The sequence below is a fragment of the Hordeum vulgare genome, chromosome 5H (assembly GCF_904849725.1).
Source record: "Hordeum vulgare subsp. vulgare chromosome 5H, MorexV3_pseudomolecules_assembly, whole genome shotgun sequence".
NCBI lineage: Eukaryota > Viridiplantae > Streptophyta > Magnoliopsida > Poales > Poaceae > Hordeum > Hordeum vulgare.
In genome coordinates, this window is record NC_058522.1 from 115,340,437 (window position 1) to 115,412,525 (window position 72,089).

Here is a 72,089-nt window from a genome sequence, read left to right on the forward strand (position 1 = left end):
AAGACGATTGTGGGTTGATATTCCTATTGGTTCGATAAACCTTGGTTTCATAACTAAGGGAAATACTTTCCCACTTTGTGTTGTGATTATCCGTTCCTCTTCAGGGAAAACCCAATGCAGATCACGAGTATCAACCCTAAAAAATGATTGCCAAATATAAGGACTTCTCCTTGATCGGGTTGAGGGACGATCTCTTGTTCGGGAGCTCTCCACTCAATTTCACTTTGAACTGGCAATAGCCCTTGGGCCATGAACTCTGCCACAAAAAGTGTTGTCATTTTGGATTTGAACCAGCCAACGGCCTTACTGATTTTTGGAGCCATTTGTAACTGACAGTAGCACTGCGAAGAATCAAAAAATAAGCGAGAGTACAAGGATAAGCCGAAGTACAAGGATAAGCCGACCAAGAGGATGAAGGATGATTTGAGCCGATGACATGACAAACTATCAGCTAGAGCCTGTCAAATAAGTGTAAGCCAGAGGCCAAGAGGACTTGGTGAAATTGCAAGCAACAACAAACTTCCTATCAAAGTGGTTGAACAAACGGATCTAGATGATATGTAAAAATAAAGAAATTTATGCTTTAAATTAGCGGAGCTACCGAGCCGAGACATCTACACAAAATCAAGATGAATTTGCCATCGGTCTACAAAGACTTCCACATGACAGGAGTGGTGAAATTGCACAAAATACATGAACTAATGTGAGAAATGATAGATCTACAGCTACAATATATAGTACATATGATGAACTTCCAACGAACTATGAACAATGACAGTGACCTAAAATAATAAATGGGGAACGCACAAATATTCATAGCAGTGGAAAGTTGAGGACGGACGCGTTTGGGAGACCTCTGATGTTGATGAAAATGTACTCCAGTGGCAACAGTGCACAGGTAGCATCACCTAAGAAAGGGCGGCGCCGATGGAGTTCGAGAGAGACACTGGAGGCGAGAGGAAGAAGAAGAGGTTAAACTGGAGACTAGCCAGTCTATTTATAATAAGACAAGGCCCAAAGCAACACAGTAAAAAGTGGGATGGACGCAATGATTTACGGCAAGCAAGATGCCTCAATTTTCGCACATGACAGGGATTTGGGCACTGTTTGAAAGAGATTCGCCATGATGACTAGATGGCGTCAGCGACACGTAGGATGGCGTCATGAAAGCAACGGTTGATAAGAGTACTAAGTATTGAACAAGGCAGATAGCCTGGCAAAATATTGACCTGGGCAAAAGATTTCCCTCAAAAAAGGAAGATTACCAGCTCAAAGGCGAGTCATGCTAATCTTCACCTTGAGGTGTTATGTTCTTTATTTTTCCAAGATGAGGTTTAACATGGATAAATCCAAATTAAACTGGGGGCTAATGTTCGGGATATACCCCCACGTGTTGACCTGTCCAGGGAATAACCTGCATGGGCTATGACTTGGGCATGGAGGCCCTTATACGCAAAGGCCTAGGAGGTGGCTCGTGAGGAGGCCAGCTCATGGCCCAACGCCTGGCAGGCTAACTCATGAAGGAAGACTTGAAGATTATCCCTTGCCCAAGTCAGTAAGAAATGGAATAAGACACATGTTGTAGTACGACCCGGACTCTATTGTAATCTCATAGCCTCCGCGTGTATATATAAAGGGGTGGCCATGAGGTAAAAGGACAAGTTAGAAATCCTCGAGAGATGGGTTAGCAATTCTGCACCCTTGTAATCGAGATCATCATAAATAAACACCAAGTAGGACGTAGGCTTTTACCTCCAACGGAGGGGCCGAACCTGGGTAAACTCGCATCTCTTGTTCCCGACCAACCCCGTTCAAGCCGCCACCTAGTTGTGATGGCCTCGCACCTAAGTCCTTTCACGTGAACATCTGCCGTGACCAAACCACGACAGCGCCCGCGGCACCCGCCGCCCGTGGCCCTCCAAGGCGGTGCCCCCAGGCCGCCACAGAGCCTATCAGCGAGCGCGTGGCCTCCTCCATTCACCCGTCCGTAAACAAGAAGACGCGCGACCACTCTACCACCCTCTCCTCGCTTACGCACGGCGACCCTCCGGCTCCACGTGTCGTGCTCCTCATGGCACAGGAATTCCTACGCTACCACTCCGCCAATGACGGCTATGAGGCATGGCTCAGGCGCATCCCCAAGCTCGTCAACGCCGCGCGAACCCCTCTGAGCCACGAGGGTCAGGCGCCCTCCCGCTCCATGCTCCCTCTTCCATCGCGGGCCTACCAAGCTGAGCACGAGGCTCCGTCTTCTCCTCCTCCGACGTGAGTGGCGAAGCCGCCCCGCGGGTCGATGGCACATGCGGACGACTGTGAGAGCTCCCAGATCATCCACCGCGCGCCCCCGGACGTGCGTGCAGGCCACAAAAGGCGTACAGCCACCAGGATCGTGTTCTCGAGGATGTCGCCCCTGCCGGGCACCAGAACAGCGTGACCCTCAACATAGGCATCCACGCCATGGGGGATACCTGGCCCTCACCCTAGATCTGTGTCGCGTGGTCTGGCCCAACAAGTTCAAGCCGGATCTTCCTCCTTGCTATGACGGCAACGCCAACCCCATGGAATACCTCTTGCTTTACACCATGAGCATCCAGGCCGTGCGGGGGTATGACCATGTCATGGCGAACTGGTTCACCATGGACCTCAAAATGTTGCGCGCATGGTTCATGAACCTCCCTAAGGCATCCATCTCTTCGTGGTAAGACATGTGCAAGCAGTTCATCACCAACTTCACCGGCGCAAGCGATCACCCCCTCACGCTCAACGACATGCGGGTTGTGCGCTAGCGCCCCGACGAATCCCTCCGCAAGTTCATACAATGCTTCAGCCAGGTATGTAACATGATCCCAAGGGCCTCCGACACGGAGATCGTCTCCGCCTTCACCAACGGCGTCACCTATGTAAAGATGCATGAGAAGCTCTCTGTTAGGGATGAGCTCGACTCCACGACAGACCTCTTCGTCCTCACCGACTGTTGCGCCAACACAGAGGAAGGGTGGATCTTCCTCCGCGACGGCTCGGGCAGCTAGCCCAGTGCGGTGAAGCCCAAGGACAAGGACCCGAAACACAAGGTCCATGTCATGCTCGTGATGGAGCCCGAGCACAAGTGCGGGCATGACCGTGACAAAGCACCTAAGAAGCCTTTCTGCGCCTACTACAGCACGAACTCCCACGTCCCACAACACCGAGGACTCCTATGAGTTCACGCAGTTTCGCGAGGGCCGCATCGACCGCCAGACAACCGCAAGGAGCGATGCTCCAAGGGGCGCGGCGGCGGCAGGGGTGGCCACTCTGGCGACAACAATGGCGCTCATGGTGGCAACCGCCAGGGCTGATAGCACCAGCCACTGCAGGCTGACCCACAGGCCAACCCCGACCCACTGCGTGACAACAAATCCCCTCCCGCGGAGAACATCGGGGGCTACCAGGATCCCCACACAGTGGCCTGCATCCAGGGCGGAGCCGAGGCTCCCCTTCCAACTGCCACTTTAAGCAGTTCTCTAGCGAGTTGAACGCGGCCCTCCTGGAGATCGGCTCCGCCAACCACCTCAAGTGGTCTGAGTTCCCTGTTGTCTCCGACGTCAACGACCACCCCAAGACCACGAAGACCGTGGGTGACGTCTTCCTGTGATGCACCCCCACTATCAGCAACGTGGCCATCACCAAGACGCTCATCGATGGTGGGGCGGGTCCAACGTGATTTCTATGGAGACCTTCGAGATGCTTCAAGTGCCCAATGAGCGCTTGATGCCCACGAGGCCTTTCTCCGGTGTCAACAATGGCTCCACTATTCCCCTGGGGTAGGTACGCCTTCCCATCACCTTCGGAACATGCGAGAACTACCACATAGAGTTCATCGACCTCGACGTGGCGCACATCAACCTGCCCTACAATTCCATTCTAGGCTATCCAGCGCTCTCCAAGTTCATGGTTGTGACCCACCATACCTACGGCCTCGTCAACATGCCCGGCTGCGGTGGTACCATCAGCATCCGCTACGACGAGAAGGACACGATGCGCACCCTTGAGCATGCTTACAAGGCCACTGTCGCGACATACATTGTCGACGAGGACTAACCCGGGCCTGCTGAGCGGGTGCCCGCAAATAAGAAGCCTCTACTCCCCCAATCGCGAGCCAGGCTCTACGAGGGTCGCTGGTCGGGAGCATCGCACGCCCCTACCATGCGGCCCAGTGCCCCCACCTTTAGATAGGCAGGTGCGCTCGTCGCCCCCCTCCACGCAAGCCCAGGTGCACCGTCACGTGCGGTACCAGACGCGCCCAGCCTACTAACGGAGGTGATCGAGCACAACCAAGTCGTACACTAGGACGTGCGACTCGTCAGCAAGCCCCAAGACGCAGAAATCATCCACTAGGCCACCGGCCGCAGGCGGCTCATCAGCAACACCCCCATCTCCAAGCCTCGCGCCGGTAGGCACATGTGCATTTACTTCGTCTCTCTCAATACGGCTCGTCTTGCGAGGCCCGTTCCTCCTCCATATCCACTCATTCCCATGCCTTTCAGCATGGAGGATGCCGCAACCCTCTCTGAGAGGCTGGCGCACACAAGCATGGAGTCCCACATCCCGAATGTGGCGTACAATCGTTGATCGGCCCCCCGTGGCCCAATGAATGACGACGGAGGGTGTTCCGGTGCAAAACACATGAAACACCCTCCATCACCCAAAGTTCTATCCGTGTTCCATGAATACGAGCGAGACGGGTGGTACACGCCCGGGACTCTATCTACCCACGCTTCCCTCGGCACATGAGAGTCCCTTCCCACTCGCGTGGAAGCTCCATGCTCTGTGCTGGTGGAAATCTCCTACCCACCTCTTGTGGAAGCTCCATCCTCCGTGCTAGCAGGAACCCCATGCTCCGTGCTCGGGGAATCTCCTACCCACTTTTCGTGGAAGCCCCACGCTCAGTGCCCGCGGAAAACCCATGCTCAGACATGACGGACATTTGATATGAGGGCACTTTTCAGCGAATACAAACCTCACGCCGACCCATTTCGAATACGGAAGGATGTACCTTTTTCCATGTAGTTTCATGCATCAGTAAACTTGTTTTCGTCAACTCCGTGTATGCCGACAGGTGGTATGCCTCAAGGGCGGCACACGCTTATGGTCTCCCCCGTGTCCGTCGTGCGAGGGGGCTGGGCACGGTGTGTATGCTCGGGTCAGTCCATGTAGCGCTTCAAAACCCAAGTTACTGAGCTCTGGCCCGCGGGCCTGCTGTCGTGCACTCCAACTCACTGGTTCCTCGGTGCTCTTACCTCCTTGTGTGACGCCCGCAGGCGGCTTAGCGAGCACGCCCCATGGCAATTTATTTCTTTGGTGCGGGGCTTTTGGGGGAGGGGCCTCACGAGCTCCCCTCGGAAGGCCTCACGAGCGGCGTCCCTGTAGGAGGAAGAGTTCGCAAGGAGCTACGCGCCATGAAGAAGGTAAGTATAAGCATGCCCCTCAGGTTTTACCTTCTCTCACTCTTTCCCAAGGCGTCTGGGTTACCTTGGCACGAGCTGCCTGAACGTCAAGGGGGGAGGATTGGGCATTGCACCTCGGGATCTCCTTCCGGCCCTATGAGCCATACACCCTCTAGCCCTTGTCTAGCCCTGGCTCCACACATACCACCGATGGTGTAGCCCGCCTCACGGCTCGGGTCCCAGCGACGCGGGGCACATAGGTCAATGTAAAAAGGAAAAGGAAGCCTCGGGGGGGGGGGACACGAGCGCATCGCGATCAAAACACTCCAGGCATCAAGTGCTCAAAACAAAATCTCCCTGTGATTGACTTTATGCCCCTGTGGGGCCAAGTGATTCACTATGCAAGAGGAAAGGAAAAAAGATAGTAGCTCAGGCGGAGGAGGCGTTGTCGTCGTCTTTGTCATCATCGTCCGTGAGGTCCCCTTCGAGGCTGCCTCCCTCCTCTGAGGGCTCGACCTACGCGAACCGCTCGATGAGGGAATCCACGTGCTCATGCACTTCGTCCCTGTGCTGGCCCTGAAGCTCCGCAGGCACTGGCTCCACCATGAGGGAGAAGTCAAAGGCGAGTTCGTGGTGGCAAAGGTTGGATAAGACGCGCGTGACCGCGCAATCTAGGAGGTCTCGGGCGCCCCCGTCGATTCGCTCATCCACCTTGCCGACGCCCGACTCCAGCGCCTCCACCACTTCGATGGATGTTGCGACGGAGAAGAAAGGCAAGCAGCATGCGCCCAAGGAAGGAGGAGCGGTGCACAAGGGAGGAGTACGAGGGAAGGCAAGCAATGATGGCTTTTCTCGCTTCATGCAGCAGTTTTTTGGGTCCACGTGCGATTCCCGAGGCGTCATGGGGGAAGTGGGAGCGTCCCGTCCCATCGTGGCTAACATGCGTCGTTGCTACGGTAACAAAAGTCCTTCCTTGGCGCTAGGAATTCTTCTTGCTACTTCTCTTGTTTGCGTCGATTTTTCCCTTGAAGAGGAAAGGGTGATGCAGCACAGGAGCAGTAAGTATTTCCCTCAATTTGAGAACCAAGGTATCGATCCAGAAGGAGGGTCTCGTCAAGTCCAGAGTACCTGCGCAAACACAAACAAGCTTGCACCCAACGCTTCAAAGGGGTTGTCAATCCCTTCAAGATTGTTTGCAAAGTGAGATCTGAAGGCGGGAAGTGCAGCGAAGTAAAAAGTGTAAGGCTGAAAATATGGTGTGGAGTAGACCCGGGGGCCATAGTTTTCACTAGAGGCTTCTCTCAAAATAGAAATATCACGGTGGGTGAACAAATTACTGTCGAGCAATTGATAGAACCGTGCAAAGTCATGACGATATCTAAGGCAATGATCATACATATAGGCATCATGTCCGAGACAAGTAGGCCGATACTTTCTACATCTACTACTATTACTCCACACATCGACCGCTATCTAGCATGCATCTAGTGTATTGAGTTCATGACGAACAGAGTAACGCCTTAAGAAAGATGACATGGTGTAGAGGGATAATCTCAAACCAATGATGAAAACCCCATCTTTTTACCCTTGATGGCAACAACACGATGTGTGCCTCGCTACCCCTTCTGTCACTGGGTGAGGTCACCGCACGGTATGAACCCAAAACCAAGCACTTCTCCCATTGCAAGAATCATAGATCTAGTTGGCCAGACAAAACCCACAACTCGAAGAGAATTACAAGGATATGAAATCATGCATAAGAGAGATCAGAAGAAACTCAAATAAGATTCATAGATAATCTAATCATAAATCCACAATTCATCGGATCTCGACAAACACACCGCAAAAGAAGATGACATCGGATAGATCTCCATGAAGATCATAGAGAACTTTTTATTGGAGATCCAAGAGAGAGAAGAAGCCATCTAGTTACTAGCTATGGACCCGTAGGTCTATGGTGAACTACTCACGCATCATCGGCGAGGTCATGGTGTTGATGAAGAAGCCCTCCGTGTCCGAATCCCCCCTCCGGCAGGGAACCAGAACGTGCCCAGATGGGAACTAGCGGAGACAGAAGCTTGCGGCGGCGGAAAAGTACTTCCGATGATCTCCTGATTTTTTGGGATTTTTAGGGAATATATAGGCGCAACCCCTAGGGCAGAGGGCGCCCAGGGGGCCCACAAGCCTGTGGGCCGCGGCCTCCCCCCTGGCCGCGTGGTGGGAGCTTGTGGGGCCCCTGAGGCCCCCATGCCTTGGCTCTCAAGCTTCCCGATCTTCTTCCGTTAGAGAAAAAATATTTTCGTGGATTTTCTTCCGTTTGGACTCTGTTTCAAAATCTCCTCTGAAAGGGGTCAAAAACATGGAAAAAACAGGAACTGGCACTTGGCACTGAGTTAATAAGTTAGTCCCAAGAAATATATAAAAGGCATGCAAAACATCCAAAGTTTGACAAGATAATAGCATGAAACCATCACAAATTATAGATACGTTGGAGACGTATCAAGCATCCCCAAGCTTAACTCATGCTCGTCCTCGAGTAGGGAAGTGATAAAGAATGAATTTTTGATGTGGAATGCTACCTAGCATAGTTGTCCTTTGCAACTTCTTTCACGTGACATGAATGTTCAGATCCGTAAGATTCGAAACAATAGTTTGCCATTGACATGAAAACGATAATACTCCAAGCAAACTAGCAAGGTAATCATGAACTTTCAAAATAACAAGGCCAATGAAAGTTATCCCTACAAAATCATATAGTCTGGCTATGCTCCTTCATCCTCACACAACTAATGTAAATCATGCACAACCCCGGAATTGGCCAAGTAATTGTTTTCGCACACTTACTTTTTCAAACTTTTTATAACTATCACGCAATACATGAGCGTGAGCCATGGATATAGCACTATAGGTGGAATAGAGTGTGGTGGTGGTTGTGAGACAAAAAGGGAGGAGATAGTCACATTGACTCGGCGTATCAAAGGGTTATGGAGATGCCCATTAATAGATATCAATGTGAATGAGTAGGGATTGTCATACAAGAGATGCACTAGAGCTATAAGTTTGTGAAAGCTCAAAAGGAGGACTAGTGGGTGTGCATCCAACTTGCTTGCTCACGAAGACCTAGGGCAATTTTGTGGAAGCCCATCATTGGAATATACAAGCCAAGTTATTTAATGAAGATTCCCACTAGCATATGGTAGTGACAAAGCAAGAACCTCTCAATCATGAAGAACATGGTGCTATTATGAAGCATGATGTCCCAAAAGCATATGGGATCGCAGCAGTTTTCGAGGGTAGAGTATTCAACCCAAATTTGTTGGTTCGCACGAGGGGAAGCAAAAGAATATTCTCAAGTATTAGCAGCTGAATGCGTCAGATTCAACCACACCTGAAAGATTAGTGTCTGCAAGCAAAGTAACAGTAGCAAAGTAGTATGATAGCAACAGTGCCAGAAACAATCTGTTGACAAGGCAGACTATTCCTAACTGTTGTATCAATGGCACCAGAAAAAGCGTTGTTGACGGGATGTCAGTGCCAACAAAGTCTTGCAACAAGTAACAGTGGGGTAGCAAGGAACAGTAATAGCAGCAGCAGCAAAGTAACAAGTAACAGCAGTAGCAACAACAGCAAAGTGGCCCAATCCCTCTTGTAGCAAGGGACAAGCCTAGGCAAAGTAACGTAGCGAGGACCAGTAGTAAAAGACTCATAGGCAATGGATCGGTGATGGTTGAGTGTGACGGATGTGATTCATCATGTAACAGCTATAACACGGAGAGATATGTGGCTAGCTCCCGTTCATCAATCTAATGTAGGCATCTATTCCGTATGTAGTCATACGTGCTTAGGGAAAAGAACTTGCATGCCATCTATTGTCCATCCCTCCCGTGAAAGCAGGGTCCTAAAGGAAACTACGGGATATTAAGGTTCTCCTTTTAATAAAGAACCGTACCAACGCATTAACACGCGGTGAATACGTGAACTCCTCATACTATGGTCATCTCCAGGAGTGGTTCCGGCTATTGTCACTCCGGGGTTGCAGGGTCATAACACATAGTAGGTGGTTACAACTTGCAAGATAGGATCTAAAACACACATATATTGGCGACAACATAATAGGTTCAGATCTGAAATCATGGCACTCGGGCCCTAGTGACAAGCATTAAGCATAGCCAAGTAGTAGCAACATCAATCTAGAACATAGTGGATACTAGGGATCAATCCCCGTCAAGAACTAACTCGATTACATGATAGATCTCATCCAACTCATCACCGTCCAGCAAGCCTACGATGAGATTACTCACGAATGATGATGAGCATCATGGAATTGTCGATGGAGAAAGGTTGATGATGACGATGGCGACGATTTCCCCTCTTTGGAGCCCGAAACGGACTCCAGATCTGCCCTCCAGATGAAGAACAGGATGTGGCGGCGCCTCCGTATCGCAAAACGCGATGAAACCTTCTCTCTGATTTTTTTTCCAGGCGAAACGGAAGATATAGAGCTGAGATTGGGGGCGGTGGTGCCACGTGGGCCCCACAAGCCCTCACGGCGCAGCCATAGGGGTGGCCGCAGCCCGTGGGCTTGTGGCCCACTGGCACGCCCCCTCCGGTGGATCTTTGCGCAGGTATTTTTCTTTTATTCCAGAAAAATCTCCGTAAATTTTCAGGACGTTCCGAGAACTTTCATTTCTGCACAAAAACAACACCATGGCAATTCTGCTGAAAACAGCGTCAGTCCGGGTTAGTTCCATTCAAATCATGCAAATTAGAGTCCAAAACAAGGGCAAAAGAGATTGGAAAAGTAGATACGATGGACACGTATCAACTCCCCCAAGCTTAAAGCCTTGCTTGTCCTCAAGCAACTCAGTTGACAAACTGAGAGAGACAAAAGAAAAACTTTGACGAACTCTGTGTGATCTTCTGGTTGCAACTATGTCTAACTCTCAACCAGAATTTCAGCAACATCACAAGCAAACCACATAAGCAAATGACATCTAGGTCTCACGGTAAACTCATATCAATGGCATAATCAACTAGCGAGCAAATAATAATAAGCCTCAAGTGTCAACACTTCAATCAAAACAACATGAAGCAGTACGAATAGATGGTATCTAGCTAGCTCTTTCTGAGACCGCAAAACATAAATGCAGAGCACCTTAAAAGACCAAGGGCTGACTAAACATTGTAATTCATGGCAATGAAGATCCAGTCATAGTCATACTCAACATGGTTAAAAGCAAAGCATAAAAATGACAGAGGTGCTCTCCAATTGGTGCTTTTGTAAGAGGAGGATGACTCAACAGGGATGTAAATAGACAGGCCCTTCGCAGAGGGAAGCATTAATTTGCATAGGTGCCAGAGCTCAAGCTTTTAAAACAGAGACAATAATTTTGGGTGGCATGCTTACATTGTCAACGCAATGACTAAGAGTTCTCAACATCTTCCACGCTACACATGCTATAGGCGGTTCCCAAACAGAAAAGTAAAGTTTTGACTCCCCCACCACCAATCAATCACACTCCACGGCTAGCCGAATCCTCGGGTACCGTCCAAACCAACATCAATCCTGGGGGAGTTTTGTTTGCAATTATCTTTTCGATTTGAGTACGGAACTAGGAATTCCAATTGCCGGCCCCTTTCTCGTGAATGATAGTGAATAAACACATATCAAGGATAACACGCCTAGCATGGAAGATACCAATAGCCCCCTGTCACCACATGAGCGGTTTGGGCATGCAAAACAGATTATTTCTTGAAGGTTTAGAGAGTGGCACATGCAAATTTACTTGGAACGACAGGTAGATACCGCACATAGGTAGGTATGGTGGACTCATATGGCACAACTTTGGGTTTATGGAGGTGGATGCACAAGAAGTATTTCCTCTTAGTACAAGTGAAGGCTAGCAAAAGACTAGGAAGTGGCCAACTAGAGAGTGACAGCAGTCATCAAAATGCATTGAGATTAACTAACATTGAGTGCAAGCATGAGTAGGACATAAATCACCATAAACACGAACATCATAGAGGCTATGTTGATTTTTTTTCAACTACATGCGTGAACATGCGCCAAGTCAAGCCACTTGAAACATTCAAAGGAGGATACCATCCTATCATACTACATCATAGTCATCTCAACATTCATGTGGGCAACCAAGACAAACCATTATAAGCTCCTAGCTAAGTAAGCATGGCATAAGCAACTATGATCTCTAAATTGTCATTGCAAACATGGTTCTCTCACAACAAAGCTGAATCAGGCATGATGAGCTAGTCATATTTACAAAAACAAAATAGATCGAGTTCATACCAGCTTTTCCAGGCTCAGTCACTTCATCATATATCGTCATTATTGCCTTTCACTTGCACGACCGAACGATGTGAACAATAATAAGCGTGCTCATGCATTGGACTACGATGGAATCTGCAGGCAGACACAAAGGAGAAGACAAAGTAATATGGCTCTATGAAAGCTAAACAGGTATGCATGCAAGAGCCACTAAACATTGTAACCAATATCTTCTACCTTGACCCAAAGAAAAAGAAAACTATCTACACGGGAAAGCTCCCAACAAGCAAAAGAAGAAAAAGGAAATCTTTTTGGGTTTTTCTCAAACTAGACAGACACACGAAAAGAAAACTAGAAAAAGAAAATAAAACTAGCATGGATGAAACAGTGGCAAAGTGTGAACACCGGCTAGCAGAGTGAAAGCATAAGCAAGAATGTAAAGTCGGTGAGAACACATACTCCCCCAAGCTTAGGCTTTTGGCCTAACTTGGTCTACTCCCAAGGAGGGAAATAACTAGCTCCTGGGTACTCCGGAGTGGATTGTGGATGCCACTGCTGTGTGAGCTCCTCTAGCTCCCACTGATAAACTGGCGTCTGGTACTCGACTGGCGGCTCAGGCATGGGAACTTGTGGTTGGGCCAAGCCCCAATATGCGTAGATGTCTGAGGGCATAATAGTGTACCTGCCTGCATGAAGATTGAACAAAGAAGGAGCAGGCAAAGTAATAGTCTCACGAGTACCCTGACTAAATACCAGGTTAAAAATCATCCTTCCACCTATATCTCTATCAAGAAAGTCATGGCGAACCATGCTATCGTAATCTAGATATCTCTCGGGAAGAAGCATCTCTTCTTCCTCCTCCAGTCTAATGGGTATCTCAAAGTGTCTGGCAAGACGGGTAGCATAGGTACCTCCATAGACAACACCTTTAGAACGGTTAAGGTTCAACCGTTGAGCTACTATAGCGCCCAAGCTATAAGTTTATCATTATAAAGGGCTTCGCGCAAGACCGCAAGATCTGGGGAACTAAGTGACCCAGCTTTCCCATGGCCAATCAAACATTTTCCCACAAATAGTGAGAAGTACCAAAGCACGGGAAAATGAATGCTAGTAGCTCTAGCACAAGATACTCCTCTCTCCTCTCCTACATCAATTGTACCGATAAAAGCTTCCAAGTCCCGTGGGTGAGGTTCATGAATATCCCCAACATAAGGTAATTTGCAAACATTGCAAAAATCCTGGAGTGACATGCGCTGAGGGACATCATAAAGTTTAAACTCAACCATAGGAGGATTCTTTCTCAGACAGAAGTTAAAGCTTTGTACGAAGATATTATTGAGGAGGAGGTATTGCGAACACTTATCTTCAACGAAGGCGGTAAGGCTTGCGTTCTCCACCAAGTGATAGAAGTCCTCATAAATTCCAGCGGCGCGTAAGAACACGTCGCTTGGCCACTCGCACGCTCGAACTTCCACAACTCGAGGGACCGGATACTTGGGCTTCTTCTCACTCCCATCATCCTTGGGGTCACAGCTTGACGAGCCTCTCAAGAACCTCCTCATCTTTTCCCTTTTCTATCTCTGAAAATTTCTGAAATTTTTAGTGATTCTAAGAAAAAGTGAATAAGGCTCAACGAAACTCATAGCAACTACTCCCACAAGTGCCTAGAGACCATATTATGCATCAAAACTACTTGGGACCAGCTAGAATCAGCATACAAAGCTCAAGAACATGGTCACCAAGGCAGCAAAAATACGCGGAGTATAAGGCACTAGAGCAAAAACTAATTGGACCAATGGAGGAGTCACTTACCAAGGAGTAATTTCCCCAAAACAGTTCGGAGAACGGTGATTTGAGCAAAGAGATCGAAAATCCCAGCAAGAGGAGCAAGAACATGGGTTTGAGCTGTGAAACGATTTTTTCTGGAGGTAGGAGAAGCAGATAAGAGCAAGAATGAGTGGAGGGGATGCCTGTGGGCCCCACAAGCCTGGGTGGCGCGGCCACGGGGGGTGCCCGCGCCCCTAGGGCTTTTGGCCCACTGGTGTGGTCCCCAGACAGACTCTTTGTCCCAGTATTTTTCAAATATTCCAGCAAAAAACATACTAGATTTTCACAGCGTTCGGAGAACTTTTATTTTCGGGGTACTTTTCCACCGGGCGCTAAAACAGAAAACAGGGAAATCTAAACTAAACCTATCATTTTTCTTCTAAGCAACCTAAAGTGAAAGCTTGGAACAGAGGTTTGTGACTCCTCGATTCATCCATCTCATGGTCATCGAAAGAAATCCGTCAATGGGGTTGATCAAATCCCCTCGACAAAACTTTCTCGAATCGCAAAAGAGAACGGAGAATTTTCGAATAGTCACTAGGTCACCTCAATGGGGATATGTATCTCCCCAACAATCAAATTATACTTCATCTTGACACGAGGAATAGGGCATTCAAAGCTCCCAATAAGAATCGATCAAGTTTTTTCGATAGCATTGATGCAGTGTACTCGATATTGTTTCTTCGGAAAGTGCACCGTATGCTCATTACCGTTGACATGGAAAGTGATATTACCTTTGTTGCAATCTATAACAGCCCCTACAGTGTTTGAAAAGGGTCTTCCAAGGATGACAGCCATGGCATCGTCCTCGAGAATATCCAAGATAACAAAGTCTGTTAAGATAGTGGTGTTAGCAACCACAAGAGGCACATCCTCGCAAATGCCGATAGGGAAAGCAGTTGATTTGTCAGCCATTTGCAGAGAGATTTTAGTGGGTGTCAACTTATCCAGTTCAAGTCTACGATAAAGAGAGAGAGGCATAACACTAACACCGGCTTCAAGGTCGCACAACGCAGTTCTAACGTAGTTGCCTTTAATGGAGCAAGGTATAGTGGGCACACCGGGATCACCTAGTTTATTAGGAGTTCCACCCTTGAAGGTATAATTAGCAAGCATGACGGAGATCTCAACCTCAGGTATCCTCCTCTTATCAGTCACAATATCCTTCATGTACTAGCATACAGAGACATCTTGAGCATATCGGTCAAATGCATCTGCAGAAAGACAGGTCTGATCATTTCAACGAAGCGCTCAAAATCCTCATCATCCTTTTTCTTGGATGGTTTGGGAGGAAAGGTCATAGGTTTCTGGACCCATGGCTCCCTTCCTTTACCATGCTTCCTAGCAGCAAAGTCATTCTTGTCGTATCTCTGATTCTTAGGTTGTGGGTTATCAAGATCAGGTTCAATCTCCACATCCTTTTCATTGCTAGGTTGAGCATCTTCATGAACATCACTATTGATATCATCATTAGGCTCATGTTCATCACCAGATTGTGTTTCAACATCAGAGATAGAGGCATCGTTTGGACTCTCAGGTGTAGCAGCAACAGGGTTGCTAGCGTGCAGGTTCCTATCATCTTTCTTCTTCTTTCTAGGATGACTAGGTGCATCAGTGCTAACTCCTTGAGAATCTTGTTCAACTCTCTTCGGGTGACCCTCAGGATACAAAGGTTCCTGGGTCATTCTACCGCCTCCAGTGACGACTCTGACGGAATTGTCATTCAACTCGTTGAGCAAGTCATTCTGAGCTTTAAGTACTTGTTCTACATGAGTAGTAACCATAGAGGCATGTTTACTCAGAAGCTTAAGATGATTGACATTTTTTTCCACACAAGCACTTAAATGACTAAGCATACGAGCATTCTGTTCCAATTGTCTGCTAACATAATCATTGAAACTCTGTTGTTTGCCAATGAAGTTATCAAATTCATCCAGGCATAAGCTAGCCGGTTTATCAAAAGGAATATCACTCTCATCAAACCTACGCAGAGAATTTACTTCTACTACCTGTATCAGGTTATCGAGACCATGGATCTCTTCGATAGGTGGTAGATTTTTGACATATTCAGATTTAATGCCTTTCTCTCGCATAGATTTCTTGGCTTCTTGCATATCTTCAGGACTGAGGAATAGAATACCTCCTTTCTTCGGAGTTGGCTTAGGAGGTGGTTCGGGAATAGTCCAAGCACTCTCATTGCACAAGATGTTATTCAGTAGAATCTTAGCTTGTTCTACGGTTCGTTCCCTAAAAACACTACCGGCACAACTATCTAGGTGGTCTTTAGAAGCATCGGTAAGTCCATTATAGAAGATACCAAGTATCTCATTCTTCTCAACAGGGTGATCACGCAAAGCATTCAGTAGCTGGATAAGCCTCCCCCAAGCTTGTGGGAGACTCTCTTCCTCAGCTTGAGCAAAGTTGTATATTTCCTGCAAGGCAGCTTGCTTCTTATGGGCAGGGTAATATTTTTCAGAGAAGTAGTAGACCATATCCTGGGGGCTACGCACAGAACCAGGAGAAAGAGAAGTGAACCAGGTCTTAGCATCATCCTTTAGAGAGAAAGGAAACAGCTTGAGGATATAATAGTGGCCGATCTTTTCCTCACTAGTGAACAGGGTGGCTATATCATGCAGTTTGGTAAGATGGGCTACAACCGTTTCAGACTCATAACTGTGAAAGGGATCAGATTCGACTAGAGTGATTAACTCAGGGTCGATAGAGAATTCATAATCCTTATCGGTCACAAAGATAGGCGAAGTGGAAAACTTCGGGTCGTATTTCATCCTAGCGTTCAGAGATTTTTCTTTCCACTTGCGCAGAAGTTTCTCAACATCATAGCTATCCTTACACGCAAGAAAGTCCTCATCTATATCTCCCTCAATAACATAGCCCGTATCAGGCATAACAGGCAATTCAGGCATAGTAGCAGGTTCTACTTCAATAGTATCAGCGGTTTCAGAAGCATCATCACGTCTAGGAGCAACTCTAGCAATATGTGCATCAAGGAATGCACCAAGTGGCAAAGTAGTATCATGCATAGTAGGCATAGTATCTAGGATAGCATCATCAGGCATAGTATCAAGCATAGAATCATCGGGCATAGTATCTAGCATAGCATCATGGACAGCAGAAGTAGCATCATCAAGCACGGGCGACAGATCAAGATTTCTAGTAGGAGGCGAAGTCGCAAACTTACTCAAGACTGAAGGTGAATCAAGTGCAGAGCTAGATGGCAGTTCCTTACCTCTCCTCGTAGTGGAAGGTAGGATTTTAGTTCTTGGATCTTTCGGATTCCTCATAGTGATCAGCAGACGTCAATCCCAAGTGACTCACAGAATATAGCTGTGCTTCACCGCAACGGCGCCAGAAAAAGCCTTGATGTCCCACAAGTGTATGGGATCGCAGCAGTTTTCGAGGGTAGAGTATTCAACACAAATTTGTTGGTTCGCACGAGGGAAGCGAAACAATATTCTCAAGTATTAGCAGCTGAATGCATCAGATTCAACCACACCTGAAAGATTAGTGTCTGCAAGCAAAGTATCAGTAGCAAAGTAGTATGATAGCAACGGTGCCAGAAACGATCTGTTGACAAGGCAGACTATTCCTAACTGTTGTATCAATGGCGCCGGAAAAAGCCTTGTTGATGGGATGTCAGTGCCAACAAAGTCTTGCAACAAGTAACAGCAAGGTAGCAAGGAACGGTAATAGCAGCAGCAGCAAAGTAAAAAATAACAGCAGTAGCAACAGCAGCAAAGTGGCCCAATCCCTCTTGTAGCAAGGGACAAGCCTACGCAAAGTAACATAGCGAGGACCAGTAGTAAAAGACTCATAGGCAGTGGATCGGTGATGGATGAGTGTGACGGATGTGATTCATCGTGTAACACTATAACATGGAGAGATATGTGGCTAGCTCTCGTTCATCAATCTAATGTAGGCATGTATTCCGTATGTAGTCATACGTGCTTAGGGAAAAGAACTTGCATGACATCTATTGTCCATCCCTCCCGTGGCAGCGGGGTCCTAATGGAAACTACAGGATATTAAGGTTCTCCTTTTAATAAAGAACCGGACCAACGCATTAACACGCGGTGATTACATGAACTCCTCATACTATGGTCATCTCCGGGAGTGGTTCCGGCTATTGTCACTCCGGGGTTGCCGGGTCATAACGCATAGTAGGTGACTACAACTTGCAAGATAGGATCTAAAACACACATATATTGGCGACAACATAATAGTTTCAGATCTGAAATCATGGCACTCGGGCCCTAGTGACAAGCATTAAGCATAGCCAAGTAGTAGCAACATCAATCTAGAACATAGTGGATACTAGGGATCAATCCCCGTCTAGAACTAACTCGATTACATGATAGATCTCATCCAACTCATCACCGTCCAGCAAGCCTACGATGAGATTACTCACGAACGATGAAGAGCATCATGGAATTGTCGATGGAGAAAGGTTGATGATGACGATGGCGACGATTTCCCCTCTCCGGAGCCCGATACTCCAGATCTGCCCTCCAGATGAAGAACAGGATGTGGCGGCGCCTCCGTATCGCAAAACGCGATGAAACCTTCCCTCTGTTTTTTTCCAGGCAAAACGGAAGATATAGAGCTGAGATTGGGGGTAGTGTTGCCAGGTGGGCCCCACAAGCCCTCACGGCGCGGCCATAGGGGTGGCCGGGGCCCGTGGGCTTGTGGCCCATTGGCACGCCCCCTCCGGTGGATCTTTGCGCAGGTATTTTTCTTTTATTCCAGAAAAAATCTCCGTAAATTTTTAGGACGTTCCGAGAACTTTCATTTCTGCACAAAAACAACACCATGGCAATTCTGCTGAAAAGAGCGTCAGTCCCGGTTAGTTCCATTCAAATCATGCAAATTAGAGTCCAAAACAAGGGCAAAAGAGTTCGGAAAAGTAGATACGACGGAGACGTATCAAAACACAAGTGTGGAAAAAGATAGTAGCATTGTCCCTTCTCTCTTTTTCTCTCTTTTCTTTTTATTTGGGCTCTTAGGCCTCTCTTTTTTTTTCTTTTTTTTTCTCTCTTTTTTTGTTTTTGGGCTCTTTGGCCTCTTTTTTTCCTCACATGGGACAATGCTCTAATAATGATGATCATCACACTTTTATTTACTCACAGCTCAAAACTCACAATGATGACTCCATAGGAAATGCCTCCGGCAGGGTAGCATGGGGTATGACGTTGAAACATCTCGCTAGCCATCTTACGATCATGCAAAGGCAATATGAGAGTGATGGCCCAAGTCATGAGACGGAACGGTGGGAGTTGCATGGCAATATATCTCGGAATGGCTATGAAAATGCCATAGTAGGTAGGTATGGTGGCTGTTTTGAGGAAGGAATATGGTGGGTTTGTGCACCGGCGAGAATTGCGCGGCACTAGAGAGGCTAGCAATGGTGGAAGGTGAAAGTGCACCTATACCATGGACTCACATTAGTCATGAAGAACTCACATACTTGTTGCGAAAGTTTTTATTAGTAATCGGAACAAAGTGCTAAACGCGTACTTCGAGGGGAAGGGTTGGTAGGTGTTAACCATCGTGCGATCCCGACCTCAACACAAAGGATGACAATCAATAGATCAATTATGCTCTGACTTCCTAACATAGCGGTTCACCATACGTGCATGCTACGGGAATCACTAACTTCAACACAAGTATTTCTAGATTCACAACACCCTACTAACATAACTCTTAATATTACCGAATCCACGTCTCAAAACTAATTGAGAGGAATCAAGACTTCTCTTTCTACTCAATGCACATGAAGATGGAGGCTTTTGCATCCTCTTTGGGTACCTATCACATTTGGGACTACTTTCATAGCATAAGCCAACTACCAAATCATGCACCGGCGTGCTCTAAAAGATATAAGTGAAGCACTAGAGCAAAAGTATCTAGCTCAAAAGATATAAGTGAAGCACTATGAGCATTCTAGCAAAATCACGATGAGTGCATGTCTCTCTCTCTCTCAAAAAGGTGTGCAAAAAGGATGATTGTGACACAACAAAATGAAAAGACTCCTACGATACAAGACGCTCCAAGCAAAACACATATCATGTGGTGAATAAAAATATAGCTCCAAGTAATGTTACCGATGGATTGAAGACGAAAGAGGGGATGCCTTCACGGGGCATCCCCAAGCTTAGGCTTTTTGGTGTCCTTGAATTAGGCTTGGGATGCCCTGGGCATCCCCAAGCTTGAGCTCTTTCCACTCCTTATCTCGTTGTCCATGAGAACATCACCCAAAACTTGAAAACTTCACAACACAAAACTTAAAGAGAAACTCGTGATAACATTAGCACAAGAAAACAAACTACCACTTTTGGTACTGTAGAAAACTTGAATTCCATCTATATTTGTGTTGGGATACTGTATTCTCACTTTTGCATGTCTCGTACCCCCCGATACTGACCATAGTTTCATCAAAACAAGCAACCAACTCAACAAAAATAGAATCTATCAAAAACACACCAGTCTGTAGCTATCTATATACTTCGTATACTTCTGGTACCTCAAGAAATTTGAACAATTACCACGTCCTGGGAAAAAGGCATATCAAACAACAGCAAAAATAATCAACTCAAAAGCTCTTTCTTAATAAAAATGAAAGATCATTTCGTGAGCGAAATGTTTCTGTCTTTTTCCAGCAGGATCAAACAACCATTACCAAGACTAGTCATAAAGGTTTTGCTTGGCTCAAACACAAAAAGAAACACAAAAAACACAATCACAACAGAATTGTGATGGTCTGGACGCAACAAAACAGAAAGAAAAATATAAATTCATTGGGTTGCCTCCCAACAAGCGCTATTGTTTAACGCCCCTAGCTAGGCATAAAAGCGATAGAATCACGTATCGTCGTCTTTGGTGCTCAAACCATAAGTGGCCCTCATCATGGATTCATAAGGCAATCTTATTTTCTTTCTAGGAAAGTGTTCCATGCCCTTCCTTAAAGTAAATTGAAATCTAATATTCCCTTCCTTCATATCGATGATAGCAACGATAGTCCTTAGGAAAGGTCTACCAGGAATAATAGGGCATGTAGGATTGCAGTCAGTGTCAAGCACAATGAAATCCACGGGTACATAGTTCCTATTTGCAATAATAAGAACATCATTGATCCTTCCCATGGGTTTCTTGAGAGTAGAATCAGCAAGATGCAAATTAAGAGAACACTCTTCAATCTCATTAAAACCCAGAACATCACATAAAGACTTTGAAATCGAAGAAACACTAGCACCCAAATCACACAAAGCATTGCACTCATAGTTTTTTAATTTGATTTTGATGGTAGGTTCCCACTCATCATGAAGCTTTCTAGGGATAGAGACTTCCAATTCAAGTTTCTCTTCAAGATATTTTATCATAGCTTCGATGATATGATCGGTAAAGGCCTTGTTTTGGCTATAAGCGTGTGGAGAGTTTAACATAGATTGCATCAAAGAAATGCATTCAATCAAGGAGCAACTATCATAATTGAATTCCTTGAAATCCATGGTAGTAATTTCATTACTACTCAAAGTTTTAACGTCTTCTACTCCACTTTCAATGCTTTTAGCATCAAGATAGATGAACTCCGAATCATTGGGGCACTTTTCAACCAAAGTGGATTCATATCCAGCCCCATAATCATTAGGTTTGACACAAGAAAACAAAGATTCAATGGAAGTCACATCAAGCACTTTAAGATCTTCGTGATTCTCATCACGAGAACACGCCTTTTTAAGCCATTCATGTCTAGCACGAATTTGGGTGGTTCTTTCTTGGCTCTCAATCATGGAAACACGCATAGCTTTCAAAGTTTCATCCATGTTGAGTTTGGGAGGAGCACATCTAACTTTCAAAGCATCAACATCACTAGAAATTCTATCAATGCTCTTAGCCAAATCGTCAATTTTGAGTAGTTTTTCCTCTATGGACGCATTGAAAATCTTTTGAGAGATGATGAACTCTTTGATATTACTCTCTAGATCAGAGGATAATCTATTGTAATTTCCATGAGTATTATTGTAGGAGTTGCCAAAGTTATTAGAGGAGTTACTAGGAAAAGGCCTAGGAACATAGTTTCCTCTAAAAGCATTGTTGTTGCCAAAGTTATTCCTACCAACAAAATTAACGTCCAAGCTAGCGTTACAACTCTCAATCAAAGAAGACAAGGGCATATCATTAGGATCCAAAGGAGCACTTCTAGTAGCAACCAAATTCATTAACTCGTCCATCTTAGCACTCAACAAGTTAATTTCTTCTATAGCGTGTACCTTCTTACTAGTAGGTGACCTTTCAGTGTGCCACTGAGAGTAGTTCGTCATGATGTTGTCTAAGAGATTTGTGGCTTCCCCTAACGTGATTTACATGAACGTCCCACCTGTGGCGGAGTCCAAGATATTTCTAGAAGCGAAATTCAAGCCAGCGTAAAAGATTTGAATAATCATCCAAAGACTCAAGCCATGAGCGGGACAATTTCTAATCATTAATTTCATTCTCTCCCAAGATTGTGCAACATGTTCATTATCAAGTTGCTTGAAATTCATGATGTCATTACGGAGAGAGATAATCTTAGCCGGCGGAAAATACTTGGATATATAAGCATCTTTGCACTTATCCCAAGAATCGATACTATTTTTGGGCAAAGAAGAAAATCAAGTTTTTGCACGATCTCGCAACGAGAAAGGAAAAAGCTTCAATTTAATCACGTCATTATCCACATCTCTCTTCTTTTGCATGTCGCAAAATTCAATGAAGGTATTGAGATGGGATGCGGCATCTTCACTAGGAAAGCCAGAGAATTGCTCTTTCATAACAAGATTCAGCAAAGCGGCATTGATTTCGTATGACTCCGCACTAGTGGCGGGAGCAATCGGAGTACTAATAAAATCATTATTATTAGTATTCGAGAAGTCACAAAGTTTGGTGTTTTCATTCATGGTGACTTCAGCAAGCAAGCAAGCACACAAGCAAACAAAGAGAAGGCGAGAAAAAGGGCGGACAAAAAGGGCAAACAAAAAAGGCAAATTGGTGAAGTGGGGGAGAGGCAAACGAGAGGAAAATGGCAAACAAAGTAAATGCAAGAGATGAGTTTGCGACACCTACTTGGATGAGTTCTTGACTTGATCCTCCTCCCCGGCAACGGTGCCAGAAATTCTTGTGCTATGATAACAAAAGTCCTTCCTTGGCGCTAGGAATTCTTCTTGCTACTTCTCTTGTTTGCGTAAGTTTTTCCCTTGAAGAGGAAAGGGTGATGCAGCACAGGAGCAGTAATTATTTCCCTCAGTTTGAGAACCAAGGTATCGATCCAGAAGGAGGGTCTCGTCAAGTCCAGAGTACCTGCGCAAACACAAACAAGCTTGCACCCAACGCTTCAAAGGGGTTGTCAATCCCTTCAAGATTCTTTGCGAAGTGAGATCTGAAGGCGGAAAGTGCAACGAAGTAAAAAGTGTAAGGCTGAAAATATGGTGTGGAGTAGACCCGGGGGCCACGGTGTTCACTAGAGGCTTCTCTCAAAATAGCAAATATCACGGTGGGTGAACAAATTACTGTCGAGCAATTGATAGAACCGCGCAAAGTCATGACGATATCTAAGGCAATCATCATACATATAGGCATCACGTCCGAGACAAGTAGACCGATACTTTCTGCATCTATTACTATTACTCCAGACATCGACCACTATCCAGCATGCATCTAGTGTATTGAGTTCATGACGAACAGAGTAACGCCTTAAGCAACATGACATGATGTAGAGGGATAATCTCAAACCAATGATGAAAACCCCATCTTTTTACCCTTGATGGCAACAACACGATGTGTGCCTCGCTACCCCTTCTGTCACTGGGTGAGGTCACCGCACGGTATGAACCCAAAACCAAGCACTTCTCCCATTGCAATAATCATAGATCTAGTTGGGCAGACAAAACCCACAACTCGAAGAGAATTACAAGGATATGAAATCATGCATTAGAGAGATCATAAGAAACTCAAATAAGATTCATAGATAATCTGATCATAAATCCAAAATTCATCGGATCTTGACAAACACACCGCAAAAGAAGATTACATCGGATAGATCTCCACGAAGATCATGGAGAACTTTGTATTGAAGATCCAAGAGACAGAAGAAGTCATCTAGTTACTAGCTATGGCCCCGTAGGTCTATGGTGAACTACTCACGCATCATCGGAGAGGTCATGGTGTTGATGAATAAGCCCTCCGTGTCTGAATCCCCCCTCCGACAGGGCACCAGAATGTGCCCCAGATGGGATCTTGCGGAGACAGAAGCTTGCGGCGGCGAAAAAGTACTTTCGATGATCTCCTGATTTTTTTGGGATTTTTAGGGAATATATAGGCGCAACCCCTAGGGCAGAGGGCGCCCATGGGGGCCACAAGCCTGTGGGCCGCGGCCTCCCCCTGGCCGTGAGGTGGGGCTTGTGGGGCCCCTGAGGCCCCCTGCCTTGGCTCTCAAGCTTCCCGATCTTCTTCCGTTACGGAAAAAATCTTTTCGGGGATTTTCTTCCGTTTGGACTCTGTTTCAAAATCTCCTCTGAAAGGGGTCAAAAACATGGAAAAAAACAGGAACTGGCACTTGGCACTGAGTTAATAGTTATTCCCAAAAAATATATAAAAGGCATGCAAAACTTCCAAAGTTTGACAAGATAATAGCATGAAACCATCAAAAATTAGAGAAACATTGGAGACGTATCAGTCGTCTCCTGGCCCAACATCTCATTGGGGTCCGTGGCGTTTCAGCCTACACCGTCTCATGCTTCGCTCACAAAACGTGCGCATCATGGGCCCGATGGCTATGGGTCGGCCCTGTGAAACTTGGGGTACCATGACCCATCTACCGCTCGCCTGGAGCACGATGCGCAGGCCGGACCAAGCATGACAATCACGCCCCGTCTGCGTGGAGGGTGCCGCCCCACGAGGGGCATGCCTCGTCAGGCCCCCTCGCTGCTAGCTCAGGCCCTCTCGAGGCCTTCGAGCACCAGGGCACCATGCGAGGCCCCTCCTGCACGGTGGGCTTATGATGCTTTGAGTGCGGTGCCAACCGCACGGCCCCGTGCCCAACACGTGGGTGACACGCTCATGTGGAAGGAGACTACAGAGGTCATGCTAGTGGGCACGGACGGGAAGGTTTTCCCTTATGGTGATTGGGGGCAACACCACCTGCTTCTTCAGGAGCAGGTGGCAAAAGCTTAAAAGGTCATTGTTGGGGAACATAGCATGGGAAACAAAAAAATTCCTACGCACACGCAATACCTATCCATGGTGATGATCATCTACGAGAGGGGAGAGTGAATCTACATACCCTTGTAGATTGCTAAGCGAAAGCGTATATAACGCGGTTGATGTAGTGGAACATCTTCACGATTCAAATTGCAGCCCGTCCTGTGATCTCATCACGATCCGTCCCGCGATCCCATCACGATCCATCCCGATCTAGTGCCGAACGGACGGCACCTCCGCGTTTAGCACACGTACAGCTCGATGACGACCCCCACCTTCTCGATCCAGCAAGACAGACGGGGAAGTAGATGAGTTCTCCGGCATCGTGACGGCGCGCCGGTGATGGTGGTGATCTATTCCTACAAGGCTTCGCCTAAGCACCGCAGAAATCCGATCTAAAGGAAGAACTACAAACTAGAGGAGAGGGTAGCACGTGGCTGAAATTGTGTCTGAAAAAGCCCTCAAACCTCTACTATATATAAGAGGAGAGGAGGGAGGTCGTCGTCCCTAGGGTTTCCCCTTTGGGTCGGCCAAAGTGGGAGGAGACGAGGATTCCTCCTCCAATCCTACTCCTAGTAGGATTCCCCTTCTCCCACTTGGAAACCTTTTCCACCTTGTGTTTTTCCCTTATTCCTCATCCAGCCGCATGGGCCCTTAGAGGTGTCGTCGGCCAGCCCACCAGGGGCTGGTTTGCCTCCTCTCTTGGCCCATGAAGCCCCTAGGGTCGTCACACCCCTCCCGGTGGTCCCCCGATACCCACCCAACACTCCGGGTACACTATCGATGAGCCCGAAACCTTTCCGGTGACCAAAACAGGACTTACTATATATCAACCTTTACCTCCGGACCATTCCGGAGCACCTCCTGACGTCTAGGATCTCATCCCGGACTCCGAACAACCTTCGGTCACCAACACCTATAACTCAATTATACCGAACCGTCACTGAACCTTAAGTGTGCAGACCCTGCGGGTTCGAGAACTATGCAGACATGCCCTGAGACACTCTCCGGTCAATATCCAATAGCGGGACCTGGATGTCCATTTTGGATCCTACATATTCTACGAAGATCTTATCGGCTGAACCTCTATGTCAAGGATTCATATAATCCCGTATACCATTCCTTTGTCCTTCGGTATGTTACTTGCCCGAGATTCGATAGTCGGTATCTACATACCTATTTCAATCTCGTTACCGGGAAGTCTCTTTACTCGTTTCGTAATACAAGATCACGTGGCTAACTCTTTAGTCGCATTGCTTGCAAGGCTTATATGTGATGTTGTATTAACAAGTGGGCCCCGGGATGCCTCTCCGTCACACGGAGTGACAAATCCCAGTCTTGATCCATGTCAACCCAACAGACACCTTGGGATATACCTGTAGAGCACCTTTATAGTCACCCAGTTACGTTGCGACGTTTGATACACACAAGGTATTCCTCCGGTGTCCGGGAGTTGTATGATCTCATGGTCATAGGAACAAATACATTGACATGCAGAAAATAGTAGCAATAAACTAACACGGTCATATGATACGTTTATAGTTTGGGTCTTGTCCATCACATCATTCTCCTAATGATGTGATTCCGTTATCAAGTGAAAACACTTGTCTATGGCTAGGAAACCTTGACCATCTTTGATCAACGAGCTAGTCAACTAGAAGCTCACTAGGGACAATGTGTTGTCTATGTATCCACACATGTATTTGAGTTTCCAATCAATACAATTCCAGCATGGATAATAAACGATTATCATGAATAAGGAAATATAATAATAACCAATTTATTATTGCCTCTAGGTCATATTTCCAACAGTCTCCCACTTAGACTAGAGTCAATAATCTAGTTCACATCACTATGTGTTTGCAATGAACCTAACACCCATGTGGTTTGATGATATCTTGCTTCTGAGAGAGGTTTTAGTCAACAGGTCTGAACCTTTCAGATCCGTGTGCTCTTTACAAATCTCTATGTCATCCTATAGATGCTGCTACCACGCATGATTTTGAACTATTCCAAATGACTGCTCCACTATATGAATCCGGTTTACTACTCATAGTTATTCGGATTAGTGTCAAAGCTTGCATCGATGTAACCCTTTACGACGAACTCTTTAATCACCTGCATCATCGAGAAAAATTCCTTAGTCCACTAGTTACTAAGGATAACTTTTGACCGTTGTCCAGTAATCAATTCCTATATCACTTTTGTACCCCTTGACAGATACATGGCAAGGCACACATCATAACATAAAATATAGCCTACGGCTAATGCACAGGGGACAACCTTCATCCTTTCTCTTTCTTCTGTCGTGGTCGAGCTTTTGAGTCTTACTAAAATTCACACCTTACAACACAGCCAAGAACTCCTTCTTTGCCGATCTATTTTGAACTCCTTCAAAACCTTGTCAAGGCATGCATTTCATTGAAAGTTTTATTAAGCCTCTTAATCTATCTCTATGGATCTTGATGCTCAATGTTCAAGTAGCTTAATCCAGGTTTTCCTTTGAAAAACACCTTTCAAACAACCCTTTATGCTTTCCAGAAATTCTACATTATTTCCGATCAACAATATGTCAACCACATATACTTATCAGAAATTCTATAGTGCTCCCACTCACTTCTTTGGAAATACAAGTTTCTCATAAACTTTGTTAAAAAACCAAAAGCTTTGATCACTCAGCAAAGTACTTATTCCAACTCTGAGATGCTTGCTCTAGTCCATAGAAGGATCGTTGGAGCTTGCATACTTGTTAGCATCCTTAGGATCGACAAAACCTTCTGGTTGTATCACATAGAACCTTTTCTCAAGGAAACCGTCGAGGAAACAATGTGTTGACACCCTATCTGCAAGATTTCATAAATAATGCAGCAACTGCTAACATAATTCCAACAGACTTTTAGCATCGTTACGAGTGAGAAAATCTCATCATAGTCAACTCTTTGAACTTGTCGGAAATATCTTTGAGACAAGTTGAGCTTTCTTAATGGTGAATTGTCACCATCATCGTCTGTCTTCCTTTTAAAGATCCATCTCTACTTAATAGTCTTACGACCATCAAGTAGTTGTTTCCAAAGTCTACACTTTGTTTTTCATACATGGATCCTCTCTCGGATTTCATGGCCTCCAGCCATTTGTCGGAATCCGGGCCCACCATTGCTTCTCCATAGCTCGTAGGTTCATTGTTGCTCAACAACATGACCTCCAAGACAGGGTTACCGTACCACTCTGGAGCAGTACGTGACCTTGTCGGCCTACGAGGTTTGTAGTAACTTGATCTGAAGCTACATGATCACTGTCATCAGCTTCCACTTCAATTGGTGTAGGCTCCACAGGAACAACTTCATGCGCCCTGCTACATACTGGTTGAAGTGATGGTTCAATAACCTCATCAAGTTTCCACCATCCTACCACTCAATTCTTTTGAGAGGAACTTTTCCTCGAGAAAGGACCCGTTCCTAGAAACAAACATTTTGCTTCCGGATTTGAGATGGGAGATGTACCCAACTGTTTTGGGTATCCTACGAAGATGCATTTATCCGCTTTGGGTTCGAGATAATCAGACTGAAACTTTTCACATAAGCATCGTAGCCCCAAAATTTTAAGAAACGACAACTTAGATTTCTCCAAACCATAGTTCATACGTTGTCATCTTAACGAAATTACGTGGTGCCCTATTTAAAGAGAATGCGGTTGTCTCTATTGCCTAACCAAAAACGATAGTGGTACTTCGATAAGCGACATCATAGTATGCGCTATATCTAATAGGACGTGGCTATGATGTTCTCACACACCATCACACTATGGTGCTTCAGGTGGCATGAGTTGCAAAACAATTTCCACATTGTCTTAACTGTGTACCAACCTCGCAACTCAGATATTCATCTCTATGATAATATCGTAGACATTTTATCCCCTTGTCACGATGATCTTCACTCTGAAATAGCTTGAACTTTTCTATATTTCAGACTTGTGACAAAGCAAATACTCTTGTATCTACTAAAATCGTTAGTGAAGTAAGAACATAACGATATCCACTCCGTGCCTCAGCACTCATTGGACTGCACACATCAAAATGTATTACTTCCAACAAGTTACTTTCTTGTTCCATCTCACTGGAAAACGAGGCCTTCAATCATCTTACCCATGTGGTATGATTTGCATGTCTCAAGTGATTCAAAAAATCAAGTGAGTCCAAATGATCCATCTGCATGGAGTTTTCTTCATGCGTTTATACCAATAGGCATGGTTTGCATGTCTCAAACGTTTCAAAAATGAGTGAGTACAAAGATCCATCAGCATGGAGCTCCTTCATGCATTATACCAGTATAACTCAAGCGGCAGTGCCACAAGTAAGTGGTACTATCATTACTACTTTGTATCTTTTGGCATCAATATTATGAACATGTGTACCACTACGATCAAGATTCAATAAACCGTTGAAGGTATTTATTCAAGCAAATAGAATAACCATTATTCTCTTTAAATGAATAATCATATTGCAATAAACACGATCTAATCATGTTCATGCTCAACGCAAACACCAAATAACAATTATTTAGGTTTAACACTAATCCTTATGGTAGAGGGAGCGTGCGATGTTTGATCACATCAATCTTGGAATCACTTCCAACACATATCGTCACCTCGCCTTTAGCTAGTCTCCGTTTATTCCATAGCTTTTTATTTCGACTTATTAACACTTAGGAACTGAACCGGTATCAAATTCCCTGGTGCTACTAGGAGTACTAGTAAAGTACACATCAATATCACGTATATCCGATATGCTTTTGCTGACTTTGCCAGCCTTCTCATCTACCAAGTATCTTGGGTCGTTCCGCTTCAGTGGTTGTTCCCCTCATAATAGAAGCACTTAGTCTCGGGTTTGGGTTCATCCTTGGGTTTCTTCACTAGAGCAGCAACTGGTTTGCCGTTTCATGAAGTGTCCCTTCTTACCCTTGCCCTTCTTGAAACTTAGTGGTTTTACTAACTATCAACAATCGATGCTCCTACTTTATTTCTACTTCCGCAGTGTCAAACATTGCGAATAGCTCAAGGATCATCATGTCTATCCTTGATATGTTATAGTTCATCACAAGTCTCTAGTAGCTTGGTGGCAGTGACTTTGGAGAACCATCACTATCTCATGTGGAAGATCAACTCCCACTCGATTCAAGTGATTCTAGCACTCAAACAATCTGAGCACATGCTCAAGGATTGAGCTTTTCTCCCTTACTTTGTAGACAAAGAATCTTGTCGGAGGTCTCATACCTCTTAACAAGGGCACAAGCATGAAATCCCAATTTCATCTCTTGGAACATCTTATATGTTACGTGACGTTTCAAAACGTCTTTGGCACCTCAATTCTAAGCCGTTAGGCATTACGCACTGAACTATCACGCAGTCATCAAAAACGTGTATGTCAGATGTTCGCAACATCCACAGACGACGCTGGAGGTTCAGCACACCAAGCGGTGCATTAAGGACAAAAGCCTTCTGTGCAACACTGAGGACAATCCAGAGTTTACGGACTCAGTTCGCATAATTGCTACTATCAACTTTCAACTAAATTTTCTCTAGAAACATATCAAAAATAGTAGAGCTACACCGCAAGCTACAACATAATTTGCAAAGACCTTTTGACTATGTTCATGATAATTGAGTTTAGCTAATCATATTACTAATAACTCCCACTCAAATAGACATCCCTCTAATCTTTTGAGTGGCGCATGATCCAAATCCACTAATTCAAGTCCGATCATCACGTGAGTTGAGTATAGTTTCAGTGGTGAACATCTCCATGTTGATCATATCAACTATATGATTCATGCTCGACCTTTCGGTCTCTTGTGTTTCGAGGCTATGTATGTACATGCTAGGCTCGTCAAGTTTAACACGAGTGTTTCGTGTGTGCAACTGTTTTGCACCCGTTGTATGTGAACATTGAGTCTATCACACCCGATCATCACGTGGTTCCTCGAAAAGACGAACTGTCGCAACGGTGCACAGTCGGGGAGAACACAATTTTATCTTGAAATTTTAGTGAGGGATCACCTTATAATGCTACCCTCATTCTAAGCAAAATAAGGTGCATAAAAGGATTAACATCACATGCAATTCATAAGTGACATGATATGGCCATGATCTTGTGCTTCTTGATCTCCATCATCAAAGCTCCGGCATGATCTTCATAGTCCCGGCGCCACACCATGATCTCCATCATCATGATCTCCATCATTGTGCCGCCATCGAGGTTGTCGTGCTATCTATGCTATTACTACTAAAGCTACTACCTAGCAATATAGTAAACGCATGTGCAAGCACAAACGTTAGTTTAAAGGCAACCCGATGGCTCCTGCCGGTTACTGTAGCATCGACGTGCAAGTCGATATTTAACTATTACAACATGATCATCTCATACATCCAATATATCATATCATGTCTTTGGCCATATCACATCACACGCATACCCTGTAAAAACAAGTTAGACGTCCTATAATTTGTTGTTGCATGTTTTACGTGGTTGCTATAGTATCTAGTATAATCGTGTCTTACTTACGCAAAGCCACAACGGTGATATACAATTTGCTATTTAACATTCTCCAAGGACCGCCTCGGTCAAATCAGATTTGACTAAAGTTGTAGAAACAGACACCCACCAGTCATCTTTATGCAACAAGTTGCATGTTAGTCGATGAAACCAGTCTCTCGTAAGCGTACGAGTAAGGTTGGTCCAGGCCGCTTCAATCCAACAATATCGCCGAATCAAGAAAAGACTAAGGAGGGTAGCAAATCGAACATCAACGCCCACAAACTCTTTTGTGTTCTACTCGAGATATCATCTAAGCATGAACCTAGCTTTGATACCACTATTGGAGAACGTAGCATGGGAAACAAAAAACTCCTACGCACACGCAATACTTATGACCCACAAGTGTAGGGGATCAATCGTAGTCCTTTCGATAAGTAAGAGTGTCGAACCCAACGAGGAGTAGAAGGATCTGACAAGTGGTTTTCAGCAAGGTAAAATCTGCAGGCACTAAAATTGTCGGTAACAAGTGATTGTGTGGTGAGATGATTCGTTGTAACATCCCAAATTCCCTAATTTGAAATGTTTTACATTGTAGCTAAGCATCTATGCATATTGATTTAAATAAAGTTTGCATTTGAATTCTTTCGACTTTTGCTTTTGCATTTCTATTTTTTTTCTTCACACGAGAAATGTCGGGAAATAATCTCTTGCACGCAAGAGAGAGCGGAGGAAAATGACCCTCCAAAATGTGAGGCATTTCTGAAATATTTTGAGCCAAGAAAGACAAAGTTTAATTGTGAAAATAATTGCAAAAAGAAAATATAGCATAAAGGATTTTTTTCTGAAAAACATTTTTTTAAAGTTTTTATTTTTGCCTTGGAAAAATGTTAATCGAGTAGAGGATATTTTTCTTATCATTTTGGTATATAATACCCTATATTAATTATTTTATTTGTTTCCTTTTATTTCGTTTCAGTTTCTGTTAAAAAAACGGGAGATATTTTCTCGGGCAAGATCCCCATCGCTCGGGAACCAGAATCCCTCGCAAACCGCAGCGCCCACCCCTTCTTTCCTTTCTTTTTTTTCTTCCCTTTTCTTTTTATTTTTCTTTTTTATTTCTTTCCTTCCCTCTTCTTCTTCCTTCCTTCTTTCTTTCTCCCGTGACTTTCCTTCCCAGCAAGCTCGCACCTTCCATGGCCGGCCCCGATTCCCTACCCATCTATGCCCCCCTCCCCCTATAAAAACGAGACCCCCGCAGCGCCCTCGCCCCGTTCCGCACCCCGCTGCCCCTGCGCAGCCACCTCGCCGCGCCGCACGAGCTCGCAGGAGCTCGGCCCTGCTCGAGCCAGCAGAAACTTCTGCTGCCTCCCCCGTCGCCCCGAACGCCTCCCCTGCTGCCTCCCCGACGCCCCGGAGCCGACCGCCCCCTCCTCCGCCGCCCCACCCTGCCGGCGACCAGCCCCTCGCCGGAGTGCCTCTCCACCCTCGCCGGAGCAGCCACCGGAGCTCCCAGCCTCCTGTGTCCACGGTGAGATCCTCTCCCTCCTCTAGTTTTTCTTTTTGTTGTTTTTCCACCGTAGGATCTTAGATCAATGGGTTAGATTAGATCCAGCATACCCCTTCGGTTCTTTTAAAACAACCGACGGTTTTTCCTTATTAGTAAGTTTAGCCGAAGCGGTTTCTTATATAGCGGCCGTCCGCTGTTTAGCCTATGCAACGCACACCAATAAGCCAATCAGAAGCCGCCACGTGGATTCCCTGTTTGTTTTATTTTTTAGTTTTAATTCAAAAACAGAGAGAGTTTCAATTGTGTTCTGATCATAACTTTTGATCTAGAGATCCAATGAGGTTGATTCTTTTTCCAGTAGATCACAAATTTTCTGTAGCTTTTAAAAACATATAATTTGTCTATGTTTGAAATTTGTAAAATTTGAATTAGATCAGATTTAGTTTAAACCTTGTTTTGCTTATTCCAGGAGTTTAAAAAATGATTTTTATTTAATTCTTTTTGCTACTGCTTCCTAGTGATTATATCTTACGGTGGTATAAGTTTCAATTTTTTAAATATTCTTACTTGGGGTTTTAACATAAACAAGTTTCTGCCTTAGTGATGTGTAGTGAATTGTTTCACTTAGGCCATAGCTACTTATTACTCGTGATGTTATTTTTTACTTGTTGTTTGGTTGTAGTGCTTATGGTGTGTATTTGTTTGTATCGGTAGATCACCCGGAGTGCGAAGCTTGTTACTTAGAAGCGCTCGATCAAGACAACTATCATCAAGGCAAGTCATTTTGATCATACTATCTCCTATGTTTTTTTGATGCATGGTAGTTTCACCTTTCTTTGCCCAATTGAATGCTGTCTAGGTACTTGGAAATTTTAGTATAGGTTGTAGTATCATGTGGTAGGCACACAACAACCCCGATACTTGGCCCCGGGACGACAAATTTTATATTGTTATGCTTCAGTAGACGGGATTTTGGTTGAGTGCATAACACGAGTGATGCGAGGTTGATTAAATAACCAAGACCGGTTAAGACAAGATTTTCAAGACCTCGTGATGCAATGCAACTCTGGGTGAAGGACGGTTGATCGGCTCCCTGGAGAAACCAGTGGATGACCCGGGATGCTGGAGACGGCCAAGACATCTTGCGGAAAGCTTCACCCAGGCTCGAAGAGACGGACGGAGGCTTCAAGACCCAAGGCTTACCTGCACAGACACAAGTCATTATGGGCTCTGGCTTGGTTGGACAACGCGGCGACTTTGGACAGGCGGTGCTAGCAGATGTAGAAGAACGGTAGGAATGGATGGGCACCGACAGGGATTCAGAGGGACCCGTTGAAAGACCATGTTTTTGATCATCCGGTCTTCAAACACCCTGAAGTGCGAGGACATACTCGGAGGCGATCAAATCTTGTGGGGAACGTGTGCAAAACTCTGCAGAGTGCCCAAACCTAATCGATTAGCTGTGTCCACGGTCATGGACAACTTGAGCCGAAGACATTGAAATTTCCCTAAACTCTCGGCACAACTTAATAATGATGTGGGTATTAACAACAACTCAGGTGCGAGAATTGGTTGGCGGAACCATCTCGTTAACAACAAACAATGTAGTAATATTTTGCTTTCATCCCCTCTTGTTGTAGGAGAAAATTGGCTTTATGCAAAACCTATAGCCCCACCTGCCAAATATGCATGTATAGATAGTTGTTTATTGTTTTACCCCTCTCTTGATGACTTGCCGGCATATTCCATATGCTGACCTACACGGCTGCAACGTATCATGTTGCAGAGTAATTTTCTGACCAGGAGTGAGGCTACGATCTACGCTCAACGACATGCCCTGGAGTCGGATGGACTCGTCTACCTGCTGCTTCCGCTAGACTTCGTTAGATATCTCATGAGATGGCCTTCAGCCACTTTATTGTAATCCATTATTTTAATAAAGTACTCGTTATGAGGTTTCGATTAATAAAGCTATGTGATTGAACTCTTGATATATGCATTGATGTACTGAGTGTGTACCAGCATGATCTTGGGATGGTACGGAAACACCAGAGGCTTGACTCGCATTGAGTCGGGTCGCTACATTCGTAGCAAGCAACAATTAACAAAAGTAGCAATGGTACAGCAAAGTGGCCCAATCCCTTTTGTAGCAAGGTACAAGCCTAGACAAAGTCTTATAGGAGGAAAAACGCTCCCGAGGACACACGGGAATTTCTGTCATGCTAGTTTTCATCATGTTCATATGATTCGCGTTCGTTACTTTGATAGTCTGAAATGTGGGTGGACCAACGCTTGGGTACTGCCCTTACTTGGACAAGCATCCCACTTTTGATTAACCCCTCTCGCAAGCATCCGCAACTACGAAAGAAGAATTAGTACAAAGTCTAACCATAGCATTAAACTAGTGGATCCAAACCAGCCCCTTACGAAGCAACGCATAAACTAGGGTTTAAGCTTCTGTCACTCTAGCAACCCATCATCTACTTACTACTTCCCAATGCCTTCCTCTAGGCCCAAATAATGGTGAAGTGTTATGTAGTCGACGTTCACATAACACCACTAGAGGAAAAACAACATACAACACAGCAAATTACCGAATGAATACCAAATTCACATGACTACTATTAGCATGACTATCCCATGTCCTCAGGAACAAAATTAACTACTCACAAAGCATAATCATATTCATGACCAAAGAGGTAATGAGTAGCATCAAGGATCTGAACATAAACTCTTCCACCAAGTAATCCAACTAGCATCAACTACAAAGAGTAATCAACACTACTAGCAACCTTACAAGTACCAATCGGAGTCGGAGACGGAGAATCAACACTACTAGCAACCTTACAAGTACCAATCAGAGTCGGAGACGGAGATTGGTTACAAGTGATGAACTAGGGTTTGGAGATGAGATGGTGCTGATGAAGATGTTGATGGTGACGAGTCCCCTCCGATGAGAGGAGTGTTGGTGATGACGATGGCGGTGATTTCCCCCTCCGGGAGGGAAGTTTCCCCGGCAAGATCGTCCTGCCGGAGCTCTAGATTGGTTCTACTCAAGTTCTGCCTCGTGGTGGCGGCGAATCCATGAAAAAGCTCCTCCCTGATTTTTTTCTGGACGAAACCCTTCATATAGAAGAAGAGGGGGGCCAGTGGGCCAGCAGGCTTCCCACAAGCCCCCTTGGCGCGGCCAGGGGGTGGCCAAGCCAAGCAGGCTTGTGGCCACCTGCTGGCGCCCCTCTCGCGCTTCTTCGCCCCAGTATTTTTTATAAATCCGGAAAAAAATCCTCGTTGATTTTTACGTCGTTTGGAGTTGCGCAGAATAGGTATCTCAACTTTGCTCCTCTTTCAGGCCAGAATTCCAGCTGCCGGCATTCTCCCTCTTCATGTAAACCTTGCAAAATAAGAGAGAAAAGACATAAGTATTGTACCATGAAGTGAAATAACAGCCCAAGAAGTGATAAATATCAACATGAAAACATGATGCAAAATGGACGTATCAACTCCCCCAAGCTTAGACCTTGCTTGTCCTCAAGCGAAAGCCTAGCTCAATAAATATGCCACTTGTTTAGGGAGAGAGGTGTCGACAAAACAAGATACGAACATGCATGCATCATGATCATGATCAGAACAGCCATACCAACATATAATCTCTCATGCTAAAGTGATAATTCCTTCACAAAGTAAAGCATGGATCAATAACCTTACCGAGAGGTAACAATCGACAGCCTTTAGTCATTGAAGCAATTGCAATTTATCACAACATTGAAAGAGTCAAATAAGAGCTTGTAAAGGAAATCCACATACTCAATCATTCTTTCGTTCTCTACAATTGCAACAACTCACGTGGTACTCATGAGATCAAAGTTTCAGTTGGACACAGAGAAAGATAGGGGCTTACAATTTTGCCTCCCAGCTGCTTACCTGTCACGCCCAAGATGCGACCCTATCCTCAATTTGGCACGAAGGCCTCGTCAGGGATAGAGGCGCATCTCGTCGTCTCGCAAGAATGGATATCGTTACAAGTACATGTACTGAAAAGAAGAGATATATAAAGAGTTGGCTTACACTCGCCACAAGCTACATCAGAGTCACATCAGTACATTACATGAACATCAAGAGTAAGAGCAGGGTCCGACTACGGACGAAAACAAACGACAAAAGAAGAATGACGTCCATCCTTGCTATCCCAGGCTGCCGGCCTGGAACCCATCCTAGATCGAAGAAGAAGAAGAAGAAGAGACAACTCCAAATGAACAATCAACGCGCTCGCGTCAAGTAACTTCTACCTGTACCTGCAACTGGTGTTGTAGTAATCTGTGAGCCACAGGGGACTCAGCAATCTCATTTCCAAAGGTATCAAGACTAGCAAAGCTTAATGGGTGCGGCATGGTTAAGTGGTGAGGTTGCAGCAGCGGTTAAGCACATATTTGGTGGCTAAACTTACGAGTACAAGAAGTAAGAGGGGGAAGATCTACGCATAGCGAACGTGAACTACAAATGATCAAATGAATGATCCTGAACACCTACCTACGTCAGACATAACCCAACCGAGTCCTCGGTCGGAGAAGGAACTCACGAAAGAGACAGTCACGGTTACGCACACAGTTGGCAAGTTTTAATTAAGTTAACTTCAAGTTATCTAGAACCAGTGTTAAACAAAGTATCCACGTTGCCACATAACCGCGGGCACGGCTTTCCGAAAGATTTAACCCTGCAGGGGTGCTCCAACTAGTCCATCACAAATTACCACAAGCCGCATAGAAATCCTCAATCACGAAGCTCGCGATCTCGTCGGATTCCCTAATGGAAAACCTCAACTCTGAGATTACCCAAAGCATCACCGGAATCCCGATGCACAAGATATCTCGTCAAAGGTAAAACTAATCCAGCAAGGCCGCCCGACGTGTCGACGTACCCGATAGGAGCCGCGTATCTCGTTCTCAGGACACGACGGATGGAACTAGCTACAGGTGCCAAACCTCGAGTTTCCTCGTGGTGGCCCCGCAGGCAGACCGTTTGGGACCAACACCATCAGCAATGCCCCCCCTGTTTATGTAAAATTACTCCTCGGGTAGCGCTAACTCCCTATGCATTTCAATATTATCAAATTATTATGTTGGGCAAATAGTACCAATGTTGGGCCTTGCCAGACCAGCTTTAATCTAAAACGAATTATCAAGGGGGTCCCCATAACAACCCCGATCGTGTTAGGAGCGCTCAATTATGGAACATAACACCGGTAGCCGAAACTAAGGGGGCAAAGGTGGAACAAAACACCAGGCTAGAAAGGCCGAGCCTTCCACCTTTTGCCAAGTATATAGGTGCATTAATTTAAATAGCATTTAAAAGGGTGATGTAACAAGGAACCCATGTTGTCACATGGAAACAACTACACCTGCAACTAACAACGCTATCAACAGGGTTAAGCAAACAGTAACATAGCCAATCAGTGGTTTGCTAGGTCGAACAGGTTGAAGGTTTCATGGCATTGTTGAGAGGCTGATATTTAACATGTGGTAGGCAACGAGACATAACGATAGAGACGGTAAAACTAGCATGGCAATGATAGTAATGGTATCTGGGGAAATGATCATCTTGCCTGAGATCCCGCTTGGAAGAAGAATGCCTCCGTGAAGCAGACGAACCGACATAGTCGAACGGGTCCTCACATCCGACACGCTGCAGAACTCTATCGAGACGGGGGAAACGGAAACAAGCATCAACACACGGAATTCACCACACGGTGCACATCACATATGATGCAAGAGCTACTGAATACATGCAAGTCACGGCATGACAGTTCCACACAATCAAAACTACACATTAAGTGAAGTTCAATATGCAACGAGTTGCATATTGACGAAACTCCACGTTCATTTATTTAGTTCTATCCCGATTAAATACACAGCAATATTAAATGTGGTTAAACATGCTGGAGGTGAAGCGGAAGTAAAACTACCTATCTAGACATTTTAAATGAGGTCGGAAATGTCATATAGCATCTCCGAGACGACCTCACATGTTAATTTACAATTCTGTCCAGATCTGAATTAACACATTTAATTGGTTGTTAAACAGCAGAACAAATAGGTTCACGCGATTCTACGCGTCAAGGCAAGCAATCTAGACATAAAGAACATCTCCAACGGAGCTACGGATCAAAAGTTACGAGCACCGCAAGATATGATGGCATGAATGCAATATGCATGCAACGGCGGCTACGAGCACTTCAACACATACAAACAGCAAGAGAAAATGAAACTACACGAGATTCTAAGCAAGTTACATGTATGACACGATCAAATCGGAGCTACGGTTCAAAAACTACGAGCAAAACAAGTAAACACTACAATCTGCCAAAATCAGCCACATAGCATTTTCTACGCCTCACAACTTCGGCTACCCAACTCCGATAAACTCAAGCAAGGCATGGCACGGAAGAGGGCAAGAAGCACTACTACGAACTACTAACAACAACTAACATGGCAGCAAGGAGCACTAGGAAAAGAAGTCACAGAATGACATCTCACGCACTATTTCAGACTTGGTGAAAATTACACCTCGTGAAAGTGCAGTTTTCAGCCTGAAGGTATATTGACAGCAGCAAAATCCTAAGCTACAGCTCTCCAAATGGCATGAAACTTCACAGCATTCTAGAGAAACACAAGGGGTACAACTAACTCCATTGGACCAACCTCAAAAGAGCTACAGATCACAAGATGCAAGCAAGACAAGACAGCAACAAAATAATAACAGATTCCAGACTTAGAAATATTTCAGCTCCTCTAAAACAGCACTATTTCTAGCAACTTGCGGGCAAGCAAAACACACCTAGACATGCATTTCTATTGCAACTAAAAATACCAGGGGCTAAACAAAACATCCAAGATCAACTCCCTAGTTGACGACTCCGTCAAACAACGCACGGATTAAATCCTACGAATTAAACAAAGGGCATCACGGTAAAATATCTTGCGAACTAACTTCCTCAAAAGCTAAAACTAATTGCACAGAAAAATCCATGGGATTTTTCTACCCCGGAAACATATAAAATATGTGGGGTTTGCAACACAAAATAAAGCCACACATTAAAGCGGGAAAAAAACCCTATATACGGGAAAATATACTACCGGCAAATCCCTACACGTAAAAAAATACGAGTGACCGCGCCAAAATATGTAGAAATATGGTCCCTAACACATGGACATTTTATCTACGGCATACGGGCAAATCAAACACGCGAGGAAAATAAATGCGGGCACCTACTTATGCAGACAGCACGTAAATCCATGCATTAGACACTCTAAACGGCGTCAAATAAATACGCAAGTCCCAAAAACGGATACTACGTGAAATTCTACACGAAAAACATATAAAAATCTTCGCGATCCGACATACGGATTTTAAACTACGCGCGATCTAATATACGGATAATTTTCTGGAATTTAAAATTCCGAAAAGCCTAAAAAAATCTATCGGGCCGAACAGGTTAAGCGCAACACATTAAAACGCGCTGTGGGCGAGGGAAGGAGCTGCTCACCTCGGTTGGGCCAGCCTGGGAGGGGCGGTGGCAGGCCGAGGCGGTGGGCTCTGGAGCAGGCGGTGCGGCAGCGGACTGGGCCGGGAGGCAAGCTAGCCCACGCGGCCAGGGCGAGGCCGAACCGGCCTGGGGGGAGCTGGGCCGTCGGGGCCCACCTGCGAGTCACCGGGGGCGAGCCAACTCCCGATCGGATCTGGCGCGGGAGGGAGATCACGGGCGGCGTCGGCGAGGGGCTGGCCGCGGCGGCTCGTCGGACCGGCACAGGGGACGAAGGCGGCGGCGCGGGCTGGCAGGAGACAACCTCGGGGAGGCCAAGGCGGCACGACCTGGCGCGGCGGCGGCGGAGGCCGGAGGCGGCGGCAGGGTTAGCTCCCCAAGGAGCTCGGGGCTGCCATGGGACTCCTGGTCCGAACCATGGAGCAGGCAGGGTCGGCGAGGCACCGGGTGGTGGCACGGGGTGCCGCCTGTGCCGGCGAGAGGCGGCGGCGAGGCATGGTGCACGACGGCGAGGCTGCTGCACAGGGCGACGACGGGAGGAGCAGGGCCCCTCAGGCGCACGGGAGGCGGCGGCTGGGCGGCGGCGCGCCGGATGGGCTCGGGCGGCGGCCGGATCCGGGCCCGGTGCGGGCCTGCTGCGGGCCTCGCGGGCCGGCGGCGGCTGCGGGACAGAGCGAGGCTGCGGCTAGGGTTAGGGTTAGGGCGCGGATCCCGAGGAGGATTAGGGGGGCGCCCAAAATAGGCAGGGAGGGTGCTTAAATAGGAAAAGGGGCTAGGGTGCAGGGTATCTGGGGGTTTTTCGACCCTCCGGACGCGTTCGTGCGGTCCGATCGGAGAGGCGGGTTAGGGTTAGGTGTGTAGAGTGGCGTTGGCTAAGATGAGAGGGAAGTGGTGCGGCGCGGCATCGACTTTTAAAACACCGACAGACGTCCGACGAATAACCGAAGACGGTGCCGCTACGGTCGACCGTTCGGTCACCAGACGGACTCTGATCGCGACGAAATTTGACAGGCGGCCTACCTATATAAAAAAACCACCGCACGTCAAATCACAACCCAATCAGAGAAAGTTTTACTCACACTCTTAAAAACAAGATTTGACGATACCGCCGGCGCATGCGAGTGCGGTCGGACTCAGAACGGACAACGACGTGAACCGGCAACTAACAACGGATGCAAGTTTTGAAAACTGGCGGCAACGGGGTGCCGATGCAATGCTGATGATGCGCATGATGCGACAAAAGAAAAAATAGACACACAATGAAAACAGAATAGAAGGGGAATCTTCTGGAACGTCGGTCTCGGGCCGTCACAACTCTCCTACACTACAAGAGGATCTCGCCCCGAGATCCAAGAATGAAAGGGGGAGAGGATGAGAAAGCAAGAGGGAAAAGTTTAGTCGCTTCCTGACAAGGAAGTGAAACGGACGATCTTTGAAAGTTGCAACGAGATGAGGACTTACATGAGAAGGAAGCAAGAATTCACGGAAAATTTCGGCAGCACTTCGGTAGGAAAATGGGATAAAAAATTCGATAATATGAAAGAAATAGACAATATTCCTAACGAACAACTAAATAGAGCAAGGGAAGACCATGATCTTGATAGAACAACAAGATTGACCCAAAAGAGCAATATCACAATGCCTCCGGAACAAGTGAATATGAACTAGCTCATACAGAAGAAGAGAATGAAGAAATAATGACAACTACTATCTCAAATGAACTTGGAAAGCACCCTTGCAAGAAGAATTGAACGGAGTTGTTGGAAAAACAACAACGAAAGAACAAGATAGTAGTGGGCTTATGGAAACCTTTCGAACTAATGAAGTGACAACCAGCCACTAACAGAAACAAGGATTGATTGGGAGAAACAAGATAAGAACAATTTCTTACACCAAGAGGATACATTGAGAACTTGGATTAATGACAAGCAGCATGATAGCAACAATCCATACGAAAAGCTTTAGGTGAAATCCAAACCAAGATAGCTGAATGAAGAAATCATGGGTTGAAAATATCTCATGATCAACGAATTCGTGGATATAATTATCTCACTCTTGAAAGAAAGTCTCTTCGAGGCTCCTACACTAACAAGAAGGCTATAATACCACCTCAAAGGATAAAGGAAGAACAAATGCACTGAAATGCAAGGGAAAGAATGCTTGAGGTTCTCCAACAAGAATCTTGAAGAACACTTTGAGAATGAATTGAAATCTTGATGAATCACCATGAAGGACCTCCGTATACAAATGAATGATGCAACGATATGAAGGTAGAAAAGAATAAGATTATGACCTTGCCATGATTTAAATGAAGCTTCACAAAGAGATACTAAAAGAACTTGGAACTCCGGAAAAGAAATATAGGCACTTAAGAAAAGAATTGATACAATGAGCCACTCCGGATGAAGAATTCAGATTACTATGAACAAGAATAAGAATTATGTTATGCTTATCCTTCATCAAGTTTAATTGATGACAAGCAACGGATTTAGCATACGACTTATTCTTGTTGAAAGAATCTTGAAGAGACAGAGAGATAAGCACCACTTGAGGCATAATTGAAGGAAGCACCGGTAAGAATTCACAATTGAATGGGAACACCACGAATTAAAGGACATGCAAGATAACGAAGACATCATGAACCACCTAAGAGAAGAAAACTTAAACACGGCACCGGATAATCGAGAGACGAACGAAGAGACAACAATTGAGAAGAATTGAGGATGAAAGCTGAAAGCTGAGAACGAAGAATCTTCTGGATGATGGCCTTCGGAGGATCGAGAATGAAAACAACTCCGAAATGCACCGGATAGCGAGAAAGGAATTACTCCTGAATGGAAACAATTGAAAGGATAACACAAGCTGAGATGATATAATCAAGAGAATGGACCAAGATTCGAGAGAAACACTCCTTTAGATTTGCAAACTGAGAATGATGACGAGAAACAACACCAAGAATACTGAGACACTCCGGAATAATGAAGAATGAAAGGTTGAGCCAAATATGAGAATTAACTCAAATAGATCTTGAAGAAGTAATAAGACTGATGAAAATCATACTTACGTCATAGTTGAAAAGAATTAAGGATCTCCGGAAAAGATTAAAGAGCCAGGTAAGGTCCTGGGAAGAACCTGTGGGTTATGGGCCCACTCAAAGAAAATCACCGTTGAAACAATTGCTAGAACGAGAGATATTGCACCGGTATGAAGACAACTAGATGAGGTTAGCACCTCGAAATAATCAAAAGAATTGAAAACGAGAAACTACTGAAATATCTTCAACGCTCCGGATGAAAAGAGAGGAATAAATAAACAAGATAGGCTGAAAGAATTTCCAATATAGGAAAGAATTACAAGGATGAATGGATAAGATGACACCGACAACTAAATTAAATTCACCGGAAAAGATAACAAGACTGAATAAAGATGAACATGAAGCTCCTGAGAATCTTCACAATGAATCACCGGGTACGAAAGGAAGAAGAGATAGCGGAAGCACAATGAAATGAATGCGCTTGGATGAATTCCAATCACCGAAGAAAAAGGGCGGGAGGGCAGGGAAAAACAAAGACTACTTGAGACAGAAGAAATGAACTCCGGATGAAAAGAGAACGATCTTGCAAAAATTGGAGAGGATTGAATCCACCTGGAGAGAAACACATCGGTTGAATGGAATTGATACGACGATCTGGTTGAGCAAAGAATTCGCATTCCCATAAAAATATGAGAACACAGATTAGAAGGATCTGAAATCACCACTTGACATCGAAGCAACTTGAATTACCATATTAGAACAAAACAAAGGGTGAGGCTTACGAAACAAGCCAGAACAAACTCATGAGAAAGATTTCCGTTCGATATTTTCCTGGATAGGATCGCACGGGCACGATTTACAGAAGCCATCAAGTGCAAGGCAGTGCACCCGACATACGAAGCGTCCCCGAGTCGTAGCAAGCTACAAGGACTCTTTAAGACACAACGTGTACTATTGTAAGTCGACCGTGAACAAACGAATCCACTAGATGTCGAACCCCAACCTAACATCATGCATTTGTTGGAAGATTGTCCTATAAGCAACTACTTGAATTCCCACCTATGAATTCCCGAAATATCTGGTCATGCAATCTGGTACACGGATACAAGGAGTAAATATCATACAACTCCTATACTAACCCGTCACATGTATCACATCCGTCAACACACGACCAGAATCTCGGACCTTCATCTACAACAGACCCTCGTGATCACAACGATACAAAGTATGGCAGTACTCCCGAACAATCTGCATCAGTACTGGGGACATCGGGGTTATCTCGCCACTACTAGTATTGAAGCAATTACGAACATCCTTCGTTCTGAGATACTAAGAAATCTGAATGATAACGATGTGCTCAAGAATCCCCTGGAGCTCAACTCCCTGGAAGAAGATCAAGTCAGACAGGAGGCACCAAGACAGAACTCCGTCACATCGGCATCATATAGATCCCAACAATATCCGCGTGATCCTAAAAAAAATTTGAGTGGGAAGAGGAGTAGAGTAAATTATTACGTCGAGATTCCTCACCAGAGCATAGAGGAGGAGAAAAAAGAATCCTAATCTCTGATATATAACTAAGACACAAAGTAGTTTTTCACTAGACTCGACTCGGCCAAGTTCGATCAATCAAGGGGGCTCCTAGGTCGGTACTGCTCTGATACCAACTTGTCACGCCCAAGATGCGACCCTATCCTCAATTTGGCACGAAGGCCTCGTCAGGGATAGAAGCGCATCTCGTCGTGTCGCAAGAATGGATATCGTTACAAGTACATGTACTGAAAAGAAGAGATATATAAAGAGTTGGCTTACACTCGCCACAAGCTACATCAGAGTCACATCAGTACATTACATGAACATCAAGAGTAAGAGCAGGGTATGACTACAGACGAAAACAAACGACAAAAGAAGAACGACGTCCATCCTTGCTATCCCAGGCTGTCGGCCTGGAACCCATCCTAGATCGATGAAGAAGAAGAAGAAGAAGAGACAACTCCAAATGAACAATCAACGCGCTCGCGTCAAGTAACCTCTACCTGTACCTGCAACTGGTGTTGTAGTAATCTGTGAGCCACAGGGGACTCAGCAATCTCATTTCCAAAGGTATCAAGACTAGCAAAGCTTAATGGGTGAGGCATGGTTAAGTGGTGAGGTTGCAGCAGCGGTTAAGCACATATTTGGTGGCTAAACTTACGAGTACAAGAAGTAAGAGGGGGAAGATCTACGCATAGCGAACGTGAACTACAAATGATCAAACGAATGATCCTGAACACCTACCTACGTCAGACATAACCCCACCGTGTCCTCGATCGGAGAAGGAACTCACGAAAGAGACAGTCACGGTTACGCACACAGTTGGCAAGTTTTAATTAAGTTAATTTCAAGTTATCTAGAACCAGTGTTAAACAAAGTATCCACGTTGCCACATAACCGCGGGCACGGCTTTCCGAAAGATTTAACCCTGCAGGGGTGCTCCAACTAGTCCATCACAAATTACCACAAGCCGCATAGAAATCCTCAATCACAAAGCTCGCGATCTCGTCGGATTCCCTAAAGGAAAACCTCAACTCTGAGATTACCCAAAGCATCACCGGAATCCCGATGCACAAGATATCTCGTCAAAGGTAAAACTAATCCAGCAAGGCCGCCCACGTGTCGACGTACCCGATAGGAGCCGCGTATCTCGTTCTCAGGACACGACGGATGGAACTAGCTACAGGTGCCAAACCTCGAGTTTCCTCGCGGTGGCCCCGCAGGCAGACCGTTTGGGACCAACACCATCAGCACTGGCCCCCCCTGTTTATGTAAAATTACTCCTCGGGTAGCGCTAACTCCCTATGCATTTCAATATTATCAAATTATTATGTTGGGCAAATACTACCAATGTTGGGCCTTGCCAGACCAGCTTTAATCTAAAATGAATTATCAAGGGGGTCCCCATAACTACTTCGATCGTGTTAGGAGCGCTCAATTATGGAACATAACACCGGTAGCCGAAACTAAGGGGGCAAAGGTCGAACAAAACACCAGGCTAGAAAGGCCGAGCCTTCCACCTTTTGCCAAGTATATAGGTGCATTAATTTAAATGGCATTTAAAAGGGTGATATAACAAGGAACCCATGTTGTCACATGGAAACAACTACACCTGCAACTAACAACGCTATCAATAGGGTTAAGCAAACAGTAACATAGCCAATCAGTGGTTTGCTAGGTCGAACAGGTTGAAGGTTTCATGGCATTGTTGAGAGGCTGATATTTAACATGTGGTAGGCAACGAGAAATAACGATAGAGACGGTAAAACTAGCATGGCAATGATAGTAATGGTATCTGGGGAAATGATCATCTTGCCTGAGATCCCGCTTGGATGAAAAATGCCTCCGTGAAGCAGACGAACCGACGTAGTCGAACGGGTCCTCACATCCGACACGCTGCGGAACTCTATCGAGACGGGGGAAAACGGAAACAAGCATCAACACACGGAATTCACCACACGATGCATAGCACATATGATGCATGAGCTACTGAATACATGCAAGTCACGGCATGACAGTTCCACACAATCAAAACTACACATTAAGTGAAGTTCAATATGCAACGAGTTGCATATTGACGAAACTCCACGTTCATTTATTTAGTTCTATCCCGATTAAATACACGGCAATATTAAATGTGGTTAAACATGCTGGAGGTGAAGCGGAAGTAAAACTACCTATCTAGACATTTTAAATGAGGTCGGAAATGTCATATAGCATCTCCGAGACGACCTCACATGTTAATTTACAATTCTGTCCAGATCTGAATTAACACATTTAATTGGTTGTTAAACAGCAGAACAAATAGGTTCACGCGATTCTACGCGTCAAGGCAAGCAATCTAGACATAAAGAACATCTCCAACGGAGCTACGGATCAAAAGTTACGAGCACCGCAAGATATGATGGCATGAATGCAATATGCATGCAACGGCGGCTACGAGCACTTCAACACATACAAACAGCAAGCGAAAATGAAACTACACGAGATTCTAAGCAAGTTACATGTATGACATGATCAAATCGAAGCTACGGTTCAAAAACTACGAGCAAAACAAGTAAACACTACAATCTGCCAAAATCAGCCACATAGCATTTTCTATGCCTCACAACTTCGGCTACCCAACTCCGATAAACTCAAGCAAGGCATGGCACGGAAGAGGGCAAGAAGCACTACTACAAACTACTAACAAGAACTAACATGGCAGCAAGGAGCACTAGGAAAAGAAGTCACAGAATGACATCTCATGCACTATTTCAGACTTGGTAAAAATTACACCTCGTGAAAGTGCAGTTTTCAGCCTGAAGGTATATTGACAGCAGCAAAATCCTAATCTACAAGTCTCCAAATGGCATGAAACTTCACAGCATGCTAGAGAAACACAAGGGTACAAATAACTCCATTGGACCAACCTCAAAAGAGCTACAGATCACAAGATGCAAGCAAGACAAGACAGCAACAAAATAATAACAGATTCCAGACTTAGAAATATTTCAGCTCCTCTAAAACAGCACTATTTCTAGCAACTTGCGGGCAAGCAAAACACACCTAGACATGCATTTCTATTGCAACTAAAAATACCAGGGGCTAAACAAAACATCCAAGATCAACTCCCTAGTTGACGACTCCGTCAAACAACGCACGAATTAAATCCTACGAATTAAACAAAGGGCATCACGGTAAAATATCTCGCGAACTAACTTCCTCAAAAGCTAAAACTAATTGCACAGAAAAATCCATGGGATTTTTCTATCCCGAAAACATATAAAATATGTGGGGTTTGCAACACAAAATAAAGCCACACATTAAAGCGGGAAAAAAACCCTATATACGGGAAAATATAATACCGGCAAATCCCTACACGTAAAAAATACGAGTGACCGCGCCAAAATACATAGAAATATGGTCCCTAACACATGGACATTTTATCTACGGCATACGGGCAAATCAAACACGCGAGGAAAATAAATGCGGGCACCTACTTATGGAGACAGCACGTAAATCCACGCATTAGACACTCTAAACGGCGTCAAATAAATACGCAAGTCCCAAAAACGGATGCTACGTGAAATTGTACACGAAAAACATATAAAAATCTTCGCGATCCGACATACGGATTTTAATCTACGCGCGATCTAATATACGGATAATTTTCTGGAATTTAAAACTCCGAAAAGCCTAAAAAAATCTATCGGGCCGAACAGGTTAAGCGCAACACATTAAAACGCGTTGTGGGCGAGGGAAGGAGCTGCTCACCTCGGTTGGGCCGGCCTGGGAGGGGCGGTGGCAGGCCGAGGCGGTGGTCTCTGGAGCAGGCGGTGCGGCAGCGGACTGGGCCGGGAGGCAAGCTGGCCCACGCGGCCAGGGCGAGGCCGAACCGGCCTGGGGGGAGCTGGGCCGTCGGGGCCCACCTGCGGGTCACCGGGGGCGAGCCAACCCCCGATCGGATCTGGCGCGGGAGGGAGATCACGGGGGGCGTCGGCGAGGGGCTGGCCGCGGCGGCTCGTCGGACCGGCACACGGGACGAAGGCGGCGGCGCGGGCTGGCAGGAGACAACCTCGGGGAGGCCAAGGCGGCGCGACCTGGCGCGGCGGCGGCGGAGGCCGGAGGCGGCGGCAGGGTTAGCTCCCCAAGGAGCTCGGGGCTGCCATGGGGCTCCTGGTCCGAACCATGGAGCAGGCACGGCCGGCGAGGCACCGGGTGGTGGCGCGGGGTGCCGCCTGTGCCGGCGAGAGGCGGCGGCGAGGCATGGTGCACGACGGCGGGGCTGCTGCACAGGGCGACGGCGGGAGGAGCAGGGCACCTCAGGCGCACGGGAGGCGGCGGCTGGGCAGCGGCGCGCCGGATGGGCTCGGGCGGCGGCCGGATCCGGGCCCGGTGCGGGCCTGCTGCGGGCCTCGCGGGCCGGCGGCGGCTGCGGGACAGAGCGAGGCTGCGGCTAGGGTTAGGGTTAGGGTGCGGATCCCGAGGAGGTTTAGGGGGGCGCACAAAATAGGCAGGGAGGGGTGCTTAAATAGGAAAAGGGGCTAGGGTGCAGGGTATCTCGGGGTTTTTGACCCTCCGGACGCGTTCGTGCGGTCCGATCGGAGAGGCGGGTTAGGGTTAGGTGTGTAGAGTGGCGTTGGCTAAGATGAGAGGGAAGTGTTGCGGCACGGCATCGACTTTTAAAACACCGACAGACGTCCGACGAATAACCGAAGACGGTGCCGCTACGGTCGACCGTTCGGTTACCAGACGGACTCCGATCGCGACGAAATTTGACAGGCGGCCTACCTATATAAAAAAAACCACCGCACATCAAATCTCAACCCAATCAGAGAAAGTTTTACTCACACTTTTAAAAACAAGATTTGACGATACCGCCGGCGCGTGCGAGTGCGGTCGGACTCAGAACGGACAACGACGTGAACCGGCAACTAACAACGGATGCAAGTTTTGAAAACTGGCGGCAACGGGGTGCCGATGCAATGCTGATGATGCGCATGATGCGACAAAAGAAAAAATAGACACACGATGAAAACGGAATAGAAGGGGAATCTTCTGGAACGTCGGTCTGGGGCCGTCACATTACCTCAAGGGTAATGTCAACAATAATAATTCATGAATACTTACTTCCAAGTTGACATATGAATATAGATCTTTCCCAAGCATATGACGTTAGCCAAGATAAAGGGGAAATAAGGAATTGGTGAAGATCACCATGACTCTTTCAAGGTCAAAAAGTAAAGGTACAAGATAGGCCCTTCGCAGAGGGAAGCAGAGGTTGTCATGCGCTTTCGAGGTTTGGATGTGTGTCCTCTTAGTGCGGAGGAACGTCACTTTATATTGCCTCGTGTGATAAAGAACTTTATTATGCAGTCTGTCACTTTTATGTCTTCCTCATCACAGGTTCGTACAAAGCTTATTTTCCACACACTAATAGATCATACATATTAGAGAACATTTTTTATTGCTTGCACCGATGACAACTTACTTGTGGGATCTTATTCAATCCATAGGTAGGTATGGTGGACTCACATGGCAAAACTGGGTTGATGGTTTATGGATGCACAAGTAGTATCTCTACTTAGTGCGGGAGGTTTGGCTAATGTGAGGTGGAATCAATCATCACATGCTAAGGGATCTGAAATCATATAACATTGTTCGGAGCCAAGCAAACACAATTCATTATGTTGTCTTACTTGTCCAACATCTACTTCTAGGCATGCAATAGTTTAGTGAGTGTTCACAATCATAGATGGTGTCAGAGATGATATATTTATATGTGAACCTCTCCTTATTTATCACTTCCTATTAATTGCAACAATGACCAAGGTCTACGTTTGTCTACCCTCAACAAGTTTCAATCATCATTCTTTTTATATGTGAAGCCATCACTTCCCATAAGATCATTACATGATCTTTCATGCTTTTGTTATTTTCTCACTCTTTTGATCATGGCAAGAGGCAAAGCCATTCAACTAAGACACTCTTTATTATATGTCTCACGAGCTCGAATACATCGGGGGTGACACAAAGCAACACTCAAGACTAAAACACTAAGACTTCTAATCTACCAGAGAAAGAGAAAACTGAAAAGGAAAACTTGAAACAAAGGTAAATGCAAAAGATGTGATGGTGATACGATACCGGGGCAACTCCCCCAAGCTTGGCACAAGCCAAGGGGATTGCCCATACCCATGTTTAGTTGTCTTCCTTTGGTGGTGATGGTGGAGGAGTTGTTGCAGAGGTCTTGAGCTTGTTTAATTTCCACTTGAGCATAAAATTCTGCTCCCTCAGATCATCATTTTCCTCTTCAAGCTTCAACACCCTTTGGCATAATTCATGCTTACTCTGCTACAACAAACGAGAAGGGATAAACAAAGTCTTAGACTTCTTCCTTGAGTCAGGGAGGCTCGACTTCTTGAACTCCACATGCGTGTGTCCAGGTTGAGGTAGAGGAGCCTCCTCTTCATCGGAACTTGTTGGTTCCTTCCCCTTCGGATCATAATCTTCTTCCTCATCAGTGATCCAGCCATAAGGATCCAAGTCCCCATAGACCTTTGGATAAGCAAGGTAATCTGCCACAAAGTTCTCCCCCTCTGAATCTTGAGAAATCACCTTGCCCTAAATCTGCGGTAGAAAACAGGCTCGAAACGGAAACAGAGGAAATCTGCGTGATGTAGGGGTCAAACCAAACGGGAGAATATATAATGATTTTTTCCAGACCAGAAGGAGTAACCCGCACGAAAACGGAGTCCGGGAGGCGCACGAGGTGGCCACAAGCCCTCCCGGCGCGGCTAGGGGGTGGGCCCGCGTCGGGCAAGCTTGTCGCCTCCTCGCGCACTTTCCGGACTACTTCCAATTTTTGTATTTTTTTCAAATATTCCAAAACGGAGAAAAATTCCTACTGGAAAAGTTTTGGACTCTGTTTTCTTACCGAATCACATACCTCTTCGTTTTCGGAGTCTGGAACGGGCTGATAAATATCCCTTAGGTATTCTTCCGGAGTTATGGTATTGATAATATTGCTTTCAACATTTATGGGACTACCTGAGATATAATGCTTGATTCTCTACCCATTTACAACTCTCGGACAATTACCTTCCGTGTTGTTGATCTTGATAGCACCGGAACGATATACTTCCTCAACAACATAGGGACCTTCCCATTTGGAGAGAAGCTTGCCTGCAAAGAATCTTAAATGAGAGTTATATAGCAAGACATAATCACCTACAGTGAACTCACGCTTTCGTATTCTCTTATCATGCCACCTCTTAACCTTCTCTTTGAACAACTTGGCATTCTCATATGCATGAGTTCTCCATTCATAAAGCGAGCTAATATCAAATAACCTCTTCTCATCGGCAAGTTTGAAATCAAAGTTGAGCTCTTTGCTTGCCCAATAAGCTTTATGCTCTAGCTCAAGAGGTAAATGACATGCTTTACCATACACCATTTTGTACGGAGACATGCCCATGGGATTCTTATAGGCATTTCTATAAGCCCACAGTGCATCATCGAGCTTCTTAGACCAATTCTTCCTAGACCTGTTGACAGACTTTTGCAGAATTAGTTTAATCTCTCTATTTCTTAGCTCTACTTGACCACTGGACCGAGGGTGGTAGGGAGACGCAATTCTATGGTTGACATCGTACTTAGCAAGCGTTTTACGGAAAGCACCATGAATGAAGTGTGAACCACCGTCGGTCATTAGATATCTAGGGACTCCAAATCTAGGGAAAATAACTTCTTTAAGCATCCTGATAGAGGTGTTATGATCAGCACTACTAGTGGGGATAGCTTCTACCCACTTAGTGACGTAATTAACAGCAACTAGGATATGAGTATACCTGTTGGATTTTGGAAAAGGTCCCATATAATCAAAGCCCCAAACATCAAATGGTTCAATGACAAGTGAATAGTTCATAGGCATTTCCTGACTTTGCTAATATTACCTATTCTTTGACATTCGTCACAAGACAAGACAAACTTACGGGCATCCTTGAAGAGAGTGGGCCAATAGAAACCTGATTGCAATACCGTGTGTGCAGTTCTATTTCCCGCATGGTGTCCTCCGTGGGCCTTGAAGTGACACTTCTGTAGGATCTTTCCATGTTCATGTTCTAGTACACAACGTCTAATAACACCATCTACTCCTTCCTTATAAAGGTGAGGATCATCCCAAAAGTAGTGTCTCAAGTCAAAGAAGAATTTCTTCTTTTGCTGGTACATGAAACTAGGTGGTATGTATTTGGCAACGATATAGTTTGCATAATCAGCATACCACGGGGCACTACGTGAAGCATTGATGACATTCAATTGCTCATCGGGAAAGCTATCATCAATAGGTTGTGGGTCATCAAGAACGTTCTCCAACCTAGACAAATTATCTGCTACTGGGTTATCAGCACCCTTCCTGTCGACAACGTGCAAATCAAATCAAATTCTTGTAGCAAGAGAACCTAGACAAATTATCTGCTACTGGGTTTAGCGTCCTTCTTCTCCATGAGGTACTTAATAGCAGCGTGATCAGTGTGAATAGTGACTTTGGAATCAACTATGTAAGACCTGAACTTTTCACATGCAAACACGACTGCTAAAAATTTCTTCTCCGTAGTAGCATAGTTTCTCTAGGCACTGTCTAGAGTTTTACTAGCGTAGTGAATAACATTCAACTTCTTATCGACTATTTGCCCTAGAATAGCACCAACACCATAATCACTAACATCACACATGATTTCAAAAGGTAAGTTCCAATTAGGTGGTTGAACAATAGGTACAGTTATCAAAGCCCTCTTAAGTATTTCGAAGGCTTCCTCACAAACATCGTCAAAAACAAAAGGAATATGCTTTTGCAAGAGATTGGTAAGAGGCCTAGAAATCTTAGAGAAGTCTTTAATGAACCTTCTATAGAAACCAGCATGACCAAGGAAACTTCTTATACCTTTGATATCGGTCGGGTATGGCATTTTATCGATTGCATCAACCTTAGCCTTATCGACTTCAATACCTCTTTCAGAAATTTTATGTCCTAAGATGATGCCTTCATTAACCATAAAGTGGCACTTCTCCCAATTCAAGACAAGATTGGTGTCTTTACATCTCTGCAAGACTCGATCAAGGTTGCTGAGGCAATTATCAAAAGAAAACCCGCAAACGGAGAAGTCATCCATGAAAACCTCAACTATCTTTTCACAAAAGTCAGAGAATATAGCCATCATACATCTTTGAAAAGTGGCAGGTGCATTACATAAGCCAAAAGGCATATGTCTATAAGCAAAGGTACCGAAAGGGCAGCTGAAAGTGGTTTTCTCCTGATCAGATTGTGCAACTGGTATTTGGGAGAAACCAGAATAGTCGTCTAGAAAGAAAAAGTGTGTGTGTTTAGACAATCTTTCTAGCATTTGGTCGATAAAAGGCAAAGGGTAATGATCTTTCCTAGTGGCTTTATTCAATTTCCGAAAATCGATCACCATCCTATAGCCAGTAATAATCCTCGGTTGGATCAATTCATCCTTATCATTAGGGACAACGTAATGCCTCCCTTCTTAGGGACGCAATGCACCGGACTCACCTAATCACTATGAGCAACAGGATAGATGATACCTGCTTCCAGGAGCTTTAGTATTGCTTTTCTTACTACCTCTTTCATCTTAGGATTTAATCTCCTTTGATGATCAGCAACTGGTTTGAAGTCAGGATCAGTTTTAATCTTGTGTTGGCATAAAGTGAGACTAATGCCCTTAAGATCATCAAGAGTATATCCAATAGCAGCACGGTGCTTCCTGAGAGTTTTTAGTAACTTCTTTTCTTCATGCTCTGAGAGGCTAGCACTAATAATAACAGGATATATCTCTTTTTCATCAAGATAAGCATACTTAAGAGTATCAGGCAACTGTTTAAGCTCGAACACAGGATCGCCCTTTGGTGGGGGTGGATCCCCAAGCAGTTCAACAAGCAAGTTATTCTTAAGGATAGGATATTGTTCTAAGACAACTCTATCTATCTCATCCCTTTCATCCATATGCATATCATTTTCATGCTCAAGCAAGTATTGCTCTAAGGGATCAGTAGGAGATACGGCAATAGAAGCTAAGGCAATAGTTTCATCCCTACTAGGCAACTATTTTTCATGAGGTTGTCTACCAAACTTGGAGAAATTGAACTCATGTGACACACCTTCAAAGCCAACAGTGACAGTTTGCTTCTCACAGTCAATATGAGCATTGACGGTATTGAGAAAAGGGCTTCCAAATATGATGGGACAAAAGCTATCTTGTGCAGTAGCAAGAACGAGGAAATCAGCAGGATACTTCATTTTACCACACAAGAGTTCAACATCCCTAACAATTCCCACAGGGCAGATAGTATCTCTATTGGCAAGCTGAATAGTGACATCAATAGGCTCTATCTCAATAGGTGCAATCTCGTCTTTGATTTCATCATATAAGGATTGAGGTATTGCACTAACACTAGCACACACGACACATAAGCCATGATAACAATGATCTCCTATCTTAACAGAAATAACAGGCATGCCGACAACAGGCCTATGTTTGTCTCTAGCGTGAGGTTTAGCAATTCTAGCAGCATCTTCACAGAAGTGAATATTATGTCCCTCAACATCGTCGGACAGAAGATCTTTGATGATAGCAATGCTAGGTTCAACTCCAATTTTCTCAGGGGTGTAGGTGTTCTAATGTAGCCTCTACCTATCACAGTTGAAGCTTTAGAATGATCATTTATCCTAACACGGAAAGGTGGTTTCTCAATGTAAGCACTGGGAACCACAGGATCATTATAGGCAATGACTTTCTCTTCAACTGGACTAGGTTTAACTATATTGACTTCTAAAGGAGGAGGATATTTAAACCACTTCTCTTTGGGGAGATCAATACGAGCAGCAAAGGATTCACACAATGAAGCTACTATTTCAGAGTCAATTCCATACTTAGCGCTAAAGTCACAAAAAGTATTTGTCTCAACAAAGTATTTAACGCAATCAAACGTGAAATTCATACCTGACTCCTTACCTTCTTCAAGCTACCAATCTTCAGAGTTGCGTTTAATCCTCTCCAATAAATTCCATTTGAAGTCAATATCTCTCTTCATAAAAGAACCAGTACAACAAGTGTCAACCATGGTGCGATCATCATGAGAAAGCCGAGCATAGAAGTTCTGAATGATAATTTATCTCAAGAGCTCATGGTTGGGGCATGAATACAACATTGATTTAAGCCTCCCCCAAGCTTGAGCGATGCTTTCTCTGTCACGAGGCCAAAAATTATAAATATAATTCTGATCATGATGTACTAAATGCATAGGATAAAACTTTTGATGAAATTCCAATTTCAACCGATTGTAGTCCCATGATCTAGTATCATCACATAGCCTATACCATGTCAACGCCTTATTCTTCAAAGATAAAGGAAAGACCTTCTTCTTGACCTCATCCTCAGGCAAACCTGCAAGCTTAAATAAACCACAAACTTCATCTACATAGATTAGATGCAAGTCTGGATGTGATGTTCCATCTCCTGTAAAAGGATTAGCCAGCAGTTTCTCAAGCATACCCGAAGGAAATTCAAAGCAAATATTTTCAGTAGGTGCAGCAGGTTGAGGAGAAACTCTTTGTGCTTCCGTTCGAGGTGAAGATACCCCGAACAAGCCCCTCAAAGGATTAGTATCCATAGTGACAAGTGACAACAAATTTCAGCACACTATATGAATGTTTCCTTACCAAGTTCCACTTACCAAAGGCGCTTCACACCCCGGCAACGGCGCCAGAAAAGAGTCTTGATGACCCACAAGTATAGGGGATCAATCGTAGTCCTTTCGATAAGTAAGAGTGTCGAACCCAACGAGGAGCAGAAGGATCTCACAAGTGGTTTTCAGCAAGGTAAAATCTGCAGGCACTGAATTGTCGGTAACAAGTGATTGTGCGGTGAGATGATTCGTAGCAAGAAACAAGTAACAAAAGTAGCAACGGTGCAGCAAAGTGTCCCAATCCCTTTTGTAGCAAGGGACAAGCCTGGACAAAGTCTTATAGGAGGAAAAACGCTCCCGAGGACACACGGGAATTTCTGTCATGCTAGTTTTCATCATGTTCATATGATTCGCGTTCATTACTTTGATAGTTTGATATGTGGGTGGACCGGCACTTGGGTACTGCCCTTACTTGGACAAGAATCCCACTTGTAATTAACCCCTCTAGCAAGCATCCGCAACTACGAAAGAAGAATTAAGACAAAGTCTAACCATAGCATTAAACTAGTGGATCCAAATCAGCCCCTTACGAAGCAACGCATATACTAGGGTTTAAGCTTCTGTCACTCTAGCAACCCATCATCTACTTACTACTTCCCAATGCCTTCCTCTAGGCCCAAATAATGGTGAAGTGTTAAGTAGTCGACGTTCACATAACACCACTAGAGGAAAAACAACATACAACACATCAAATTACGGAACGAATACCAAATTCACATGACTACTATTAGCATGACTTATCCCATGTCCTCAGGAACAAAAGTAACTACTCACAAAGCATAATCATATTCATGACCAGATAGGTAATGAGTAGCATCAAGGATCTGAACATAAATTCTTCCACCAAGTAATCCAACTAGCATCAACTACAAAGAGTAATCAACACTACTAGCAACCTTACAAGTACCAATCGGAGTCGCGAGATGGAGATTGGTTACAAGTGATGAACTAGGGTTTGGGGATGAGTTTCCCTGGCCGGATCGTCCTGCCGGAGCTCTAGATTGGTTCTACTCAAATTCCGCCTCGTGGCGACGGCGAATCCACAAAAAAGCTCCTCCCTGATTTTCTTCTGGACGAAACCCTTCATATAGCAGAAGAGGGGGGCCAGTGGGCCAGCAGGCTGCCCACAAGCCCCCTTGGCGCGGCCAGGGGGTGGCCGCACCAAGCAGGCTTGTGGCCACCTGTTGGCGCCCCTCCGGCGCTTCTTCGGCCCAGTATTTTTTATAAATCCGGAAAAAAATCCTCGTTGATTTTTACGGCGTTTGGAGTTGCGCAGAATAGGTATCTCAACTTTGCTCCTCTTTCAGGCCAGCATTCCAGCTGTCGGCATTCTCCCTCTGCATGTAAACCTTGCAAAATAAGAGAGAAAAGACATAAGTGTTGTACCGTGAAGTGAAATAACAGCCCAAGAAGCGATAAATATCAACATGAAAACATGATGCAAAATGGACGTATCAAATACCTATCCATGATGATGATCATCAACGAGAGGGGAGAGTGAATCTACATACCCTTGTAGATCGCTAAGCGGAAGCGTATATAACGCGGTTGATGTAGTGGAACATCCTCGCGATTCAAATCGCAGCCTATCCCGCGATCTCATCACGATCCGTCCCGCGATCCCATCACCATCCATCCCGATCTAGTGCCGAACGGATGGCACCTCCGCGTTCAGCACACGTACAGCTCGATCACGCTGCCCAAGAACTCATCTACTTCCCCGTATCTCTTGTTGGATCGAGAAGACGGGGGTCGTCATCGAGCTGTACATGTGCTGAACACGGAGGTGCCGTGTTCGGCGCTAGATCGGAATGGATCGTGGGACGGATCGTGGGACGACAGTGATTTGAATCACGAAGCTGCACCACTACATCAACCGCGTTTCTTAACGCTTCCCGCTTAGAGATCTACAAGGGTATGTGGATCTAATCTCCTCTCGTAGATGGACATCACCATGATAGGTCTTCGTGTGCATAGGAATTTTTTTGTTTCCCATGCAACGTTCCCCAACAGTGGCTTCATGAGTTAGGTTCATGCGTAGATGTTATCTCGAGTAGAACACAAAAGTTTTTGTGGGCGTTGATGTTTGATTTGCTACCCTCCTTAGTCTTTTCTCGATTCGGTGGTATTGTTGGATTGAAGCGGCCCGGACCGACATTACTCGTACGCTTACAAGAGACTGGTTTCATCGACTAACATGGAACACGTTGCATAAAGATGACTGGTGGGTGCCTGTTTCTTCAACTTTAGTTGAATTGGTTTTGACCGAGGCGGTCCTTGGAGAGAGGTTAAATAGCAATTTGCACATCTCCGTTGTGGTTTTTGCGTAAGTAAGATGCGATCATACTAGATACCCATAGTAGCCACGTAAAACATGCAACAACAAATTAGAGGACGTCTAACTTGTTTTTGCAGGGTATGCTTGTGATGTGATATAGCCGAATACATGATGTGATATATTGGATGTATGAGATGATCATGTTGTAATAGTTAATATCGACTTGCACGTCGATGCTACGGCCACTGGCATGAGCCATAGGGTTGTCTTTAAACTAACGTTTGTGTTTGCAGATGCGTTTACTATTGCTAGGTAGTGGCTTTAGTAGTAATAGCATAGATAGCACGACAACCTCGATGGCGACACGATGACGGAGATCATGGTGTGGCGCCGGTGACAAGAAGAACATGTCGGTGCTTTAGTGATGGATATCAAGAAACACAAGATCATGGCCATATCATGTCACTTATGAATTGCATGTGATGTTAATCCTTTTGTGCGCCTTATTTTGCTTAGAACGGAGGTAGCATTATAAGATGATCTCTCACTAAGATTTCAAGATGAAATTGTGTTCTCCCCAACTGTTCACCGTTGCGACAGTTTGTCGTTTCGAGACACCACGTGATGACCGGGTGTGATAGACTCAACGTTCACATACAACGGGTGCAAAACAGTTGCACACGCGGAACACTCGGGTTAAACTTGACGAGCCTAGCATGTGCAGACATGGCCTCGGAACACAAGAGACCGAAAGGTCGAGCATGAATCATATAGTTGATATGATTAGCATAGAGATGCTTACCACTGGAACTATTCTCAACTCACGTGATGATCAGACTTGAGATAGTGGATTTGGATCATGTACCACTCAAATGACTAGAGAGATGTACTTTTTGAGTGGTAGTTTATCAGTAATTTGACTAGTTAAACTCTAATTATCTTAAACATAGTCTAAGTCCACTTTGCAATATTTTATGTTGTAGATCAATGGCTCACGCAGTAGCAACCCTGAATTTCAATACGATCCTAGAGAATGCTAAGTTGAAAGATGATGGGAGCAACTTTGCAGACTGGGCTCGTAATCTAAAGCTGCTCCTACAAGCTGGGAAGAAGGATTATGTCCTTAATGCAGCGCTAGGAGATGAACCACCCGCTACGTCTAGCCAAGATGTTTTGAACGCCTGTTTAACACGTAAGGAGGACTACTCAGTAGTTCAATGTGCAGTCTTGTATGGCTTAGAACCGGGACTTCGACGTTGCTTTGAGCGTCATGGAGCATATGAGATGTTCCAGGAGTTGAAGTTTATCTTTCAGAAGAACGACCGGATCAAGAGGTATGAAACCTCCGATAAATTCTATGCTTGCAAGATGGAGGAGAATTCATCTTCAGTGAACATGTGCTCAAAATGTCTGGGTACTCAAACCATCTAGCTGAGGTGGGGACTGAACTCCCGCAAGAGGCTATCACTGACAGAATTCTTCAATCACTGCCACCTAGCTATAAGAGCTTTGTGTTGAACTATAACATGCAGGGGATGAACAAGTCACCCGGCGAGTTATTCGCGATGCTGAAAGTCGCAGAGTCAAAACTCTGGAAAGAGCATCAAGTGTTGATGGTCAATAAGACCACTGGTTTGAAGAGAAACGACAAAGGCAAGAAGGGTAACTCCAAGAAGAGCGGCAAGCCTGTTGCCAATCCGATGAAGAAACCCAAGGTTGGACCTAAGCCAGAAACAAAGTGTTATTATTGCAAGGGAATGGGTCACTAGAAGCGCAACTCCCCAAGTATTTGGCTGATAAGAAGGCGGCCAAAGAAAAAATCAGGTATATTTGATATACATGTTATTGATGTGTACTTAACCAACTCTCGTAGTAGTACCTGGGTATTTGATACCGGTTCTGTTGCTCATATTTGCAACTCGAAGCAGGAACTGCGGAATAAACGAAGGCTCGCGAAGGATGAAGTGATGATGCGTGTGGGAAATGGTTCCAAGGTTGATGCAATCGTCGTCGGCATAGTCTCACTTCAGTTACCATCAGGATTAGTTATGAACTTAAATAATTGTTATTTAGTGCCTGCGTTAAGCATGAACATTATATTTGGATCTTTTTTATTGCGAGACGGTTACTCGTTTAAGTCAGAGAATAATGGTTGTTCTATTTCTATGAGTAATATCTTTTATGGTCATGCACCCAATGTGAGAGGATTGTTCATATTGAATCTTGATAGTGATGATTGCTGCCTCTTGAGCTTGCGTTGGTTTTTCCCTTGAAGAGGAAAGGGTGATGCAGCATAGGAGCAGTAAGTATTTCCCTCAGTTTGAGAACCAAGGTATCAATCGAGTAGGAGAATCACGCCAAGTCCAGAGTACCTATGCAAACACAAAAGAGCTTGCACGCAACGCTATAAAGGGGTTGTCAATCCCTTCAAGATTGATTGCAAGGTGAGATCTGAAGGCGGAAAGTGCAACGAAGTAAAAGTGTAAGGCTGAAAATATGGTGTGAAGTAGACCCGGGGGCCATAGTGTTCACTAGAGGCTTCTCTCAAAATAACAAATAATACGGTGGGTGAACAAATTACTATCGAGCAATTGATAGAACCATGCAAAGTCATGACGATATCTAAGGCAATGATCATACATATAGGCATCACGTCCGAGACAATTAGACCGATACTTTCTGCATCTACTACTATCACTCCACACATCGACCGCTATCCAGCATGCATCTAGTGTATTGAGTTCATGACGAACAGAGTAATGTCTTAAGCAAGATGACATGATGTAGAGGGACAAACTCAAACCAATGATGAAAAGCCCATATTTTTACCCTTGATGGCAACAACACGATGCGTGCCTCGATGCCCCTTCTGTCATTGGGAGAGGTCACCGCACGGTATGAACCCAAAACCAAGCACTTCTCCCATTGCAAGAATCATAGATCAAGTTGGCCAAACAAAACCCACAACTCGAAGAGAATTACAAGGATATGAAATCATGCATATAAGAGATCAGAAGAAACTCAAATAAGATTCATAGATAAACTGATCATAAATCCACAAGTCATCGGATCTCGACAAACACACCGCAAAGAAGATTACATCAGATAGATCTCCATGAAGATCATGGAGAACTTTGTATTGAAGATCCAAGTGAGAGAAGAAAACATCTAGCTACTAGCTATGGACCCGAAGGTCTATGGTGAACTACTCACGCATCATCGGAGAGGTCATGGTGTTGATGAAGAAGCCCTCCATATCCGAATCCCCCCTCCGGCAGGGAACCAGAACGTGCCCCAGATAGGATCTTGCGAAGACAGAAGCTTGCGGCGGCGGAAAAGTATTTTCGTGGATCTCTCTCGCAGTTTTGGAATTTTTCTGAATTTATAGGCGGAAGAGGTAGCGCAGACAAGCCACATGGGGCCCACAAGCCTGCTAGGCGCGGGCCCCCCTAGCCGCGCCTAGGGGGCTTGTGGGGTCCCCTGGTGGCCCCTGCCTTGGTTCTCAAGTCTCGTATGTATCTTCTATTCCGGAAAAAATCTTTTCAGAAGTTTTATTCCGTTTGGACACCGTTTATAATCCTCCTCTGAAAAGGGTCAAAAACACGGAAAAAACATGAACTGGCACTTGGCACTGAGTTAATAAGTTAGTCCCAAAAAAGATATAAAAGGCATACAAAACATCCAAAGTTTGACAAGATAATAGCATGGAACCATCAAAAATTATAGATACGTTGGAGACGTATCAAGCATCCCCAAGCTTAACTCCTGCTCGTCCTCAAGTAGGGAAGTGATAAAGACTGAATTTTTGATGTGGAATGCTACCTAGCATAGTTGTCCTTTGTAAATTCTTTCATGTGACATGAATGTTCAGATCCGTAAGATTCAAAACAATAGTTTGCTATTGACATGAAAACAATAATACTTCAAGCAAACTAGCAAGGTAATCATGAAGTTTCGAAATAACAAGGCCAAAGAAAATTATCCCTACAAAATCATATAGTTTGGCTATGCTCCATCATCCTCACACAACTAATTTAAATCATGCACAACCCCGGTATTGGCCAAGTAATTGTTTTCGCACTCTTACTTTCTCAAACCTTTTTCAACTCCTCACGCAATACATGAGCGTGAGCCATGGATATAGCACTATAGGTGGAATAGAGTGTGGTGGTGGTTGTGAGACAAAAAGGAGGAGATGGTCACATTGACTTGGCGTATTAAAGGGCTATGGAGATCCCCATTAATAGATATAAATGTGAATGAGTAGGGATTGCCATACAAAGGATACACTAGAGCTATAAGTATGTGAAAGCTCAAAAGGAGAACTAGTGGGTGTGCATCCAACTTGCTTGCTCAAGAAGACCTAGGGAAATTTGAGGAATCCCATCATTGTAATATACTCCCTCTGTTCCTAAATATAAGTCTTTTAAGCGATTTCACTAAGGATCTACATACGGAGCAAAATGATTGAATCTATACTCTAAAGTATGTCTATATACATCCGTATGTAGTCCATTAGTGAAATCTCTACAAAGACTTATATTTAGGAACGGAGGGAGTACAAGACAAGTTATAAAATAAATATTCCCACTAGCATATGGTAGTGACAAAACAAGAGGCTCTCAATCATGAAGAACATGGTGCTATTATGAAGCACAAGTGTGGAAAAGATAGTAGCATTGTCCCTTCTCTCTTTTTCTCTCTTTTTTGAATTTTTTTATGTGGGAAACTTTGGCCTCTTTTTTTTATTTCCTCACATGGGACAATGCTCTAATAATGACGATCATCACACTTCTATTTGCTCACAGCTCAAAGCTCAGAACGATGATGACTCTATAGGAAATGCCTCCGGCAGTGTACCGGGTGTGCAACGATCTAGCTTGGCGTATGACGTTGAAACATCTCGCTAGCTATCTTACGATCATGCAATGGCAATATGAGAGTGACAGCACAAGTCATGAGACGGAACGGTGGGAGTTGCATGGCAATATATCTCGGAATGGCTATGAAAAATGCCATAGTAGGTAGGTATGGTGGCTGTTTTGAGGAAGGTATATGGTGGGTTTGTGCACCGGCGAAAATTGCGCGGTACTAGAGAGGCTAGAAATGGTGGAAGGTGAAAGTGCATCTATACCATGGACTCACATTAGTCATGAAGAAAGCACATACTTGTTGCGAAAGTTTTTATTAGTAATCGAAACAAAGTGCTAAACGCATACTCCTGGGGGAAGGGTTGGTAGGTGTAAACCATCGCTCGATCCCGACCGCAACACAAAGGATGATAATCAATAGATCAATTATGCTCTGACTTCCTAACATAGCGGTTCACCATACGTGCGTGTTACGGGAATCACTAACTTCAACACAAGTATTTCTAGATTCACAACACCCTACTAACATAACTCTTAATATTACCAAATCCACGTCTCAAAACTAATTGAGAGGAATCAAATTTCTCTTTCTACTCAATGCACATGAAGATGGAAGTTTTTGTATCCTATTTGGGTACCTATCACCTTTGGGACTACTTTCATAGCACAAACCAACTACCAAGTCACGCACCGCCGTGCTCTAAAAGATCTAAGTGAAGCACATAGAGCAAAATTATCTAGCTCAAAAGATATAAGTGAAGCACGATGAGCATTCTAGAAAATTCACGATGAGTGCATGTCTCTCTAAAAAGGTGTGCAGCAAGGATGATTGCGAAACAACAAAAAGAAAATACTCCTACGATACAAGACGCTCCAAGCAAAACACATATCATGTGGTGAATAAAAATATAGCTCCAAGTAAAGTTACCGATGGATTGAAGACGAAAGAGGGGATGCCTTCCCGGGGCATCCCCAAGCTTAGGCTTTTTGGTGTCCTTGAATTTGGCTTGGTATGCCTTGATCATTCCCAAGCTTTAGCTCTTTCCACTCTTTATCCATTTGTCCATGAGAACATCACCCAAAACTTGAAAACTTTACAACACAAAACTTAAACAGAAACTCGTGATATCATTAGCACAAGAAAACAAACTACCACCTTTTTAGGTACTGTAGCAAACTTGATTTCTATTTATATTGGTGTTAGATTACTATATTCTCACTTTTCCATGGCTAGTACCCCCAATACTATCCATAGTTTCATCAAAATAAGCAATCAACACAACAAAAACAGAATCTGTCAAAAACAGACCAGTCTGTAGCAATCTGTATACTTCGTATACTTCTGGTACCTCAAATATTCTGCAAAAATTACGACTGCATGGGAAAAAGGCATATGGACCAGAAGCAAAAAAGAATCAACTCAAAAGCTCTTTCTGAATAAAAATGAAAAATAATCTCGTGAGCGAAAAGTTTCTGTCTTTTTCTAGCAGTATCAAACAACCATCACCAAGACTAGTCATAAAGGTTTTGCTTGGCTCAAACACAAAAGGAACACAAAAGACACAATCATAACAGAATTATGATAGTGTGGATGCAACAAAACAGAAAGAAAAAGATAAATTCATTGGGTTGCCTCCCAACAAGCGCTATTGTTTAACGTCCTTAGCTAGGCATAAGGCGATAGAATCATGTATCGTCGTCTTTGGTGCTCAAACCATAAGTAGCATGATCACTCATCATCTTAAGGTCTTCATCTTTCTTACTAGATGATTCACCGCTATTTTTATGAACAAAAACAGACTTGGTGGCCTTATTGTGGGCAAAATTTGGAGTATTCTGCATAGCGGCAAAAGCGGAACCCAAGTTGGTTATAACATCCTCTAGTTTGCCAATCCTAGCGGAATCATGACCTAGTTTTTCATTAACTGTGGGTTCCTTCTACTTTAAATTTTTCAAAACCATTCCCACCTTGGATCCGTACTGAGTGATTTGATTATGGATCTTTTATCCAAATTCTCAATGAGTTCGATCGTAGCAACTTTATTTTCAATGACGTCCAGCCTACGCATCACATGTTCCAGAGTTAAGGTAGTTCCATTACCCATGAGTGGGGGTGAGCCTACCAAATTTATTACAACTCCGTAAGAATCAACGGTATGGCTACCCAAGAAATTTCCGCCTACGATGGTGTCAAGAATATACCTATTCCAAGGAGAAATTCTCACATAAAAACTGCGAAGCAGGACGGTAGTAGATTGCTTACGAGTAGATCTACTCTGAGCATTGCAAATCCTATACCAAGCGTCCTTTAAGTTTTCTTCCTCGTTTTGTTTGAAATTGAGAACTTCGTTCTTAGGAGTATCGTTCGAAGCGGTGGGTCTAGCCATGAGGATAGGTAGACTATCCCACACAAACGAACAGAAAGCAAGCGAGAGAAAAGGGCGAACGAAAAAGGAAAACAAAAAAAAAGCGAATATTTTTGTAAATTTTTGTTTTTCAGAAGTGGGGGAGAGGAAAACGAGAGGAAAAAAAGTAAATGCAAGAGATGAGTTTGCGACACTTACTTGGATGAGTTCTTGACTTGATCCTCCCGGCAACGGCGCCAGAAATCCTTCTGCTGTCTCTTGAGCTTGCGTTGGTTTTTCCCACTACTGGAATCCAGTTCTTTGCCGTCTGCTGGCTGATGGCAAAGAACCTCTTTGTCGTTAGTTGACACAAGGCGAACGGCAAAGGGCTGACTGATGGCAAAAATACTATTTGCCATGTGTCGGCCCTTTTCCGTCTGCCAGCGAACGGCAAAGAGACCCAGGGCAGACGGCAAAGAGGACGGGTGGGTCCCATGTCTGCCGTGTCCGACTGAAGGCTAACTTTGCCACGTGTCGGCCTTTGTCGTCTGTCATGGGGCCCTTTGCCGTCAGGGGGCGGACGGCAAAGGAGCGGACCGTGTAACGGCCGTCTACTCCTCCTCACGCTCACTATCTCTCCCCCCACACACACTGTCTCTCTCCCCCTCGCGCTCACTGTCACTCGCCCACGCCGCCGCCCCGCCTCGCTCCCACCGACGACCCCCTCCCCGCGGCCACCCCGGCCCCTCCCCGCGGCCACCCCGGCCCCTCCCCGCGGCGACCACCTCCCCGCGGCCACCCCTCCCCGTGGCCACCCCCTCCCCGCGGCCCTCCTCCCCCACCACCACACCTCCTCCCTCGTGAGTTCATTTTCTTTCTTTTTTTTCTTTTTTCATTTCATTGCATCTGTTAGTTTAGGTTACTGTCAGTGTTAATTAGGTTAATGTTGGTTTAGGTTAATTAGGTTACTATTAGTTTAATGTTAATTAGGTTATTCTTAGTTTAGCTTACTGAGGTTACTATTTGTTTAGTGTTAATTAGGTTACTATTAGAAGAGGAGGAGGAGGAGAAAGAAGAAGAAGAAGAAGAAGAAGAAGAAGAAGAAGAAGAAGAAAAAGAGGAGAGAGGAGAAGAAGAAAGAAAAGGACCCCGACCCCCGACCCCCCGCCCACGACCCCGACGCCCGACGCCACCAACCCCCGACGCCCGACGCCACCAACCCCCGACCCCCGACGCCACTGACACCCGACTCCCGACCACCGACACCCGACACCACTGACCTCCGACCCCCGACACCCGACTCCCGACCCCCGACGCCCGATGCCACCAACCCCCGACGCCCGACGCCACCAACCCCCGACCCTAGACCCCCGACCCTTGATGCCACTGACACCCGACTCCCGACCCCCGACGCCCGACACCACTGACCCCCGACTCCCGACGCCCGACAGCACTGACCCCCGACCCCTGACCCCCGACTCCCGACCCCCGATGCCGGACACCACTGACCCCCGACCCCCGACGCCATTAACCCCCAACCCCGGGCCCCCGACACCTCTTTGGCCTCTTGTTGATCGAAAAGACCCCAACCCCCGACGCTAGTGACCCTCGACCCCCGACGACACTGACCCCCGACCATCGACGCATATAATCCGACTCCCGACCACCGACACCCGACACCACCGAACCTCGACGCCACTAAGCCCCGATCCCTGACACCTCTTCTACTTCCTGTTGAACGAGAAGGTGCTTTTCGGCCTTCTAGAGGCCCACGGGGTCATCGTTTTGTAAATTATGAGTTAGGTCACATATTTTCCGATTATGTTAATTATAAAAACATCATATTTGTGTTGATCGTGTGAATTTCAATGTGCAGTTGTTCGACGACCTCCATGTGCGTTGGACGAGCTCCGCCCTTGCGTTTGTTGGTGAGCACAAATGACTTCTCCTCCTACCCCCTTAATTTGCTCTGTCCCGGTCTTCGTGCCGATGAAACTTGCTAGCTAAAGGTTTCTTCAATCATGAGTATGCGTGACCAGTATGCGTCTCCCGCTCGAAAGGGCGACATCTATAAATATGCATTTCTTTGCATATTTATAATCGCCATCCTTTCGAATTGTCCAACATTATCCATGGACAGCCCGAGTATGTGTAGATTGGGTTCGTTTTCCCGTATGCTGTGCTCTGGATCCGATGCAGAATTTCGTCAGTGCCTCCTTGTTGTTCTCCGGGTACACATCCTCTCTGCTTATTGCCAAGACGTGTATCAGGAGAACAACGGGGAGGTGCTGCCGAAATTCTGTGTCGCATCTGGAGCAGAGCATGGGAAAACGAACCCAATCTACACATACTCGGGTGGGATTAGGACCTATCTTTACCTATTAGCGTGTAGGTTGCATGGACGTAATAAAACTAACAAACTTGATTAGCGTATGAATATAGATGATGAATTATATATTTATTTCTTGTGCCCCCATAGGTAGCTAGGCAACATGAGTGATCGAGCTTGGATGTACACTGGTCACCCTAGTCAGAAAGACATGACCCACGAATGGTTAACAAAAACCAAGGGGTTTGTGAGAGCCGCATTTGCAAATGGTCAGCAAAAAACATGGTGCCCCTGTCCCAACTGCGACAACTGGAAAAAGCAGACAGAGTTTGAAATGGGTAAACACCTGCAGAAGTGGGGTTTTACGCCTAATTATACGGTGTGGACTTTTCATGGTGAGTCTGACCAACGTGCCAGAGCTGAGGTGATTCGTCATCGCACCGATGAGCATGGTACCGGGATTGAAGACATGGTGCAAGACTTTGATGATGCTCGGGATTTGGACGATGAGATGGAGGAATCTACAAAGGCCTTCTATGAAATGTTGGAGTCTTCAAAACGTCCTCTCCACGAGCAGACTGAGCTTTGTCAGCTGGATGCCATCGCGCAAGTAATGGCTCTGAAGGCTCAATTCAACCTAGGCAGGGAATGCTACGACGCGATGATGATGATATTTGGACGCTTTCTACCCAAAGGCCATGTACTGCCTGCAAACTTGTACCGGTCAGAGAAAATCCTCTGTATACTTAAGATGCCCTATGAGAAGATACATGCCTGTGAGGATGGATGTGCCTTATTTAGGCTTGAGTATGCGGCCTTGAACTATTGCTCCATTTGCAATTCTTCCAGGTATACTGTGGTAGACAATGGTATGGGTGAGAAGAATCAGACCAAAATCCCCATTAGTGTTCTTCGGTATCTGCCAATCGTACCAAGACTTTAACGTATTTTCATGGTCGAAGAGACGGCCAGACAGATGACATGGCACAAATTGGGAAAAAGAACCGAACTAGATGCGGATGGGAACAAGATGCTGGTACACACTTCAGATGGTTTTGCGTGGAGGCACTTCGATGCATTACATAAGGATAAATCGGAAGATCCAAGGCAACCTAGAGTTGCCATCAGCACAGATGGGTTCAATGTGTATGGTATGACGACAGCACAATACAGTTGTTGGCCTGTATTTGTCATTCCACTAAATTTGCCACCCGGAGAGATTATGAAAAGAAAGAACATTTTCCTGACGTTGATAATTCCAGGGCCCAACTATCCGGGGAAGAATATTAATGTGTACATGCAGCCGCTTAAGGATGAGTTGCAAGAAGCCTGGGATAATGGGATCAAGACCTACGACGCGGCTACCAAAACAAATTTCAAAATGCATGTGTGGTACATGTACTCGACGCATGATTATCTGGCGTTTGCGCTATTCGCTGGCTGGTGTGTGCATGGAAGGTTCCCGTGCACCACATGCAAGGCAGCTCTTCAGTTCCGTTGGCTGTAGGCTGGTCGCAAGTATTCTTGCTTCGACATGCATAGACAATTCCTGGATCCTGACCATAAGTTTAGAAAATACAAGAAGAATTTCATCAAAGGTAGAGTTGTCAAAAAACTGCACCAGCTGCGTTGACAGGCCAACAGACCCTTGATCAGTTAAACGCTCTCGAGCCTGATCCTTTGCGTCCAGGATACTTCAAAGGGTATAATACGGAACACGCCTGGACTCACAAGTCATGCTTATGGGAAGGCGAGGAAAGGGGAGGAATTTAACCCGAGCGAGGGGCCTATTGATCCAGAGCTGGTGATGATAGCTGGCAACGGGAGGCCCCGTGGCTCGATCGCCATTGGAGACGGCCTTATACGTTGTCCTAGCACTCTCCGGCAGATAAAGGCACGCCAAACGAGCTCATGTCCGGAGATAACACGTCGTCCACGGCCAGTCGAGCTCGCCATCGAGGTTAGTTTAATGGACTCAACTATCTTTCCGCATTATGTTGTGCGTTGGAACCAATATGATTACATTGCTAACAATGAGTTGTGTTGCAGACTGCTATTTAGAAAGAGAGAGAGAGGCAATGCAGGCGGCTATGGGGGAGAAGGATAAGGAGATTAGGGAGCTGCACGAGAGGACGACTGCATTGGTGGAGGCGGAGAGGGCACGGAATGATGCCTCTAACAGGGTCATATACGAGCTCTTCGTGGTAAGTTTCTTCTTCATGTTATTTCAAATCTTGCATTTTAATGTCCGTTTCATTAATAAATAAAAAGTTTGACTTGTCAAAACCAAATGTACAGTCTATGTGCGAGAAGAGCGGCCAAGTCCCTCCGCCGATGCCAGTCATTAACATGGCAGGGACGGTGAGTTTCATTTCACTGAAGTGATCTTAAGAGTGTCCTCATGCTAACGACACATTGCAAACGATGTTTGGTGCAGAATATCTCCCCAAACGCATCGCACGACCCTTCTACAGTGGAGCCTTCTCCAGGGCAGCCTTCTCCAGGTGAAACGCCAAAGCCACCGTGCTTCACCACCGTGATGAAGATAATGGTATGTTATTTCTAGTGTTTTAATAAAAATTAGCTAGGCTTCCATCTAAATGACATAATTAGCTTAGTTAGCTCCAAAATGGTCTATTTAATAAAACATGACCTATACTTAGCTAATTATCCTCGAAATGACATAATTAGCTCCAAAAAGGCATTCTTAGCTAATTTAGCCCGAAGAAGGGGACAAGAGGAGAAGAAAGAGGAAAATGAAAGAAAGGAAGAAGAATAAGAAGCGAAGAAGAAGAAGAGAAGAAGAAGGATAAGAAGAAGGAGAAGAAGGAGAAGGAGCTCCTCCTTCTCCTTCTTCTTCCTCCTTCTTCCTCCTCCTCCTTCTTCTTTTCTTCTTCTTCTCCTCTTCCTTCTCCTTCTCATCCTCCTCCTCCTCCTCCTCCTTCTTCTTTTACTACTTCTTCTCTTCTTGCTTCTTCTCTTTCTCTTCTTCTACGTAGCTTAGACTCATCCAAGAAATACTAAATTGGCTAATTATCCTACAAAATGACATAATTAGCTTAGTTAGCTCCTAAATGACCTATTTAATAAAAAATGACCTATAGTTAGCTAAGTTCTCTTCTAAATGACATAATAAGGCTTACGTAGCTGCAAGATGACCTATTCCCCCTATATTAGGTATTAAATGGCATATAATTAGCCTAGCTAGATCCAAAATGGCTTAATAAGCATAGTTTGCTCCGGAATGACCTATTTTACCCAAGTTAGCTCCGAAATGACCTATAGTTAGCTAGGCTTCCACCTAAATGACATAATTAGCTTAGTTAGCTCCAAGACGGTCTATTTAATAAAACAAGACCTATACTTAACTAATTATCCTCCAAATGACATAATTAGCTCCAAAAAGGCATTCTTAGCTAATTTAGCCCGAAGAAGGGGACAAGAGGAGAAGAAAGAGGAAAAATGAAACGAAGGAAGGAAGAAGAAGAAGAGAATAAGAAGAAGAAGGAGGAAGAAGAAGGAGAAGGAGAAGGAGAAGGAGGAGAAGAAGGAGAAGGAGCTCCTCCTCCTTCTTCTTCCTCCTTCTCGTTCT